The sequence below is a fragment of the Myotis nattereri genome, assembly GCF_964212035.1.
Source record: "Myotis nattereri genome assembly, chromosome: 7".
Taxonomy (NCBI): domain Eukaryota; kingdom Metazoa; phylum Chordata; class Mammalia; order Chiroptera; family Vespertilionidae; genus Myotis; species Myotis nattereri.
Window position 1 is genome coordinate 78562247 of NC_138082.1, and position 72089 is coordinate 78634335.

Sequence of the window (72089 nt, forward strand, 5' to 3'; positions counted from 1 at the left end):
ATGTGCGCGTTTTGACAAGCCATTTTTGCACATGTAGGATTAAAACATTTCACCGGGGAAGGAAAGAACTAGGATGAAAATGTTGAAGGCTTCAGGAAAGGGGAGAACAAGGTCATTGCAGCTGCTTTTCCTCTCCAGCACACTTCAGAAATTCTTCAAGGTTTGATAGTTTAGAGAAATGACTGATGTAGCAGGTCATTTATTAAAACTGCCTTGTTCAAAGACACAAGCCTAAGGGTTTTTAAAAATCTTTATTGTTGAGAGTATTACAGAAGTCCCCTTTCCCCCCTCCCTCTTTGTCCCCCCTATCTGGTTCCCACCCTGCCCCAGGCCTTCACTACCATATTGTCTATGTCCATAGGTAATGCATAGCCTATATAATGAAAGCATAGTATGCAAATTGTCCCCTACATTGGAGTTCTTCTGGGAGTTCGACCAGGGGGCTGGGTGGTCAAGGGAAGGGAGGGGGCCCTGGCTGGCAGCCGGCAGCCACTAGGGACCCTACCAGTGCACGAATTCATGCACGGGGCCTCTAGTATGCATAAAAGTTCTTTGGTTAATCTCTTCTCACCACCACCCACTTCCCTCTGAGATTCATCAGTCTGTTCTATGTCTCTGTGCCTCTGGTTTTATCATCCATTTTTTAAAATTAGATTTCTTGTCCATTTATTTTGATTTTTAGATTTAATTGTTGATAGCTATGTATTTGTTGTCATTTTATTATCCATTTATCTTCCTCCACCTCCTCCTCATCCCCCTCCTCCCCCTCCTCCTCCTTCTTCTTCTTCTTCTTCTTCTTCTTCTTCTTCTTCTTCTTCTTCTTCTTCTTCTATACAATTCGACAGCCCTGGTTGGTTTGGTGCAGTGGATAGAGCCTGCAGTTGGCCTGCAGACTGAAGGATCCTGGGTTTGATTGCAGTCAAGGGCACATGCCCAGGTTGCAGGCTCGATCCCAATAGCGGATGTGCAGGAGACAGCCGATCAATGATTCTCTCTCATTGATGTTTCTATCTCCCTCTCCCTTCCTTTCTGAAATCAATAAAAATATATTATTAAAAAAAGAATACCCTTCAACATTTCACGTAATACTGGTTTGATGGTGATGAACTCCTTTAGCTTTTTCTTATCATTGAAGCTCTTTATCTGATCTTCATTTCTAAATGATAGCTTTTTTGGGTAAAGTAATCTTGGTTATAGGTCATTGATCTTCTTCACTTTGAATATTTCTTGCCAATCCATTCTGGCCTGCAAAGTTTCTGTTGAGAAATCAGCTGACAGTCCTATAGGTGTTCCCTTGTAGGTAACTAACTGCTTTTCTCTTACTGCTTATAAAATCCCCTCATTATCTTTAACATTTGGCATTGTAATTATGATGTGAGTTGGTGTGGAAAAACTATTTGAAGAAATAATGACAGAAAACTTCCCCTACCTGGCAAAAGAAATAGACTTACAAATTCAGGAAGTTCAGAGAGTCCCAAACAAGAAGAACCCAAAGAGGCCCACACCAAGCCTAAGGTTTGAATACACAGAAAAGCATATGAAGTCAGGCCTGTGGGAACATTTAGGTAGTTGAAATCCTGTGGACACTACTCCTCTGGTTATCATAGCACTCTCTTCACTGAAGTACCTGGCATGTTTATTTAGTTCTTACTTGTGTCTTTTAAACTCAAAGTTTCTTTTTTATTTGTTTAATTTTTTTTTTTTCAGAGAAGAAGGGAGGGGGAGAGATAGATAGAAACATCAATGGTGAGAGGGAATAAGTGATCAGCTGCCTCCTGCACGCTCCACACTGGGGCTCAATCCCGCAAACCTGGGCATGTGCCCTGATGGGGAATTGAATGTTGACATTCTGGTTAATAGGCTCAACCACTGAGCCATGCCAGCTGGGCAAAACTCAGAGTTTCTTGATGATATAGATTAGACTTCATCATACAGTATCTCTGCCAGCTACACAGCAAACACTGAAAGTTGTTAGTTATTAGGGCAGTGATGAACCGCTTAGGCCAGAACACTGACATCTAGCATTTTTAAGACCCTCTTCAAATACAGTGGTGAGAGAGATATGCAAGGGCAGGGAAGTCTGGGCCACCTGACTGCAATGAAACTAAGTCTTTGGTTGGATAGATTTTGTGCCATTACATTTTTATTATGAGAATTTGACTTGAGGGGATGTTAGCAAAACAATAACAACAACAACAGTAGTAGTAGTAGTAGTAGTAGTAGTAGTAGTAGTTTATTCAGGAGACCTGGGTTCCAGTTCTGCCAATATTAATAATGATATTACTACTGCTAATGCTGCCACTAGCATTACTACTATTTCTGTATTTTAAATTTTCACAAACATTTTTATATACTTTGCTCAATTAATCTTCACAAGAACCCTATGAAATAGGAAGACATCAACAGACCCATTTTTAGGTATGTAAAGTGAGCACCAAAAAAAATAATAAAGTGAGCACAAAGTTAACTTTTAAATATTCAGGCAAGTCACTTTCGGTCTCAGAGCTGGACTCTCTCAGAGCCACTCATTTTAAAGTTTTATGCTCTATTCATTTAGCAGGATGTGAAATATCACTGTGCATCAGAGTGTAGTTCTGCCTCTCATTAGTTCCTCAGAAACGGAATCATGGGGAACATTCCATCATGGTGGGAGTTTTAAAATGTGCAACAAGCAAGTTGCATAAAATCAAATACTTAAGGAAGAAATAAGGTTATGCACGTGTTTATTTTGAGAATATTTTAGTCTTACTACTTTTTCCTCTAGGCTGGGTAGAACCATTACTTTTATCTGAGAAGTTGCTATGGAAACCAATTTGTCCTGTTCTCCCTTTGCCATAGTATTTTTCTCAGGCATGCTCTATCTCTAAAAAAATCTTAATAGCAGTGAAACAGACATTATACTCCAGAGAATTAAAAAGTAGGATTTGTATTTCTTCCCTCCACCCCCACCGTCAAAGGCATAACTATTGACAAATAGGTGGCTCACAGATTTCACCAACAATGGCCTATTTTCCACACAGACTGATGCTGACAGGGGCTGCCACGCTGATGAAGGGAGGGCTGTGACTGCCAGTCTGTGGGTCTCCTGCCAACTACAGTCCCACCTGCAGTAGACACAGGTGCTCTATCCTGGTTCCAGGACGAGAGCCACTCATCACACTTGGAAGAACATCAGAAACACAGAATTATTGTTCATCAACATCAGAATCATCAAACAGGTGGCAGAAATGGGGATGAGAAAGAGAGGCTTTTTTTAGGATTCTGAATTCACTGACCAAATAAGCATTAAGCAAACATGGGAAAAGTCTGAGAGCCTTATGTTCTTGGGGTTTTTAATCTTGAAGATGAATTTGCATTATGGTCAAATGAAAGTACAGTCACATCAAGTCTATCCATGATAGGCATATGAGGTATTCCACACAAGTGTTCTTGTTTCCATTGCAATCTAAAATTATCTCAAAAGTTAGTGATGTAAACTGGCAACTTTTTTTTTCACAACCATTTAATTTTGCTCACCAACTTGTGAATCAGAAATTCAAGACATTCTTGTCTTAGAAGTTCTCACTTGGGACCTTTAGTGTGATATGGTCAGAGGTTGGCTGGGGCTACTGTCATCTGAAAACTCAACTGGGCTGGGTGTCTCTCATCTCAATGGGGCTGGGTGTTTTATCACCTCAACAGGGTTGGGTGGTGGCCTTAATGCTGGCTGTGGGCTGGTCATCCATGTGACCTTTTCAGAATGGTGGTTTGGGAGACTTGGATTTTTTGCATGGTGGCCAACTTCCCCAGAGCAAGCATCCCAAGAGAAGTAGGTGCAGCTGCGTAGCCTTTGATGCCCAGCCTCAGAAGCCCTAGAGCAGTGGTTCTCAACCTTCCTAATGCCATGACCCTTTAATAGAGTTCCTCATGTTGTGGTGACCCCCAATTTCATTGTTACAAATTGAACATAATTAAAGCATAGTGATTAATCACAAAAACAATATGTAATTATATATGTGTTTCCCGATGATCTTAGACGACCCCTGTGAAAGGGTCGTTCGACCTCCAAAGGGGTCGCGACCCACAGGTTGAGAACTACTGCCCTAGAGCATCGCTCCTGCCACCCTCTATTTGTTTACGCCATTAAGAGCCTGTGAAGATGCAAGAGAAAGAGACACAAACTCTAACTTTTGATGAGAGGGTTGTCAAAGACATTGTGGTCATTTAAAAAAAACCTTCTAAATAAAAGAGTTTTTCTGGAAATCTGCTGATGACTTCAAGTGCAAACTTTCTTAGCTTAACTCTTTCTTGATATTTCAGGATTTTATTTTTACTTGAGGCCCAGTGCACAAAAATTTGTGCACTCGGGTGGTCCCTCAGCCCGGCCTGTGCCCTCTCACAGTCTAGGACCCCTTGGGGGATGTCCACCTGCTGGATTAGGCCCGCTTCCTGGGGGACTGGGCCTAAGCTGGCAGTCAGACATCCCTCTGGCAGCCCAGGAGCCCTCGGGGGATGTCCATTTGCCAGCCGGGACCAGGCCTAAGCTGCAGTTGGACATCCTTAGCGCTGCTGAGGAGGCAGGAGAGGCTCCCGCCATCACTGCTGTGCTGGCACCCGTCAGCCTGGCTTGTGGCTGAGCAGAGCTCCCCCTGTGGGAGTTCACTGACCACCAGGGGGCAGCTCCTGCATTGAGTGTCTGCCCCTTGGTGGTCAGTGTGTGTCATAGTGTCAGTCATTCCCAGTCGTCCTGCTGTTAGGGTCAATTTGCATATTACCTTTTTATTATATGCCTGGTGTATGGATGGGGGCTGGCTGGTTTTCCCTGAAGGGTGTCCCAGATCAAGGTGGGGGTCCCCACTGGGGTGCCTGGCCAGCCTGAGTGAGGGGGCTGAGGGCCATTTTCAGACTGGTCACACCCCCTTCAGGGTGGGGGTCCCTGCTGGGGTGCCTGGCCAGCCTGGGTGAGGGGCTGAGGGCTGTTTTCAGGCTGGCCACAGCCCCTTCAGGGTGAGGGTCCCCACTGGGGTGCCTGGACAGCCTGGGTGAGGGGCTGATGACTGTTTGCAGGCTGGCCACGGCCCCAGCCACCCAAGCTCCCAGTGGAGGCTGGCTGGAAGCAGGTATCTGGGATTTATTTTTCTTCTATAATTGAAACTTTGTTGCTTTTAGCAGAGGCCACAGCTTGCCAGTGCGGGTGGGAAGCTTGGCTTTCTCCATCGCCGGGGCAACCAAGCCTCCTCCTTGCTCCAGCTCCGTGGCTCCCAGCCACTATCTTGGTTGGGGTAATTTGCATATAGTCACTCTGATTGGCTGGTGGGCGTGGCTTGGGGCATAGCGAAGGTATGGTCAATTTGCATGTTTCTCTTTTATTTGATTAGATTGATTTATTAGGGTGGCATTGGTTACTAAAATTATATAAGTTCCAGTTATACAACTCTGCAATGCATCATCTTTATATTGTACCGTGTGTTCACACCCCAAGTTAAGTCTCCTTCTATCACCAATTATCCCCCCTCTACCCTCTCCTACCTCCCCTCCCTCCCTTCCCCTATGATCTCAGGGTTTTCATTAAGAGCATCCATAATGCACTCTGTAGAAATAAGTGTTATCCACAGGGTATATTGAATAGAATAAGGTGTGCGTTTTTTTTTTAAACTACCTTTTGCTCACTGCTTACTCTGTTACAAGTGTTTTCTGTGTTTTATCTCAGTTAATTTCTGCAGTAATCTAATGGTAGGTAGACACAGTGTTAGCTGTATTTTAAAGGTGAGGAACCTGAAGCTCAGAGATAAAGTGCTTGAAGACACATAGGTAATAAGCTTCAGAGGTACGTTACTGACTCTCGGTGCTGGGTTATAAAACCCAGATTTTTAGCGGGAGAGTGAGGGTATTCCCTTAAATTTCTATTGGAGGATTTCTTCATGTTCTCCATTCTGTCTCAGGGACAGCCACTCTCCTTTCTTCTGTGATGAAGCCACTGCTTCCCTTCTTCCTAAATAAGTGCTTACCTATTGGTTTTGAATGACTGTCCAGAATAAGAGACATCTACTTCTTTATAGCTCCAAACATTTCCATTAATATGTTTTAGGGGTTTTTATATAATCATCTCTTTGCGGGTTTTGTTTTGTTTGTGGTACTGTCTCATACTATCTTCCCACATCCTGCAAATAACAGCCTGGTATACCCATGAGTCCTGGGACCTTCAGCCCTTCCTGCCCTACCCAATTGCCTAGGTCTCTCACTCTCTCTCTGCTTCTGTTCACACTGTTGTTTTCCTCCCAGTTTTTGTTCTTTCCGGTTAAAACCCTGTGTTTTGTTCTTAAATTCCTGGTGTACCTGCCCTTGGTGCGCCAGGACTGACTTCAGCCTTCTCATTTTGTGACTGTCCACACAGACCAAAGACTTGGTTCCCAGTCGCCCCCTCGTTCTCTTGCTCCCTGTGCACTTCACATTTATTCCTGTGGGCCAATCTCTGACCAGGGCCTTCCTAGCCACTGCTTTGGCAGGCTCCTCATTCCCTGAATGCCCATACTTTCCCTTTTCATTGGTCAGGGTCTATTCTGCTTCTTTCCTGGTAGAGGGCAGACAGAGGACAAAGGGAGAAAGGGGAGCATTTGATCATGTGGCCGCTGTAATGCTGGGTGTACTGAGTCCCTCATGACCTCAAGCTCTCTCAGGATCTTTGTACCTGAGGACACAGGAGTCACTCTGATATCCTGGCTGGGCACCAAGTCGGAAGTCTGCACATATTTGATGTCATTGCAAAATGATTTTCTTTTCACTGGCTGCTCTGGTTTTCAAGTAGGAACAGGTTGTCACCCTCAATGAGCAGCATTTGTGCTCTTCCTCTCAGATTGGGTACCTGGGAATGGTCTTCATTTGGGTCTCAGCAGGATCCCAGCACGACTGGGTCACCCCAGAGGCTAACAGCATCATTTATGTTGGTGTCTGCTCGGTGGCCAGCTTCCCAGGTGACCCTGTCTCCAAATCTGTCTTGGAAGCTCTAAATGTGCAAATGAGAAGTTTTTCATGAAAATAGTTCTCTGGCTATGATGGCCTCCACTGTTATCACAGAGAGGAAGTGTTGAGCTCGGGTCTTATATAATTCAAATGAGAGAGCTACATAATGAGGTCACTTAGGCAGGGGAAAGAGACCTTGAGCTTTTGGATTATTGCTCACAAGCTTTCACTCCTTCTGTGTGACTGGCCTATGCCATCCATGGGAGAAGTAGACAGCTTTGCTGAATTGACGTTGGGCTTGGTCATGTGACTTGCTTTGGCTTGTGGAACATGAGCAGACTGGACACTTGCTATATTCAATCGGAGGCAGTAAATGTGAGCTCTGCTCAGCTTTTCCTGACTGCTCAAAAATTCCTGCCCACTACATGTCCCAGAGAGGAACTCTTCCCTCAGGGCAAGACTCACATTTCTGAGCTGAGTGGAGCCAAGCCAAGCCCAGCAGAGCTGATCAGAGTCAAGATCAACTTATAGCCTTTATATAATGTGGACAAGAAAGAAACATATATTGTAGTAAGACATGAGAAAACAGGGGTTGTTTGTTACTGAAGCAAAACTGGACTAATGCAGCCCAAGCAGTACTGAATACTCATTAAATACTCCTGGAATATTTGCTGGCTGATTAAAGGTGATCAGGAGCATGGACTCAGAGCCAGACTCCTTGGGTTTAAATCCCAGCTCTGATACGATCTGTGAGAACATGGCTAAGTCACTCAATCTTTCTGTAAAATGGAGATGATAGTAATACCTACCTCAAAGGTTTTTTTGTGACGATTAACTTAGTTTACATATATTACCTAGTTTACATATGCTAATATATATATTTACTGCTTAGAATTGTGCAATGACACACAGTGTTTGCTAACATTATTATTCAATAGTCATCTTTGTTTCCAAATATACAATATTGTATATTTGTTTTACATTTTTGAGCCTTTCTTCATTTCATGTGTTAAAGTGGCTTCTTACCAACCATGGTTCATTTTTTCAGATCAGTTTTGTGCTGAGCATTTAAGAGCTTCCACTGCATTTAGTACCTCCCTGCGCTCAGTAGCCCGGACTTTCACCCTCATCTCCCAGGTCGAAGATGAAAATGCGCGGCAGACCCATGTTTTGCTCTGCACATCTGCTATTATACCAAGTGGGAAAGTACTCTTATTAAGTGGGAAATAATTAGTCAAAAGAAACAGAACAACATTAAATGTCAAGCAATTGAGGACCTTCCAATACTATTGGGAACTGGAAAAACATGATGGAAGAAGAGACACTCATATTTAATAATCACCCACTTAAATCTAAGGAGGAAAACCAAGAATCAAACATTTGCATCTTGAGGAAAATCAAAAGCTCTGAAATTCCGTAAGTCTGCCAGTACCCAAAGTTGCTGTTTTTCTCTTTTTTTCTCTCTCATTGGTGATTCCCATTCATTTGAGCTTCTATTATAAAGCATAATCATTTTTGAACGGCTCCCGGTGCCTCCGGTAAGCTTTAGCAGCCCACCGGAAAGCCTCCTGCCAGCTGAAGGTTTTCCTTTTATGCCTTTATCTTTACTGGGCACCGAACCGGAGCCATCTATCACTGCTTTATACTCAGCTCCTGAATAGGCATGTGTTACCTACGACTTCCTCCCCAGCTCCCCAGAGTTTTCAAAACATTCACTGCCCCTTGAAATGCTTTTAATTCCAAAAATATAGACCTTTCAGCCAGAACTGATACTGTCACAATGCGCCCATTGCTCGCCTGCGTGTTTATTTTTGAAACCTCATCAGACAATGGATTTGAACAGAAATGGGAAATTCATCCAACTCCCGGGGCTAGCTCCGTGATGTGCTGTCATTTAACATTAAGGTATGTTTAGCAGCACAGAATTCTCCCCGGGGAATAGAAACCCTGAGACCAGAGCAAGAGTCTCAGCTGATCCTTTATTGCTACAGATAAATCCTACCTTAGGATGAGCTGATGACAATATAGAAATAGTAATGACACCAACAACAAAACTCGGGGTTCCTAGGAGACAGTAGGATGGACTGGACGCTCACAGACGCAAGAGGCAGGTTATTTGTGCTCTGGTTCGCACCTTCATAAGTACATCTTTGCAGAAGTGCCCCAGGGCTCGTCCTCTCACCCCAAAGGTCCCAAGGATCCTTGGAGCAAACAGAATGGTTTTCGCATGCAGGAAACAGTTCAGTGCCACGCTTTGCGTGTGGTTGTCGTATATTTTTAGTCTCATTTCATGGCGAACACTCATTTCATCTTTCCTTGACTTTGATGATCTTGGCAATTTGAGGAGCGCAGGGAATTTCTTTTGAAGCTTGTCTTGCAATTTGTTGCTAATGTTGCTTCATAATTAGAGTCAGGAACTACATTTTCGGCCAGACCCCCGTGGAGGTGATGCTGCTCCCTGTCAGGCATCAGAGGTCTAGGTTCCCTGTTATAACATGATGCTTTCCCCCTTCTCAGTTGGTAACATATAAGGACTGATTTTGACACTTTGCATCTTAGTTCTGGTCAGTTTTACTCAATAGTGTCATCATCCATGTACATATTTTAGAGATGCCGCTGATTCAGACTTTTTTGTTTGTTTGTTTCACTTTCCTCTGTCAAGGATATTTCACGTGTTTGACCTCCCTTGTCCCACACCATTATGTCACCGGGACCCACAAGATGTAAGTCCCTGGAGGGCAGGGACCTCGGGTTTGTTCACCCCTGTTTTCAGTGCCTAGGACTTTACCTGGCACAGAGCAGGCATGCAGGTTGGTTCAAGTCCAGGGTGTCCTGTACTGATGCAATGGTCTCATGGGACTTCAAGTTCAGGGACACATTGCACTGGGGGTCATGGAGGTGAGATTGAGAATCGAGGAACTGAGGGGCCGCAGAGCAGCCCTTCTCCCCCAGTGCATCTCTGCTTCCCGCCCCGCACCCCCACTCCCAGCTGCCTCCTAAGTTATCTGCACGTGATCCTGGATCTTTTCCCACGTGAGCCTCAGTAATCCCATACGTCTCTGCCTCTTGGCTCTCAGTTCCTTAGGGGCAACCTGGTTAGCTGAGCTCACCTGTGGAAACAGGCCTGCGAGTCACAGGTAACTTGCCTGCGATGGGTGGTGTCAGGAGGCCAGGCCTGGTGCAGGCAGCTGGGGCTGGCTGGGCAGAGACTCCCACAGTACAATGTATGGCCTTCCGGGGAGTGGGGCCTTCGATAGAGCAGTTTCCCTTAGAGGGGATCTGAGCCAATGATCAGACAAGGAATGATGGGCATGTCATTCAGGGCCCAGCAAGAAAAAATGTCACCAATTGAGGACAGTTCCATAGGGGACTACGTCAAAGGTGTGAGCAGGACGTAGGGGGTAGTGCAGTAGCTGGGGCTGGAGAGCCAGAAGGGTGAGGCAGTGAGCAGTTAGCAGAACTGAGACAGGGAGGAATCCCCAGGCAGGGAGAGGGGGGACTCTGCTTGCAATGAGTGCTGGGCAAGAGAAGAGGGATGGAGGGATACCCTGACCTTTCCTTCCTGCCCACCTCCCGTGAGCCACGCTGGGAGCTGGGACATGAGAAACCACTGGGTGCAGTCCGTGTCGCCAGCCTGCTAGGCAGGCACGAGGGTGGAGACACAAAGAGCCAGTGCTGGCACAGCGAGACACCCGGCAAGAGGCACCTCCCATTGGAGAGGACATAAGGCTGAGGAGGCAGAGGCCAGGAGCGTTCACTGAGCCACCCAGAGGTAGGGCTGCCCCAGCTCCTCTCCTAGGGCTCAGGGCCTGTACGGAAGTGGCAGAGGAGGGTTTTGCTAAGAACAGGTCTGTGATACATGTGCGTGTTAATATCATCCTCAATGTGGTTGCTGTGGATGTACTGACTAGGTTTTCAGTGGCCGCTCTATCTCAATGCTCCAATGTCCTCCTCACAGAGCCTTCCCCAGGCTCTCGCACTGATGGTTAGCACTCCTTTGTCATAATCAGTGCTCACAGGGTTGAAGACGTTGGTCTTGACATCCAATGAGCTGGGTTAAAAACTCCTACCTCTTCCTCTTATTACCTCCGCTGGGTGGATGGAAGCAACATAGCCTCTCGAGCCAGTTTCCTCATCTATGAAATGGATATGATAATGATAGCAATCTCAGTTTCTGTACCTATCAGTGCTGTGACGCAGTCCTGGGCCACTTAACCACGAGGGTATGGTCTGAGAGATGCATCGTTAGGCAATTTCATTGTTCTGCAAACCTCATCGAGTGCATCACACAGTCCTAGAGGGCCCAGCCTCTGGCTGTAATGTACTCGCTGTGCTTTACATGCCAGCAGAGCAGCAGGCCTGTGCGCGCCAGCAGCACCACAAGCGTGCGATGTGGTGTGTGTGAGCCCTGACAGTTGGCTTTTCTCTCTAACGCAGGTGCTGATTTGGGCTTGGATGGCCTAGGCATCCGCTCCAAGGACAGCTAACTCAGAGATATACATCATAGAGGAAAGAGCCAGGCTTCTCCGTTTTGGAGATCGTGGTTTCTGTCACTGGACTACTTGTTTTTTTCCTCTGCCCATGCTACAGTCTCACTGCTATGTTTGAAATTTACCAATAAAGAGTGTGCCCCCAGGAAGAGAGTAACTAAATAATCTATGGGCATACATGCACATAACCCATGGACACAGATGATAATGTGGTGAAGGCTTGGGGTGAGGCAGGAGCCAGGTGGAGGGGGGCAATGGGGGGAAATGGAGACATCCGTAATGCTCTCAACAATAAAGATAAATTATAAAAAAAGAAAGAATGCACCTACAAAACTCTAGACCCCCTCTCTTGATCTCAATAAAAGTAGAACCCCAGCTGCTGCTCTCCCTCCTTCTGTCTCTCTTTCTCTCCAGCTCTCAAGCGCTCTCCCTGAGACCTCACCATGTGCTCCCTTGCATGCCTTGTACACTCCAGGATCTGTAAGTAATAAACTCTTTTATCTTCAAAGTTTCTTAATGAAGGTTATCACTGAAGGTCATCTTGCAATCAGAGTAAGATCCCTGAGGGTCACCCTGGATGGTGTGTCTCAGTTGGTTGGAGCGCCATTCCCTACACAGAAAGCTTGTGGGCCCTATTCCCAGTCAGGGCACATACCAGGTTGCGGGTTTGATCCTCAGTTGGGATGTATATGGGAGGCCACCGACCCATGTTTCTCTCTCTCTCTCTCTCTCTCTCTCCTTTCCTCTTCCTCTAACATCAATAAAAACATATCCTCAGGTGAGGATTTAAAAAAAAAAGATCCCCACAGTTGTACCATTGGTTTAGGAAGATGTCTGTGGGACGCTCAAGGCCCAGGAAAGTGCCCCCAGGCATTGCTAGCTGATAGCCTCACCATCGATAGACTGAAAGTGGTGCAAATACAGTGATGCTTTGCACTACCCAACGGCTGGCTATGATGTCACTAGGTGATAGGAATTTTCAGTTCTGTTATAACCTTATGGGATTACAGTAATATCTATGGTTTGTTGTTGACCAAAATGTTGTTATGTGCTGCATGACTGCGTATGTAACACATAATAATTGCAATTACTATTATCACCTAGCCCTTTGTATGTCCTTCCATGCCATCACAGTTATTCGATCAACCCCTCTTCTCCTCTACTGGACCACATTCCTCTCGGTGGCAAGGACTGGAACTTGCTCATCTTTGCATTCCCTGCCCCCGCCCACCCCCAAAAAAGAATGACTGTCACAAGCGATTATAGGTGGTCTTTAACAAGTACAGTGTTTAATAACTTAGAATTTGCAAAAACAATGGCCTTGTTTTGCCATTTGTGAAATGGAGAGAAAACTGTACTGAAGTCATCTTCAAGGTGTCTTCAGCTCCATCCCCAGCAGCCCGTGCTGCAACACCAAGGCTCTGTGTTTAGGGCACACAGGCATGTTGCCTATGGTCATGGTACAGTGTAAAGTGTGTGTGTGTGTGTGTGTGTGTGAGTGTGCGTGTGTGTGTAGGAGTGGGGGGAAATAAACATGAAACTGAGGCCAGACAGCTGGAACAGAATCAATTCTGCAGAAGTGGGATGTGGGGTCCTGGATGCGGCTGTCTGTCTTGATTCTGGAGATGGTATATGTTATTTCAGAAAGTAACCCCATTTTCTAAATTTTAAAATTAGTACCTTCCTTGAACGTCATTACTAATATTAAATCCCATATCTGCCTCTTATTGCCTCAATGGCCCTACAAAAACACCCCTGCTCTGCCTCAGTTTCCTCATTAGTGAAGTGGGACTTACAAGGTTGTGGGGTGTATTACAAGGTTTTCGGGTGGATTTAACAAGTTATTATGGGTACTTAAAACTTGGCACATGACAAGCACTTGATAAATGTTAGCTATGACCACCATCATCACCACTACCATCATCATCATCATCATTATCCTCATCACCACACTAAATCCATGTTTACTGAGAACTAAAGAGCGTCAGGATTGTTTTTGTTCATTAATTGTCTCCTGTTCATGAACATCCCATATCACATGGTGAGGGCCGAGGTTCTCCTCTTCCATTCTTACTTGCCTGTTCCTACGAACTCCAATCCACACCTCTGGGACTCATCTCTATAATTGGAGAGAAAGCCATAATAGGGGTGGGAAGGTAGGAGAGACTGTTGTCATTAAGAATCTGCTGCTCATTGGATGTCCTAACAATGTCCTATAACTCAGTGGAAAAGAACAGTTAAGTATTTTGCTTCTAGGCGGAGCTGCAAACAGGAATCAAAAGCCATTGGGAGCAACCTGATTCAGGCTCCTGACCCACCCATTGTCACCACTAGATGGCGCTGTAACCCTAGTTTTACGGGTAGATTCTTTATTGGTTTAGCTTCTTTAAGAATCACCAAATAAATAAAGTTTCTGAAGAGGATTACTTGGTATGAAAAGGTACCTCCCAGGATTAAATTAAGCGCTTTTAGAAACAGTTGGCGGATGGAACAATTTAAAGCTTTTTTGTGTTTTCTCAGTAAGATGATTAGCTGGCAAGCAGAAAATTGGTGAAATTCCTTCGAAAGGGTGAAGTTGACACATTAGTTCTCTTAATGAAGCAGCAATCATTTCCACAACCCACCGTCCTTCCCTCCCCTTTTAATCCTGAAATATAATCTTCCCTCCTGGGCAAATGGAACTTTAAACTTATTTTTTAATGGCTATTAAGTGATAACCAATAAATGGTATGGGTTAGATTAAAGCCCAAGAAGCTGAAATGCATTCAGCAATTAAAGATACTTTTCTTTATGGTTTTCCTTTTGGATATAGAGATTTTAGTTAGAATGAACACCTGCAATTTTTAAAGGGGAGATCATATATGTAAAAATAATCTGTAAAATATAAAGTGCAGTTAAACTATTATTATTTTTTAAGTTAAATTGATCGTGTTGAACACAAGAGAATTGTTTGTTGAATTGTGATATTGATGATGGACAGATAAAATTGTGTTTAGATAAGAAAACAATCACAATAATATAGAGAAAGAGTATGAGGAGAGAGAGAGAGAGAGAGAGAGAGAGAGAGCCATGAATCAACAGTGTCCAAATGAATTAGACATTTGGGGCACAGAAACAAGAAAGCAGACACAAAAAATGGATGGATTTTATTTCTGCCTTTAGAATTTAAAATCTAGGGAGGGAAATAAAACATCACCATCTACTAGGAGTAATTTGGTAAGATACACAAGTAAATGCCGATTAAGTTAGGACAAAGTAAAGAGTGTGCCTGTGGCTGGTGGGCTGCACACAGACCTGATAAAGAAAGGAAACAGGCTTCATGATGCAAAGCTTCAGAGCATAAATGGATTCCAAAGTTTGGAGATGGAAGAGAGAGGGGTGGTTTGGTGAAGCCCAGGAGGATGGCATTTCGGGGGAATCTGTGTGTTGGGGGAAATGTGGCCTTTCTGAGGATGCAGCAGTGAAGGGACAGCAGAAGGGAAGAGGTGCCCTGTTGACATGTTCAAGTCTCCACAGTAGATTCTAAGGTGAGGGTGAAATCTACCTTCTCTTGAGCATGCCAGTTCCCCCTTAGAGCTAGGAGTGCTGCTCCCTGTTGAGGACTCCTCAGTAGAGTTTGATTTTCAGCGCTCACCCTCCCACGTCACCCTCTCATCCTAGACGCATGATGCCTTGCCAAAGGAGCAGTCACCCAAGATTGAGTCACTGGCTGTGTGCTCAGGGGCTCTTTGTAAAATAGATTTTCTTTAGGATCGAGATTCAGGGTAATTTTGTTGTTGTTGCTTTTAATTCTTTCCTTTCTGCACTGTTCCATTTAGGAAGACAGTGTGGAGTGTCTCCTCTGTTGAGAAAGGGTTGTTGAGTCACAGTTTCCACCTGAAATCAAGTGTAGGCCGGAGTTGCAGGAGAGTCAGAGTGAAATGATGCAAAGCAGAGGGGGTGTCATCTTTATAAAATGCCTGGACAGGTAGTGACAATGTCTTCATTTAAATGCCTCAATAGGAGAATGTTGTTGACCTTTCACGTCCTGTGGGCCCAAAACCTTATAAAATTTGTATTTAATGGGCACTTATTATACATAGTTCAAGGCCCTTTTTTTTTTCTACAAAAAAACAAGAGATGCAAAAAAAATCCTTGAATAAACTCCTTAACATTTTTATTTTTACATAATTACTTGTTTTTCTTTTCCTTCTTATATTTCTTAGTGAAGAAATAATAGAAAATGGATTGTAAGGAAGGCATGATTGTAAAATGTTTTTTAAAAGTGTGTTTGGGCCCTAACCAGTTTGGCTCAGTGGATAGAGCATCCGCCTGTGGATTAAAGGACCCCAGGTTCAATTCTGGTCAAGGGCATGTACCTTGGTTGCAGGCACATCCCCATTGGGGGATGTGCAGGAGGCAGCTGATCAATGTTTCTCTCTCATCGATGTTTCGAACTCTCTATCCCTCTCCCTTCCTCTCTGTAAAAAATCAATAAAATATATTTTTAAAAAAGAATCGTTAAATAAATAAATAAATAAAAATAAAAGTGTGTTTGGCTTCTCATTAAAGGTACCTGGCCTCATTAGGGCCCTGTGAGCCCGCCCATCGCTGCAGCCCGCTTCCTACCGCCTTGCAGGCTGCGCATACCTTCACTGGCCTCTTGGATGCTGTGTGGGCTGAGCCCTTCACCTTGGCAGTGCCCAGGGACCAGCAGAGGCAACGGCTGCTGTTCCTTTAGCTGCTGTTTTGAATGTGCTGCTGGTGGATTTTAAGTGTTCTAACTAATTCCACTCTTGAACCGTGCACGTTGTTCAGGGTTTCTGAAGGGAAGGGCACTGGTTTCGGAAAGCGCATGTCAGCCATGATCTATCTGGTCAAGTGCTTGGGGGTTTAATCTTCGGGTCCTATGAGGTACACTGGTCTTGGGAGGTGTAACGAGGAGGGATCCAGCCCCCACACTGAGCCACAGTGGGGAGGGCTATTGGAGTTGTGGTAGAAGCCAAGGTCAAGATCAACAAGCAAACACACCAGCAATCTAGAAGCAGGACTTGGGCTATTGGGAAGGTCAGAATGGGTGATTCTGGAGAAACATCTGGACAACAAGGGGGTCAGGACCGCTGGCGGCTCCCCAGGTTCCCCAGAGCACGTGGGGAAGCTCACAGCCCGGGCCAAGGGCTGGGGCAGCTGGGCACCTGGAAGCAATTCGTCTGAGAGTCCCTGTGGGCCTCCAGCATCTGCTGGACCTGGTCCTCTTGCTGGCAGGTACGCTCTGCCTCTGCCTCCTGCCCACCTGCCCCACCTGCCAAGAACTCTTGGTGGAGGGAGAGGCTCACCTGGGCAGTGGGGCTGAGAACAGTAGCTGCTTCCAGATGCTGGAGGCATGAGGCAGCCTAGCTGATGCCCACATGCTCTGCCTGGGACCCCACGCCCTTCCCACCTTGTCTGACACCTGCCAGCGCTCCTGACTCTGTTTCCATGCCCCCTCTTCTGGGCAGTTGGCCTGGCTGGGGCCCTGCTGCTTCTGTAAGGCCTCGCTGTCTCCCTGCCCGGGCTGTGAACTCCTCGAGGGCAGGTGCCCTCAGGCCTGGCGTGGCACTTTGTGCAGAAAAACGTGCTCAGTGCTTGTTGAGAACCGGCAAGGAGACCAAACCAGGGTTTTCAAACCGCAGTCATTTTGATGCCACCTCCACAACGTTCGCCATGTCTGAATGACCCGCCACAATTTAATTTAGCATTTTTCAACAAATCGATTTTCAATCAAATCGCTGTTTAAAAACCTAGTTTTGTCGTAAGCACTCATATCTGTGAAGTGACAGGCTTGCCATGCTGGCAATAATTTTTCTCATGCACATTAAAATGAGTGCATACAAATGAAGGCACAAAGTTGCATCTGAAGGCCCGCCTTGCACACCGCCTGCGTGGATGCATCTGCTCATACTAACCAGTCCCACCAGTCCCAGGGGGTGGCCACGCTCCCGTGCTGCTGTCCTCACTCACAGCATCACCATCACGTCGCTGCTGCCACAAGTGCCAGGGGCGCATCCCCCCTTGCCCACCTGCCTGCCCTCAGTCCCATGGGCTTGGCCTTTCTCCGTCCACAGCGCACCTCACCAGCCTCCTATTTCCTCGTGGCCTTGCTCTCCGCTGGGCCATGCTTCTATACGTGAGCAATGGATTTTGTTTGGGACAAGATATTAAAGGTTAATAAGGTGAGACAGATGAATGTCACCCATGGGTTCCGGGAAATGGAATTTTTAGGCAGGAGTAGCAGATTGTTAAAGAAAAAAATCTGGAGTGGAGGGACCTTTTGGCATCTCTCATTATTTCTGCACAATCGCCCTTAGGTGAGAAATGTCTTGACTCTTTAATGAAAAAGCATTTGTGTCTGACTAAAGGATTAAATTATCCCAGCTTCCTTTACATTTAGGTCCATTAGCTGTTTTGAATCCCCGTGTGTCTGACTTTCCCTCGTTTTCCTTCTTGGCTTTGCTTGGTTGAGGGGAGGTAACACGTTGATGAGTGACTTCTGGAAAACTAAAAGACACAATGCATGGGTGTGAGTGTCTCCACGTACAAGAAACACACTCAGCCACCCTGTGAATGCTGCCACGTGGAGGACGATGGGATGGGTGCTTCCTCCTAATCACACCAGCGGATCCAAACCCTGCCTCTATGACTTGGAGTAAACCAATGATTGTCCCTTCTCAGCATGTCCTTTGTAAAGAATGTGGCCATATTTTCCAGTGCGTATTCACCCAGGGTTTTAGTGAGGGGAAGGCAGTGCAGTCGCCACACCTGTGCAGCCTCAACTCTGAGCACCTGATACAGAGCCTGGGGCTGCTTGTGCCCTGGGGCAGCCGACCCACCCAGTGCACTAGGCCAGTGGTTGGCAAACTGTGGCTCGAGAGCCACATGCAGCTCTTTGGCCCCTTGAGTGTGGCTCTTCCCAAGCCTTAGGAGTACCCTAATTAAGTTAATAACAATGTACCTACCTATATCATTTAAGTTTAAAAAATTTGGCTCTCAAAAGAAATTTCAATTGTTATACTGTTGATACTTGGCTCTGTCGACTAATGAGTTTGGCGACCGCTGCTAGGCTTTCCTCTCACACTGAGGCCCACCCCGCAGCAGCAGTTTCCACAGATGCTTCCTACACCAAAATCCAGGGAAGATGGCAACGACTCTGAGTGCTGCAGACCTTAGAGGAGCCGTACATTACAGGTGGACGCCATGTGCTGACACGGACTGACGGACTGCGATACTTCTCTTACATTTCAATGGGGTGAGCCTCGCCTGCAGTGTGTAGCCACTGCATTCCAAGGTCTCCTTATTTTGGTTTCATTGCTTGAAAAAGTCTGTAGAGTCGGCCCTGAGCCAAATCATGGGCAGCGTCTGCCAGGATTGTCTGAAAGCCAAGCAGGAGCCTTCTGGGCCAAGAGTGGTTTTTGGCCCAGGGAGGCTCCAACACCTCATACCCAGCAGGGAGGGGGAACCCACTGCTATAAAACTCAGTTGAAAAGAACAAAAAGGGACATTGAAGTCAGTCTAACTCCAGGGGAGTTTCAATGGAGTCTGGCAGATAGAGGCTCAAATTCTGGAATCTGAGGTCAGATTGTTGCCTCCAATCAGAGGGGACACTCCCAGGTACTTGGTGACTTCATTCTGCTCTGGGGAGACATGGATAGGTATCACAAGACTCTCATCTGACCAGGGCTGAATGGCAGCCTCTGTTTAGAAGACAGATGTCTGACAGGGCCGCCAGGATGACGGGGGATGTCAGGGGAGCCCCCACAAGGACAGGGGCCACTCACACAGAGCTTCCCTCTGTGCCGGCGGGAACCGATCCGAGGTGTCCGGAGGCGCGTTCACAAGCTTCGCATTCCCCCTCCTCCGCCCCAGAGCAAAATGATGTCATTGTGATAAATAACCGCAATGAGCATCCTGGCCTGCATAAATCTATCCTTGTTATTTGTGCTTAGTTTGAAACCTTTGTCATCACAGATCACGCCTAATCCAAATACATGTCTAAACTTAGTTCTTGACCTGCAATGTTATTAGTGAATTATGTTGGTTCGAGATGAGGGTAATATATTGTTAGCAGGCTAGTCAGCTGGAGGAGGGAGCAGTGGATGTCCCCACAGGACCTGAATGAAAACATGATGTCTAATATTTCAGCTAGTCCCCCCTCCACGCCCCCAAACCATTGCAAAACCTGGCCATTAGGGCTGCTACTGGAATCTTGGCACATTCTTTCTGCCTCATTGCTGGGAATCATTCGTAAAGTGATGTTGTAGCCATGTACTAGAATGATACTAATCATGTCCAACTCTGTTATTTCTTTCACACCAGGGACTGTGTGTTAGTAACCAACTCAGAGCCTATCACAAAAATCAATTTATTTCTCTCTGTGACTTTAGGATGGAATTTCTTCTTTAAAAAATCACATTTTGATTATAGTTGACCCTTCTCTAGTCTAGAGATAAACTCGGACCAGAAACCATTAGTCTGGAAGATATTTCCAGGATCATTTCTTGGTGTGAGTTCCTCTTTTTAGGAAGGATTAAATGGGTAGGGAGAGGAGAATGAGTGTGCTTAGAAGCAGCATTCAATCTGACTTAATGCAAGTGGTTTAATTACATGAAATGACTATTTTCTTTTTTAATTAAAAAGCTTGAGGGGCTAAGTAACTCTTGACAATGGTGAAAACTTCAAACAGTACCAAACATATGCAGAGTTAAAGTGACGCTCACACTCCTGACCCTCAACCCTTCCAGTGTACCTGCCTCAGGCAGCAATTCTTACCTGTTTCTTTGTTACCATTGGAAAGAGAGTGTATGCATATATAATGCATCAGAATGTAAGTTCAGTGTCTTGCATTTTGTTTTGCTTGCTATTGTAGCTCCAGTTTCCAGACAGGGCCAGGCATACAGGAGAAGCTCAATAAATATTTGTTAAATGACTAAATAAATGAACAAGCAGAAGGCAAGCACGCACACATACAATTGGCAGCGCATGGTCTACCCTGCTTTGCGCCTTGTTCATTCACTTAATATTCTGTACTAGAGGCCTGATGCATGAAGATTCATGTAAGAATGGGCCTTCCTTCCCTTCTCTCTGGCCGGAGCCATCTTTCTGCCTTCCCACACTGCCCAGAGGTCCAGAGTGGTCCTGCCCTGCCCCTGGCCGCTGGGCGTCTTCTTATACAAATTAACCTGCCATCTTTGTCGGGTTAATTTGCATACTCACTCCTGATTGGCTGGTGGGCATCGCAAAGGTATAGTCAATTTGCATCTTTCTCTTTATTAGTGTAGATAGCTACACCTGTAGTGTTGCCTCATTCTATAAACAGTTGCCTAGTATTCTGTTGTAGGGATGTACATATTTTAATTCCACCAGTCCACTAACAATGGCCATTTAGATAGCATCTATCTTTTCTCTATTAAAATTAGTTGCAATGAAATCTGTGTATTTATGCCATCATGTACATTTTGAATTCACCCATGAGATAAATTTCTGCTTAGACCTCTGAGCTACCTATAAAACGAAATTCTTAGAATTACTTGAGCAAACTCTATGCATATGGAATGGCTGCACTCACTCCAAATAATGCATCATTGCAAACTCCAGGGAGAGTCTGCCATTCTCATTTGTGAGGCAGAGCTTTCCTCTGCTGTTCCCTTGGCTGAGAACCTCTCATGTTCTTTCATTGATGAATTAGAGTTAGCTCTTCTGAGCAGCGCTGATATCACCACTTCTATGGGAATCTTCCTATCACATTAAACTGCTATTTATTGATGTACCTGTTTCTCTAATGAGGCGGAACATTCCTTGATGACCAGGGCGGGGTCTTATTTCATCTCTGCATCCCCAGTTACTGGCACTGCCCTGCCAAATTTCAGGTACTGATGAAGATTTGCTTAATGGTGAACATGACTGAATTTTAGAAAGTCGGTGTGGAGAACTAAAGATTAAGCTTGCCTCCAGGCTGAGACTTTAGCAATGGTGGGTAGAGACATATTTGCAGCTAGCACTGTGGGGCTCAGAAACAAGCCTGGAAGAACACTAGCACCATGCTAACAGGTGGGCCTCAGGTCCAGCCAGGCTGGGGAGGGCCTAGATGGTATCTCAGATGGGGCTCGAGAGTCAGTTGCATAGGTTAAAGGTTAAAGTTGGGCAACTGCCCCAGAACCACATGAATGCAGATACAAGAAGAAAATAAGATGAGTCCAAACACAGGTATTTCTTTGAGCAGAAACAGAAGGGATGGAAACAGAGTTAGGAATTGGGTGAGCTGTCAGTGCTCCAAGGAGAGTTATCTCTAAGGACTAAGGCTGTGGCTCAGGTCCAGCCTGGTCCTTTCAGCCAGAAGAGACAAAGCCACATTCAAATTATTTTAAGGAAGTGGGTGCTTTTTAAATGAAAGCTTACAGAGATCTCCCAGGAGCTAAGAAAAGTGCATTAGTACATATTGCTATATAGCAAGTTACTCTAAAATGTAATAATTAGAAACAACAAACATTTATACTTCACAGTATCTATGGGTCAGAAATCTAATGGGAAGCTCCGGCTCAATGTTGCTCATGAAGTTTCTGTCCAGTAGTTTGCTTCCAAGCTAACTCCAGGGCTATTGGCCAGCCTTAGTGCCTCACTGGCTATTGGCTGGAAACCTCTGCTCCCCCAGGCAAGCCTCTTCGTTGGCCGTGTGCATGTCCTCATTACATGGCAAGGGACCTCACCCAGAGGGATCTGAGAGTGAGAGGCCATGACAGAAGCCAACCTTTGATAACTTATTTTCAGGCTTAAAACCTAACAGTCTTTTATAATCTAATCCCAGAAGTGAGGTGCCATCACTTCTTCAAGATTCTATTTATCATACATACCAGCCCTGTGCGAGCAGGCTCTGTATGGTGTGGACAGCAGGAGGTGGGGCCCATTGGGTGCCATCTGGAAGACTGGCTACCAGACAAAGGAACTGTGCAGCATCCAGACCTTATTAGAATTAGGAAGACTACCTCCCTCCTTCCTTACTGACTCCTTAGCATTGCTGCTACTTTATGCACATCTGTCCCACCCTCTTCTGATTTTATTCACTGATCCTCTCTTTATTCCATCAGTTGGCTTATATGTGGTCCTACAAGGGCTCTGGGGTCCAACCCTACTTATACTCATGTAACTTTATTTCTTCTTCCTAACTGCTCAGTGTCTTGGTTAGCCAATTCTAAATTCCCACATGAGAAATCTGATGGTTCCAGTTCATCTTATTACACCCAATCATAGGTAAGGGGCCGGCCTCTAGTTGAAGAACACTAGGGTTAAATGCCCACCTCCCAGCCATCGGCCATTGTTAGGGGCTTGGATTCCATAGTTCCCAGCAGGAACTCTGAGGCATGAATATCTGAGGTTGAGGAAAGTCTTCTAGAATCCTTGACCACAGGGGAAACACTGGCCAGTCTTTAGTAATGAAGACTACAGATCAAGCCTGCTAAAGTGGGGCCTGAAGCTTGGTCCCCAACTTATCAGCCATGTTTCTTAGGTAATGTACATATGACATCTCTGTAGAACAGATGTCATGATAGCGATATAGTACTTGATAGCATTGTCATAAAAATTGAGTGAAATTTTGCCTGGAACATAATAAGCTTTAATGAATGCTAACTGTAATTTCTACTAATATGGTTTAATGCAGGTGATGTTTTCAGAGGTGAAAGGATAGAGGAGTCCTGATTAATTTAATTCCACAAATATTTATTGAAAATTCTTCTTCTTTTCTATTGGAATTTGCTCTTTAGTTATAGCATATGAGATTGGACCTCTTGTTGCCTCATTACCACGTTATTCACACAGACTATTCAAGATTTTTTCTTCTTTTTTAAAAAATATATTTATTGATTTCAGAGAGGAAGGGGAGAGAGAGAGAGAGAGAGAGAGAGAGAGAGAGAGAGAGAGAGAGAAAGAGAGAGAGAGAGAGAGAGAGAGAGAGAGAGAGAGGAGAAGCATTGACTGCCTCCTGCACACCCCACACCAGGGATCGAGCCTGCACAACTGGGAATAGAACCATGACCTTCTGGCTTATAGATCAACACTCAACCACGGAGCCACACCAGCTGGGCTTTCTTCTTTTTAAAAACTCTCTACAAGTGCCCAGTTCCCCCTGGAGCCTACTCTCGCTTTTCATAGATAAAATCTTGTCTCCTCTACTAAGAAGAGGTAATAGTGGGTAATGGAAAGAATCCTAGACTTGGCACAAGCAGATGTAAATTATAGTCCTGGCTCTGTGTCTAACTGGTTGGCAAGTTACTTGTCTTCACCGAACTGGTTTTCTCTCTATAAATTGGTTATAATAAAACTTAGCTCACTTCACATTAGGGGCCTGAGGGTGTGGTGGTTAAGAACACAAACTCTGGCTGAAACCGGTTTGGCTCAGTGGATAGAGCGTCGGCCTGCAGACTGAGGGGTCCCAGGTTCGATTCCGGTCAAGGGCATGTACCTGGGTTGCGGGCACATCCCCAGTGGGAGATGTGCAGGAGGAGGCTGATCGATGTTTCTCTCCCATCGATGTTTCTAACTCTCTATCTCTCTCCCTTCCTCTCTGTAAAAAATCAATAAAATATATTAAAAAAAAAAAAAAAAAAACACAAACTCTGAAGCCAGATCATCAGGCTCAAGTTCCAGATCGCCCTTTACAAGCTGAGCTTGCCCAAGTTGCCTAGTCTCTGCTGCCTCTGGTTCCTCATCTACAAATGGGATAAGAACACCAGCTCCATGCCCAGAGGGTTTGTTGGGAGCGTTCAATGAGCTGATGTCAATAAAATACTTGGAACCACCTGGAACATAGCAGTTGCTACATAAATGTTATCTATTTACCTGTATAATTTTGCTTGTGGATCTAAGAAGCAGTAATAATAGCATTTTACTATCTCCATCAGATGCAGGAATGAAACAGCAACAACAAAGATATACTCAGAGGTTGGAAGTCAGGGGTTTCTCACACTCCCTATGTCTCTCCCAGAAGTGTTTTACATAATAGTCTCTTCTCTAATGCAATTTCAGGGTGGGGGGAAATGCCCTTCTATGCTGCCACTACTTGTTTCTATCTCTTCATCACCAGCTTTATGAAAAGGGAGCCATGGTCCATTTTCAACAACTTTTTCTTTTCCAACAACTTCTGGCTCCTTCAACCCTTTAGTGTGGCTAGTGCCCTCCTGGTGCCTTCACTGGCTGCTCTGCTGGAGCCCCTCCCGGTGGGAGCCTGGGGGCCTCCTCTTCCGGCTCAGCCTCTGTATGCAGGACTCCTCCTTCTGAGCAGCCACCTGGAATTCTGCCCTAAGGCCCACCTTTAAAAAGATTTGGACCCCCCTCTTCTTATTTTGTTTTTTTTTATATACTTTTCCTTAGTTCCCAGGTCTGTCCTTAGTAACCTCCTCATCGAATGTGCCTCTCTCCTTACAAGTTTGTCCTCTGTGATGGCTTACATTCTCCTACCTGTGAAGGGGACTCCCAACTTGTAGTTCTTACTAACTTTCTGCATCTGAGTCCTTTGAGCTTTAGACTCAATATGTCTAAAGCGAAATGCCTCATCCACCTTTCAATCAAACTTGTCACATCTCCTCGCTTCTATAAAGCTCCCCCTCCCCCCGCCTTGCCCAGAGTTCAGAGACATCCCCTGTTTGTGTATCCAGCTAGTTCAATGTCTGTTGTGTGACATGCGCTGTGCTGGGCATGGAGAATGCAAGCTTGCCCGTGACAGTCTTCGGGTTTGAGAGCTAGGGAGAGACAGACGTTGTGGTGGAAGAATTTGGCAAGCGTGGACAGGGCACAGAGGAGGGAGTGCCCCACACGCTTGAGGAGTGGGAGCAGGTGAAGCTTGCCCAGAATGTTCCAGGTGAGAAGATTTTCAAGAAGAGGTAGGAAAATCCAAACAAAGGAGAGTCTGAGCCAACACAAGAGACAAGAAACAGCCAAGAGCTGTCGGGACCTGAGTGCCTCCCCACTGGGCACTCTGCCAGCAGCTCGGCTCCCCTCAGGCCTACACGGATGTGTTTTTGGCATTTGTCTTTGCCTCTCTTTCCTCAGTTCCTGATTCAATCCTTCGTTGCCTTCTTATTATTTCAATTGTACTATTGACTTTTTATTGTGAAACTTTAGAAACTCACACAGAAGCGGATACTCTAACCATCTCTCATGCACCCATCACAGTTTCAGCAATACTCAACTCTGTACTTCACCTAGATCCTCCCCATCTTTATTATTTTGAAGTAAGTTTCACCAACGATATCATTTTACTCACAAAAATTCCTAAAAGATAATGAACTTTTAAGAATCATAACCACAATATGTTATTTACAGCTCAAGAAAGAAGTGTTCCTTAATATTTATTTGAAAGTTTCTTAAAACATTTCTTAAAATGTTTCTTAAAACAAAAGTTTGTTAATAGTGTCATAGAAATGATATTATTTTTCACAATTTGTTTTACCAGGATCCATGCAAAGTCCACATTTGTAGCCAATAGCATCTTTAAGTGTCTTAACGTATAGGTCCTTCATCCATCCACCTTTTTCTTCTTCTTTCCCTTGCAATTTGTTGAGGAAATGGGGTCTTTTGTCCTTTGATTTTCCCCACAATTTGGATCTTGCTGATTGTATCCATGTGATGCTATTAGATATGTTCCTCTGTCCCTGTATTTTCTATGAATTGATGGTAGGCATACAGATTTGGTTTACAAATTAAATTATTTTTGGCATGACTACCTCATAGAGGCATAGGAGGCACATGGCATCTGCTTGTTTTCAACAGGCATTGATGCTTAGAGCCATTTGTGCATGAGACGTGGTGAAATGGTGATATTCTAATTCCTCTCATCCCTTATTCATTTTTCAGCAGGAGCACTTCTATAAAAACAAACTTCCCTTCATTTAGTGGATGGTTCACTTCATCTAGGAAGAAGAATACATGCGTTATTCTTTTCCTTATTTACCGGCTGGTTTCCCAGCTTCTTCCAGTGGTGAGCAATTAATGTTTTTCTTTTAAATATCATTATGGAATTGTGGATTTAATCCATGTGATGTGTTTCAATCCCCTTCAGTTATGATCCTTATTTGATGCTTGAGTTGCTCTGTGTTTGGCCTGTGGTAGCTTTTCCTAGTTGGCTCTGAGTTTTCTATACACAACTCAGTGGCTTCTGTGTTGTCATATATAAAAGATACTCCAGACCCATTTTGTGTATCTCCTGGCCCAGACTTGGAGCCAGCCATGTCTCAAACGACTCCTGGTTTCTTAGAGCGGGAAGTATATTTCAAGACCACAGTGTGGGTACTAAGGTTCTCCATTACTTTTAATCTCAGCTGTCCTGGGAAACCTGGCCCACCAGCTTCTGATTCCTGTGTACATCACAGCTGTGCTGCATTTTTGCTGCTAGATCCTCGGAGCTCAGGGCTAGTCCTGTCCTGGCTTCCATGTCGCCATTTCCCTGGCTTCCCTGATCTATCAGGCGCATCAGCTGGGCACTTCAGACGTGCTCTCCAAAGGGCCCAACTCAAATTGCCTGCCAAGCACCGGCCAAACTGCCCCACAAGGTGGTTCATGACCCTGCCTCCTGTTTTCCCACCTCTGCGCTACTGTTCATGCTATGGACTCACCTGGGCCACCCTTCCTCTGTACCTCTGATTTTAGATGCCCTTGGAGACATGCTGATTCCAAGTCTGGGGCAGGAAGTGCCCTCCCTTAAATGTCACCTCTGCTTTGGGGTCTGGCCTGATCATCTCATGGTGAAAGCTTGTTCTCTGAACTCCTGTGGCTCTTTCTCATGGCACTAGACTCACACATATCCTCAAAGGGACCATGAATGTCTAGAGCACTGGGATCCTGGCTTATGTATATTTTAAATTCCCAGTTTCAGGGAAAAATTTAAGCATTTTTTCCTGAAACATAGCAGATTCTCCACTATGTCTATAGAATGAAAAAATGCTCGAATGACTGAATAACTTATGTTCTGCTTGGTTATTAGGTCTCTCTCCTGTTCTCGTCTACTTTTGCTCTCACCAGGCCACAGTCTCCTTGAGGGCAGGGATGGAACTGCCCCGCCTTTGCCTCTCTTTTAGCCCCTAAACAGGGTAGCCCTTGACGAAATGCCCCGCTTAGTTTATAGTAGACACCACTGCATAGTGGCTGAGTAGAATTTGTGGGGAAAAGAGAGGAATTTAAATCCAGCCCCGTTCTTTCGTCTCAGCCAATAAAACTGTGAGCCTTTGACCTGTGCTTTTCTGCCCAGTGGCACAAGAGTTCAGAGCCAAAGGGAGGCCTGGTGCTGTCTGGCTTGGCCACCATGCGGGCAGGACAGGCCAGCTTAATATTGCAGTTCCTCTGTTTGTTTCCTTCTTGCCTTTCATTTCTTTCTCTCTGAGGCATCCTGTGGAATTGAAGCTCTTCTAAGCCCATTGCAGAGACTCAGTGTGGACGTAAAAATGCTTCCCAGAAAGCAGTCCAAGAACAAACAACCCGTGACCCCGGGGAGGATCGCACAAAAATGCTATTGACAAAAGATGGGCAGAGAGCGGTTGCCTTTATTTGGACAGAGTGAGGAAAAGAACTGGAAGGGAGCTGTGAGCCAAGCGCTGCCTGGGTGTTCCGGGGCTCTTTGGGGAGAGCAGCATGCCTGCACTATCTGGGGCTGGGGAAGGGATCCAGAGCCTTAGCGACTGCTGAGGGCCTCCTGATCCCAGGGGTGGGATGGGTGGGGTCACCGGGACCAAGCCACCCCGCCTGGTGGCGGAGCTGGGCCTTGGACTCCAGGGGCTGATTTTTCAGGCCCATGTTCTATCTGCTATACCCACTCCCTTTTTCTTCCCTCTCCCCGCCCTGGGGACATACAGAAGCCAGCTGGATATCACGGAACCTGGGTGTCCTGAGATCTCTTTTTTTATTTGGGAACTTTTGTATTTTTATTTTTATTAATTTATTTTAAATTATCTTTGTCATTGCAAGTATTGCAGATGTTCTACTTTTTTCCTCGCTGACTCCTTCCTCCCCACTCCCATCTATCCCCAGGCCTTGACCTCGCTATTGTCTGTGTCCATGGGTTATGTATATATGCTTGCAAGTCCTTTCATTACTCCGTTTAACTCCTGTTCTTTGAGTAACTGCCTGCAAGACACTGGCCATTCTTCCTCCAGTCTCTTCATATACCAAGTATGTGCTCTCAGTTATCTCTATAGTCCTTAAGAAAAAATTGAATTCTTGACTTTCCTGCTGTTGGAAATTCTGCTGATTAAAGTAATTTCTAAAGTAGCCTTTACAATATGCGGTGGCTGGTGATTTTAAAGAAATCAAGTCTGGAATTCTCAACTCTGATTTGCAGGGATGTTCCTAAAATGCGAAATTTGGAACCCAAAGGGAGGGTTTCCGAAACAGTAATGCCTGGCTGGCTCTGGCGTAGGCCTCTCTGCTTCCACTTGCTCCCCTCATGAGGGATCACCCATTTGTGCTGAGTGTATTCGGGCTCCCAGGTGAGGAGAAAGGTGTCTGGCGGGAGGCCTAACATGAGGAGCTATGTTCCTTCCTGAACTCTGTCAGCACTGAATTCAGCTGATGAGGCTGTTAGTACACAGACAAGGCTGAGAATGTCCATTTCCTTACTGCCTCCCCTATGCCAGGCCTGGGGCTGAATGCTTCCCGGATAGTCCCTAATAAAATTTTCATAGCAATTCTGTGAAATAGTTATTTTATCCTCAATTCACTCATGAACCTAGGAGAGAGACAGTGCTCCCCAGAATGTTTTTACTAAGAGGAAAAAGAAGAAGTGGGGGGAAGGAGGAACAGCAGGCTTAAAGGGAAGTCATTTGCTCAAAACCACGTAGAATGTGAAGCTTTGTTCTTGTCCAAACCTAGTGTTTTATTCCCTCCTAACTGTTATGTTCAAAAAGGCCCATGAGTACCTCCCTTCTTCTGCTTGGCCTCCCCGGGCTCAGTCCCCTGGGCTGTAGGAGGTTGCAGTCATTCCCTGGGAGAAGATGGGAAGGGAGCCTTCGGGCTCTTTCCGACTTCCCGGGGGCTTAGATCAGGTTAGCCTCACCCTCCCACAGGCTCAGGCAAAGGCACCCAGAGCAGGCGCGCTCTGAGAAGGGCCTGGAAGAGAGGTGGGCGGCCAGACACCTGGAGAAATGCCTAGCGAGAGGATCATCTTGTCCTTGCAGAGAGAGCGGCCTGGAAAGGGGCCGGGTGGGGTGTCCCACCTCAGGATAATGTGTGGTATCTCAGTCCTGTGCTTGAACAAGCTGAACACGGCCCACCTCCAGTATGTGCTAAAACCTAACTGTTGATTTCCATGGCTGGGCCTTGTTCTCAAATCCTCTCCCCTGTTTGCTGCTGACAATAGCAACCTGAATTTTGCCCAAGTGCCCCTCAGACTATGTGGATCATCATTCTATTTGAGAATATGGAGTGAAGGCGATGTTCAGAAAGCCACCTTTACACCTGGAAGCAATACAAAATGACATTGGAAGTGAACTCTAATGTAAAAAACGAATTACATTGAATAAAAGGGTCCCCGTTGGCCGTTGTTGCTCAATGGTGTGGGCAGGCGTTTGTGGGCTCGGATTTAGTGGGAACCAGTCATCATTGTTTTCATGAATGACTTGGGTTTCTTCTCAGCCCCAGCAGCCACCCTGCCCCACCACGAGGTGTGCATGGACCAGAATGCTAATGGCTCGGGACAAGCTCTTTGTCTCCAGGGGAAAAGTCACTTATTTCACACGCTCCCTGACAGAGACTCTCCACCCGCCTTCCTCCCACTGGGAAAGAGATGCTTTCTTCCTTAAAGAGAAAACGGGTGGACATGGCCTCGGGTAGCCCTGGAAGCTCCCCCTTCCCCCACCTCCTCCGGCTTCATCTGGCGCAGGGCCAGGCGGTGGTGCTACTTCCTTTTGCATACTTTGGCCTAACCATGGACTAAACCTCTCTTAGTTTAGATCTTTCCCTGCAGTTCAAACAAGAAGATTTGAGGTCATGTGCATAGAAGGTTGAGAACAGCAGAGGGCCGTGTCCTGGCTTCTTCAGTTTGTCCCATGCTGCCACCATGGCCCAGTGGTTGGTTTTCCAGTGGTGATACCCAACGTCTGGGTTTTATCTGCCCTAGTCCACCTCTCAGAAGCAGACTTCAGCCCATTTTCAATGATGTTCTTTGAAATCACAGCAAAACTCAGATCTTGCCCTCAGGTGACCTGTAGAATTGGGTTCACATATGGCCTCACATTCCATTCATTCCTGTGCTCCTATATTTGACCTTTTGGCAACTGACATTCCTACCCTTCCAATCTCTACAGAGGAGATGGGTGATGCCGGCTTCGCTGACCCAGCTCTGTTGGGGTTGCACTGAAAAATAAGAGGATCCCTGCATTGAAGGCTGGGAGGAGCCTTTACCTACACTGTGTCATGTAGGGTCAGAAGGTGAAGGTCAGATGAGGCTGTAAGAGCAAAGAGATCTGATGCAAATTTCAGGAGTCATTGAGTATTGTCAAGCTGGGTTATTATTTCAGAGAAAAGAAGATGAAAATGAGAAACGATGAGCAGCAATGAGCAGATGACACAGCCCCTAAGCAGTGCACGTTCCCTCACCAGTGGATTTTGCAGGTTTTCATCAGCGTTTGTGTGCATGGGGTAGATTTATTAAAAAGACTGGGGCAGGTTGTGACTCCAGCAGGTAAACCCATACTTCTGGGTCAATTCACTGCCGAACCTGGGTGTGGCCCTGTGGTTTAATAATGAGAAGAGTAAAATAATAAGGAAAGCACAGGCATCCACATATAATATCTGTTTCCTTATTCTGGGTACCTCGAATAACTGAATGGGAAGAATATCTTTTCTTCCCTTTCTTGATGCCAAAAGTCTGGCTCTAGTTTTCTTTAGCAGTTGATTTTGACAAGCTTACTCCAATAGAACAGGATTTTGTGTATTTTTCCCCCCACCAAATCCCTTTGGCCTCTGAACTAAAGCAAACGCCACTGAATGTTATTGCTGAATAGCTCGAGGCATGTTTACGATATGTATGACTTTCACTGGCTGACCTCACTGAAGGGGGCTGTTGCTTAGCCAGGGACCCATTTTGAGTGGCAGGGGATGAGAAATTATAGACTGTCCAGCCTAACCTCAGAGGTAGGCAGATATGAGTGACATTAAGAAGGAATGAGATCACAAAACATCTGGAGAAATATATCTGACAAAAACTAGCCATTGTGGTTTTGTAAAGGGTAAATCTTGTTGGACAAATGTGGTGAGAAAAAAGACAGAGAGAAAATAAAGGAGATAATGTGGAAAGTAGATGGTTATGAGATAGTGGACATGAACTATCAGGGTTTCCAAAAGACTGGATAATGTATGGCTAAATGGGCACGCATATTGGGTGTCACCTCTAGACTTTCTAGAGGGGTGTACTTCCATCATAGCAACAAAGCTCAAATCAAGTTGTAATTACCCTTCTTTTCTCCCCAAGTGTATTATCTTAAATCCTCATTATTATACACTTGGGTAGTGAGACTAGAGCCAAGGAAGACTGAGAAGTTTGATCTCTAACTTTCTCTTGCAAGAGTGAGAATAATAGATTGGCTTGGTGTGTCTACAAAAGTTGTTCTGGAAAGATGACTGGGTTGTATGAGTAAGTCATCAGGCCATCAGTAAAATAGATTTCTAGTTCAGGGATCAGCCAACTGCAGCCCAAAGGCCAAATCCACCTGTGTTTGTAAGAAAAGTTTTATTGGAACACAGCCACATTCATTTACATATTTTCTATGGCTGCTTTCATGACGCAGTGGCAGAGTTAAGTAGTTGCAACTAGATGGACACAAAGCCTAAAATATTTACTATCTGGCAATTTATAGAAAAAGGTACCAATCCCTATAGTAGTTTATCTCCAACCCTTTCCAATCAGCCTTTTAAAGTAGCCCCATGGTGACTTTCTATCATTTAACTCTGCCTTATTTTCTTCATGGCTAATATCACCACTTAAACTCCGTTTTGAGTTCTTTACTTATATTTTGACTATTTCCTCCAGCCAGAAAGAAAGTTCCTTGAAAGCAGAAATCTTGCCTGTTCCCAATTCATCACAGTGTATTTTATCCCCAGGTCCTGGCAAATAGAAGTTCTTCAATTACTAGTTACTGCATGAATGAATGTATGAATGAATGAATACGGGTGAGAAAAAAATGATGAGGGAATAGAGGTGAGAAAGAGCAACAAAAAAATTTAGTGACTGACAAGAAACAGAATGGTCATCTATTTGTGCTTTTTACATAACTTCCTAGACAATGTTAGTTCCACATTATTTGGAAGAATTATCCAAATGGATCCACCCACTCTGTTTATCAATTATAACCCATCTTAAGTCATTCAAGGCGAATATTTCTCACCATGGTTCCTGAACATTTTCAAGAGTGGATATTACTAGTGGTGGCCTGGTCCCTTCCTGGTCCCTCGCAGCTGTCTCATTGCTGAGCCCCTGACATCTGGGCCATGCTGCTGAGATGGGAAGGCTGCCCAGTGCTAGAAGGAAGGCGGCAAAGTGAGGTCAAGCCCATAGATCATTTTGACTAATCCCATTTGCTATTTGGAATTTGAGCATTACCTACATTATATATTTTTTTACTTTTAGAAGAAATCCTTATGAAACTGACATTTGAAATTATATACACTTGCAAACTAATAATCATGTCAACTGGAACTTTGTGGTCTTAAGGAAACAATAATGTAAGCCTCACAGGTGTTAATAAAAATCCTAGTATTTCTTGAGCGCTTGAAGAAAATCTTCAGGATAAAAGGACATAGCCCTACCCCTGGGTTCCAGCCTTTTCCTGGGAGCCTTTCTCAGGAGAGCTCTGAATCAAGCACAATTCAATGGGTAGCATGGCCTTTTGTTAGGCTGGGAAAGAAGAGAGGTGCTCATCTGCATGAAAAGCCTCTTTATTCTGTGGGTATTGTAATTTGTCTTAAAATGACTGTCATGGGCTACTAAGGTCAAGTCAAAACAACTCAGGAGCCAATTTTAACCAGACTCCACTGGTCAAAGATTAAACAATTTTAGGATCAAATAAGGACATTTAAGTGCAATGGGTTAATATTCATCAAACATAATTAAATTAATGAGTTCAAACTACATTGGGGAAAAATAATGCTTCCCATTGAAGGATGTTAATAAAGAATTGACTCATTATTATGAACACTAAAGGGAAAGAATATAATATTCATTTTGCCTTTTTCTGTACAATCTCTACAACTGAGTGAGGAATCAAATAGTAAAAATGGGAAATTTATATTTATAGAAATAGCCAGCTAATAAGTGAAGAAAAGACAGATGATGGCATTGGAATATCACCACGACGAAACCACTAACAAATTAGTGCATCTCGACATTAAGCATGAGTGGTTACTGACATCACAAAAAGAGAAAAATGAGACAACCTCCTGACCAAAGAACACACCGCCACTTTTTAAGTGAGTAGTTTTGCCAATGGATGAAACTTGAATCTGATTGAGCTACTAGATACAACTACCGCTTTATAGGAAATGCAGAGGACAGTGATCATATTAAAAGACACCACGTGAATGCAGTCAGCAAAATCCAGACTGGACAGCTCTACAAGATAGATGACCTTATTTCTTCAATCAAATTGTAAGAAAGAGAAGGAGATGAAAGGGGAAACCTATGGATTGAAAGAAAGTTAGGGAATTTATCAATCAGTCATATGGATGGATCTTATTTGTGTCCTGATTCCATGAACAAACTATAATAAATTGTTAAGATCTATGTTTCAATTAGAAATTTGAACACAAACTTGATATTTTTATATTAAGGAAATATTAATTTTTAGGTGTGATATTATGTTTTAAAAGAGTCCTTTTAGAGATACTGAAGTTTTTATAGATGAAATGATATGATGTTTGGTATTTACTTTGAAGTAACTTAGAGCAGAGAGTTAGGTGAGGGTAGAGACAAAACAAGGCTAGTTGTGAGATGAAAATTATTGGGTGATGAATTCGTGGGATTCATTATACTGTTCTCTCTATTTTGTTTGACTGACACATTTGTTGTAAAATTTTTTTAATGACTAACTTGACAAAAAAGAATAATGGTTATACAACTAGCTCTTTTTTTTTAATATATTTTATTGATTTTTTACAGAGAGGAAGGGAGAGAGATAGAGAGTTAGAAACATCAATGAGAGAGAAACATCGATCAGCTGCCTCCTGCATATCTCCTACTGGGGATATGCCCACAACCAAGGTTCATGCCCTTGACCAGAATCGAACCTGGGACCTTTCAGTCCGCAGGCCGACGCTCTATCCACTGAGCCAAACTGGTTCCGGCACAACTAGCTCTTTTAATGGCAGATGAAGAAGGTGACATATGACTATAAATCATTCACTGTGAAACTCATCTATGTGAACCAATACTATACAGTGGGGCCTTGACTTATGAGTGTCCCAACTAATGAGTTTTTCGAGATATGAGCTGTCTCTCGGCCAATTTTTTGCTTTGAGTTGCAAGCTAAAATTTGGGTTATGAGCCAGCTTCAGATACCCCATTGCTAGTTGGCACAGCGAACATCACAGTGAACATCACAACATCAGCCCAGCATCACGTATCTCACTCGTTCACTTTCATGATTTGACATACGAGTAATTTGAGTTACAAGCTCAGTCACGGAATGAATTAAACTCATGAGTCAAGGCCCCACTGTATAAATAAATAATATTTTATGTATAAAGTAATGTTATTTATATTATAACATTAGATCAGGCTATATATCTTATCTAATGAAAGACAAACATGCAAATTGACCGTACCTCTGCTACACTCACAAGCCATGTCCACAAGCCACGCCCACCAGCCAATCAGGTGCAAGTTTGCAAATAAACCCAACCAAGATGGAGCCAGCCAGGGAGCTGGAGCAAACAGGCTTGGGTTGCCCCTGGCAATGAAGGAAGCCAAGCTTCCTGCCTGCCCTGGCTGGCTGTGGGCTCTGCTTAAGGCTACAAAGTTTCAATTATAGAAGATAAATAAATAAATCCCAGATACCTGCTTCCTTTAAGAGCAATGGATTAATATTGCTGTGGCCTCCACTCAAGGAGGGTCTGGAAGCCTGGGTTTCCTGGGGCCATGGCCAGCCTGAAAACATCCATCAGCCCCTCACCCAGGCTGGCCAGGCACCCCAGCAGGGAACCCCACCCTGAAGGGGGTGTGGCCTGCCTGAAAATAGCCTTCAGCCCCTAACTCAGGCTGGCCATGTCCCCCAGTGGGGATCGCCACCCTGAAGGGGCTGTGGGCAGCCTGAAAATGGCCCTCAGCCCCTCACCCAGGCTGGCCACACGCCCATGGGGTGAGGGTCCCCACTGGGGGTCTTGGCCAGCCTGCAAGCAGCCATCAACCCCTCACCCAGGCTGGCCAGACATCCCAGTGGGGACCCCCACCCTGAAGTGGATGTGGCCAGCCTGCAAGCAGCCATCAGCCTCTCGTCCAGGCTGGTCACACCCTCATGGGGTGAGGGTCTCTGCTCGGGGGACTTGGCCACCCTGCAAGCAGCCTTCATCCCCTCACCCAAGCTGGCCAGGCACCCCAGCGGGACCCCCCATCCTGAAGGGGGTGTAGCCAGCCTGAACACAGCCCTCAGCCCCTCACCCAAACTGCCCACACCCTCATGGGGTGAGGGACCCTGCTGGGGGGCTTGGCCAGCCTGCAAACAGCCATCAGCCCCTTACCAAGGCTGGCCAGGCACCCCAGAGGGATCCCCCACCCTGAACAGGGTGTGGCCAGCCTGAACATGGCCCTAAGCCCCTCACCCAGGCTAGCCAGGCACCCCAGCAGGGACTCCCACCCTGAAGGGGGTGTGGCCAGCCTGCAAACAGCCATCAGCCCCTCACTCAGGCTGGCCAGGCACCCCAGAAGGGACCCCCACCCTGAAGGGGATGTGGCCAGCTTGAAAACAGCCCTTAGCCGTTCACCCAGGCTGGCCACGCCCCCCCAGTGGGGATCCTCACCCCATGGGGGCGTGGCCAGCCTGAAAACCACCACAGGCCCTTCGCCCAGGCCTCACGCCCCAAGGGAACCCCACCCTGATTCGGGACACCCTCAGGGAAAACCAGCCAGTCCCCACCCATGCACCAGGCCTCTATCTACACTAATAAAAGAGTAATATGCTAATTAGACTGGGAGACCTTCCAGGAGACCTTCTGGAAGTTCTTCTGGACAAAGCCATGGTGGTAGGGCCAAGGTAGAGGTGGTTAGAGGCCAAGAGGGGAGGGCAGTTGTGGGTGATCAGGCTGGTGTGTGTGGGGGCATTGGGGGTAAGCAGAACAGCAGGGGGGGCAGTTATGGGCAAGCAGGCCATCAGTGGGGGTCAGTTGGAGGTGATCAGGAAAGCAGGGGGGGGGAGCAGTTTGGAGTGAGCAGGCCAGCAAGGGGGAAGTTGGGGGCAAGCAGGCCAGTGGAGAGGGAAGGTAGGGGCGAGCAGGCCAGCACGGGGGGAAGTTGGGGGTGATCAGGCTGGCAGGCAGAGTGGTTAGGGGCAATCAGGCAGGTGGGCAGGTGGATTGCAAGAGGGATGTCTGACTGGCGGTTTAGGCCCGATCCCTGTAAACCAACAGTAGGACATCCTTTGAGGGGTCGAGATTGGAGAAGGTGCAGGCCAGGCTGAGGAACACCCCCTCCCCCGTGCACGAATTTCATGCACCAGGCCATATAATCAGCTAACATGATTAGCTTAATGCAATGCCTGTTACCATTTAGTCACGGGTTAACACACAAATAAGGGCAGTCATGATTATGGAAACACAAACCTAATTAATCTGTTATTTCTATGAAAACTGTTTCTCAAGAGTCCAGTATGGGCCAGCACTAGGCTAGGCTCTAATGATAAAAGTCATCTGAGTTATGGTTCCACCCTGAAAAAACTCGCAGCGGAGGAGACAGACAAGTACAAACCAAAGACCAGCAGACCAGCAGCCAGGTGAGATGTGCCTTGTGGTGCCAATGGAATACAGTCACCCCTTCCTGCTGTGAGAGAAGGGGTGCCCTGGCCAGAAGGCTGAGCTTCCAGTGTAAAGGTCAGAGGAGGAGGAGAGAGGGGCCAGGGCAGTGGTAACAGTGAGGAGCTCTGGGAGGGCACTCACCTGGCTTGTACTCAATAGAGCTGGATCACTGTGTGAGAGGAGAGAGGAGAGGATGGAGACTGGATGGGAAGCAGTTGGGGCTGGATATTTTGGAGGATGTGGAAGAAGCAAAGGCACCGGGCTCTGCTAGGTCCCTACCCTCACACCCTCAGAGCTCTTGGACTACCCTGAAGGTGACAGCAAAGCCTCTCAGGCGCCACCCCTCAGAACTCCTTTCTCGCCCAGCTTTCCTCTCTGCAGCCTTTCTTCCTAACCCGGGGCCTGTGCAAGCTCCCAGCTCAGGCTCCTTTTAGTCCTCTGCAATCTAAATCTGGAGGGAGCCAAGGCTCTGACTGGCTCTGTATGCATTTGGCCACAGCTGGCCGCTGCCTACACTCCTGCTCACCAGTGGCCTCCGTGGCCTCTTCCAGCTGAGTTTGTCAACCAGAGAGGACTTCGGCAATTAAACAATTCGAACATTTGTTTTAACTCAAGGAATGATTTCAAAGTCGTAGCATGTTTTATGTGATCACTTTTCTCTATTACTTTGGTTTAATTTACCCCTTTAAAGAAAAAAAAAAAAACTTAAGTAATCCAATGAGGGTAATTCCTTGTCATTTATTGAGAGCTTTTTCTTGGTCAAAGCAAAACATTAGCATTCTTAGCAGTTCACTTATTTATACTACAGGAAACCAACAGTTATGCAAAGCCACTGCCAACATAACCATGAGCTGTTGTGTGAAGTCTGAAGTACCTCATGGAAAAATAACTCTGAATTGGAATTCTTCCCAACAGCCAGATTCGTTAATGCTTTGACAACTGAGGTAGGCAAAAAAAAAAAATCCAGAAAGCCGTTATAAATATGGATGGTTGTTAAACCTTTCGGCAGGGTGATTTAGTTTAAAAAATGTAACATATTAGCACACAGGCTCTTGCAATAGTATCGTAGCTATGCCATGTCTTTAATTTACCTAGAATTAATTGCATGTTTAAAATGCTTTATAGTTTAATGAACTAACAGAACACAGCCTCCAGTATGTTTTATTAACCTGGCAGTGCCTTGTATTTCAAAATAGTCTTTGAAAATGTGGGAGACAAACTGTGTATGTGTGTGTATGTGTGTGTGTATGCATGTGTGTGTGTGCAAATATTTATGAGTCTGTGCAAATATTTATGAGTCTTCACACAGAAGCAAAGGGTGTGGTATGTTGATACAGCCATTCTCAAAACTATACATGTCAATCATATGGCAATTAAGTCTTGGACTGGGCACTTGCTGGACTCTTGTCTTTAAAAGGAGTTTCTGATATATTTTTCTTTTGTTCCTCATTTTTAAGCAGGTTGCTATGAGCACTTCCTAAATACATAACCTTCCATTAAAAGTGAGAGGCAGGAGCTATGAACTAAGTTCAAGAGCTTTGGAAATGAAAAGGTTTATAGGTTTATTTGAAGATTTTCATCCTTTGGAGAAAACAGGAGAGTAATAGTGGACACCATCTTTCTGAACAGAATTGTCCCCTTATTCTGAGAAGTGATGCACACAGGTTGGATTTCCAAGACTTAATAGCCTCTAGCACCTCAGGGGTGATCATTGCATCCATACGGTTTCAATCTATAGTTACTTGGTTATAGTCTCTCATTATACTTACACCCCCTATTTCACATGCTAAGTTAGTCGTGAAGTTCAGAATGAGTTACCCCAAGATGTACCTCTGGGATATGTGGATTATCTGGAACTGAAGGCAACTGAGATACTGTGGGCTCAAGAAAAACATCTCCCCACCCCCTTAACTACCTAGAAGAATGTAAATTAGGGGCCTTGCCTATAATGTTATTTTCAGAGATAAAATTTTTTGAGCTATCTATATGGCAGGGCAAACTTCTAATTACTGAACACCTGCTTTTTAAAATCATCCTGTGAATGATATTTCCCCAATCTCTTGAAGCCCCAAGGTGCCTTACCTTGCCCATAGCTCAGAATAGCACATATACCTCATTTTAACTTTCATTTCTTGACCTCTCAGGTATGTGGGGTCTCTGACTCTCTCATGTATAAGGGGCTCCCACACATACCTAAGTAATTAAATTTGGTTATATCCTCTTGCTAATTGAATCTAATCTAATCTATCACATGTAGATTCCATTATTAGACCATACAAAGGAACCTAGAAGAGTAGAGGAAACTTTCTTCCTCCACCACAGATGTCCTGGTCACTTGGCTGCTTCACATGACCTGATCAACTGCAATCTTGATTCCAAATTGCCAAGAGAAGGAATGATAAACATTCAACATGGCAATGATGACCATAGTAGCTAATGTTGATTGAGATTAACAATGGACCAGGCATGCACAAAGCCCTTAACTTCCACCTTATCCACTACTCAACATTAGCCTCTGGGGAGGACCAATCATTTATTCCCTTTACTCAGGAGAGGAAACCAAAGCTTAGTGTGCCAAGTCAAGACCAAGGACAATGACCCACACATGGCCGAGCTGGGCTTGCAGGGCAGGCTGCTGACTCAGGTTCTTGGCCAGCGTGCTCTTGGATGTCACAAGTCTCCTGAAACCAGAGGACTCCACTCAGCTTCCATCTTTGCCAAGAAACAAGTAATTTCTCTCCTCACTTCCTGGATGTGTGTGAAGTTTCCAAGCTGTCCATAAATCACATTTGCACTCTTTTTGTTTTTTTTTAAAAAAAACTTATTATTTCTAGAATGAGATAGAATTTTTTTCTAGGTTTAACTTCTTATTATAAAAGTGATAATGCTTGTTATAAAAATTTAAGCATTACAAAATGGAAGTAAACATTTTCTCTTTTTTCTTGCGTTTTGTAAACCACTTGTCACATTCATTCTCATTTAACCATCTCTGGGCCCAATTCCACTAGTCAGATGTAACAAGGTTAAAATTTGAAATCTATCACTTTATCTCTGTCTCTATCCTCCGACTGCCCCTAACACACACACTATTTGGCAGTGTTAAGTGGGCAGACTTGGGGGCTAGACTCCCTGGATTTAAATCCTCATTTCACCATTTATTAGCTAAGTGATTTTATGCTGGTGAACAATCTCCTTATCTGAAAAATACAGATAATAACATTACCTACATCACAGGTTTATGTGAAGATGGCATGAGTTAATATATAAAGCAGTTAGGACAGAGATCTGCCGAGATTAACTCTCAATAAGTATTTTATCTCTATCTAATATCTCTCTGTGTGTACACATATATTTAACTCACGTGGAGGTGAGAATATACAAATTATTTTGCATCTTGTATTTTTGACTTAAAACAATGTATTATTTTAGTAATAGAAAACTGCTGTTTCAAAAAACAACACTTACACAATCTTCCATTCATACATGTCAGTAGACTTTCAGATGTGTCTATTTTTTACTCTTATAAACAGTGTGGTCATAAACTTTCAGGTACATAAGCCACTATGCATTTGTCTAAGTACCACTGCAGGACACATTTCTAGAAATAGAATTGCTGATAAAGATGTATTCACATTTAAAATTTTGGTTAAAACTGCCAAAGTGTCCTCCCCAAAGGCCATATCAATTTAAAATTCAGAACATCAATATTAAATGTGTCTATTTTCCCACAACCCTGATCTTTAATAAGGGGAGTATTTTTAAATCTACTAGACTGGTAGGTGAAAATGAAAATCTTATTGTTCCTTTCATTGCACTTGCTTGATTAGTAGTAAGGTTCAGCTTTTTTGATGAGTAAAATGACTATTTGTAGTCTTGTGAATTGGTTATTCTTAGCTTTTGTCTATTTTTCTACTGGGGTGTTCTAAAAATTAATTTTTAAAATTTTTATATATTAAGGTTTTCAATTTCTTATCAAAGTCACATATGTTAAGAAGTTCCCACATGTTTGTTGGTCTTTTAATTTATTATTTTTACTTCATAGAAATTTAAATATATACAGACAAATCTGTGAATCTTTCCTCTCTGGATTGGAAAGTTCTTCCCCACTGAAAGTTTATAGAACTCTCTTATGTTTCTTTCAGTAGTTTTTGGTTTTTTAAATATTGAAATATATGCCAGATAAGATAGCTCTATGAGTAGTATGGTGTGAGGTTGGGTATTTAACTTCATTTATGCCTAAATAAATGAGAAAATTGAAGAAAAACAAAAATATAATTAGAAACACTATACTACACATCCATTCATTCATTGCACCAATTAAACACATGTTTCTTGAATATGTATCATATGATATGTACTTTGTAGGTCAACAGTGGCCAGTAGAACTTTCTGTGATGATGGAGATAGTCTGTATCTCTGTTAAACATAGCAGCAACCAGTCACACATGGCCATTGAAACATAGCTAGTTGATCAAAGAACTGAGCTTTAAAATTTTAAAAATTTTAATTAATTTAAATTTGAAGAGCTACTTTTGTCTATTGTATAGAATAGTGGAACTATAGATGATGGTGGTGAAGGTGAAACAATGGAGGTGTGTGTGTGTGTGTGTGTGTGTGTGTGTGTGTGTGTGTGTGTGTTCAGAGAGAGAAAGACAATATATAAGAGAATGCAAAAGGCTTAAGCAAATGCTTTCTGTTAAAAATTGTCAAATTTTGGAAAAACTCCAATTTTGTATCTCCTTGTGATTTAAGAATAGGAGAAAGAGGAAGTTTGGACATTTTTGGCTTTTCTGGCCTTGAGATTCTTGGATCCCCAAATGGGAAAGAATAATCTGCTAGCTAGTAGCCCTTCCTTCTCCAGCCTTTAAACTATATCTTTGCCTTCATTCTGCAGCCCCACTTTTCCCCTGCACACCACACATCTCTTTTTCAAGAAGGCTGTAACCAACCTTCAAATCCAATGACCTGTCTCTATGTTAGCTTCTCCCTTCTGGGGATAATGAGGAGCTCCCTTTACGAAATGAGCTGAGAAGATGCCAATATGGAACATTCTGGATGTGGATGTGGATTCTGAAATCTCTTTCATCTTCTCTGTAGAGTCCCATTAGTGTTTCAAGAGTTTGAGGTCATGGCTTTTAACTCACTTGATACTGAATTGTTCAGAGAAGCCCAAGGAATACTCATGTGATGATGTTAACGGGCTGATGTACTTGAATGGCAGAAAGCCCTATGGATTCTACCCTGGGAAACCTTGATTTCCATTTTCAAAAGAAAACCGGGTATCGCTCTGTTGTGGGACGTGTGACCCCGAGCGGGTCATGACCATAGCCAAGTTGTTCTTGTGGCTCTGGGAGCCAATGGTTGTGTGTGGAGGAGTGGTCTGTGTGTGACAGGAGGATGGGGAAATGTCAGCCTCGGTTCAGCAGCATGAATATGCAGGTGATGAGCCACAGGAAAGCTGTCAGGCATATGGCCACCAGATTTATCACCAGGTAAAAGGCATATATTATGTGCAGAGCCAGCTGGTCACCTGTCAGGTGGAGAGCTGAGGCGAAAGCAAGCTGCTCAGCACCGAGGAGATAACAGCTAAACGGGAAGTCAGCAGTGGGGCCTCTAAAGGAAAAAGTCCTATCCTGCCAGGCGCACCTGCATGCTTTTTTGTGATAAAACTGGGGAGTGAGAAGACAAAAGCAAGTGCTGTCGAAGAGTTAGATCTTGAGGTGTAGAGGATGTTTGATGTGGCAGCTCATGAAACTTTAATCATGAAATTCATTCAAATGCATTGAGATGAGTGGGATGATAGGAACTGACAAGTGGCAGCAGCCATCTCAGCGCAGGGCGGTGATTTATGGGGAGGCAGGGAGCAGAATGCTCTGGCTTTCCCCTCTAGTCTCACTTAGCAACTTCATTAATAACCCAGATAAACAAGCCATCTAGTTCATGAATAGCATCTGATATTAAATTGAGAGGCATGGGGAATAAAAGAGAAATCTTAAATAGCCAATGGGCCCACGTGGAGAAAATAAGAATACTGACCAGGAGTAAGTAGGATTCTATGTGAATATGGAAGATTTAGAATTCGTCTGATAATTCCCAAACATGTTTGAGAAAAAGGATAAAAATCCTCCTAGTAATTGCTGAGAATTATTGAGTACTTATTTCAAATACTCTCATTTAATCCTCACAGCAGCCTTATGATGTGGACTTTATCCATTATTTTTCAAATGCTATAAACTGGAGATCAAGAAGCAAAGGTAATTCACTAAGAGCCACACGGATGTAAACATTAGAGTTGGGATTTAATATCGGTCTGTTAGCCTTCAAAAGGCAGTGCTTTTTCTTCTGTATTCTTGCAACTCAGAGTGTGGCCCATGAGCCAGCAGCATCAGCATCACCTTGGACCTTGTTAGAGATGCAGAATATCAACCATCTTTCCTCAGTCCCACAGACAGAGAATCTGCATTTTTGGCAGTCTTCTCAAATGACTCATATGCAAATAAAAATGTGAGAAGCCCTTGGTCTCTACACTCAATGGAAAAGCAAAATCCTAATGTAAACATCCTCTGTAACTGTCTCTCTACTGCCCCAGGGTCATCCTAGTGCCATCAGCTCCTCAGTCAAGATAATCGCCAGCCTCATACAGCCATTGGTGCTCACAATCTCTCACTTGGTTCTGCCCATTTGGAAAGTAAAGAGAAGTTTCCAGAACAAATAACTAGCCTTTGCTTTATTCGCACCCAGTGTTTACTGCTAACATAGCACTTACCACGCAGAATTGAGTTGCTGTTAATTTCCCACTAGGCTCTGAAGTCTTGCGGGCAAGGGTCTGTCTGTTACCCATCTGTGTTTCCCTGACAGCTGGCACAAAGCCTCACCTGGCCCGGAGAAGATGCTCAATAAATGCTTGTTGACATACTGTGTGAATGAGTAAACACTGGCAAAGATTTTCATCTGCCTGGGCTACATCTCATTGATGACTTTCCCTAGACACTTCAAAATCAGAGGTTTGTTGAAAACATCTGGAAAACTCTTGCGTTCCTGCCCTACCCTTAACCACAGGTATATTTTCCTTCTAGGCTTCAGCAGATGTTCTCTTCTGGCAAAAATCAAAGAAAAGAAAGCCACAGTATCCTCTGGACAGAGAATTTAGAAATAAAATACAGTTGTAAATAAGAAAAATTCTTCCACAGATGGAATTTTTATGTTCTCATTTCTTCTGCACATTGTAATCTGTAGTGGGAGCCTAAGGTCAGAACACATTCGTTCACTCATTCAACAGATATTTATAAAGTCCTGTTATGCACCAAATGTTAGAGGTATTCATGAGATTAGATATACATCTTACCCGCCCTGTGGAGCAGAGAGACTGACCAAGGAGATAAGACTAACATGGGAGTAACTAATTCAAAGTAGTTCATGAAGTTCAACAAACGTTCATGGAGTCCCAGCTCTGCTCCATGGACTGTTCTAACTTCTGGGGAGAGAAAGATGCTTAAAACAGAATCCCTGAGTCAGAGCAGCTTGCAACCCAGTGAGACATGTTGATAGGTCATCTTTTTGCTGTGGGAAGCGCAGAGATAGGAGGGTGGCTAAGATGTTTAAGGAGCATACTGGGGACAGTGAATGAGGGCAACTGGAGGCGGGTTTAGAAGAATTCTTGGAAGAGGTGATGCCTGAGCCGCGTCTTAAAGCATGAGTAGGACTTTGACAAGCAAAAGGGAATGAACATGGAAGTCCACGTTTCTTTGGCTTCATTGAACAATCAAGACAGTTAAGTGTCAGAATAAACGGGTGCCGAGGTGCTATGGGAATTCTGGGGCTGGAGATGTCAAATGTGTCTCAGGGCCAGCTGGGACCATGGGAAGGTTTTGGACACTGAGACAGGGTAAGAACAGTCCACACCATGGAAAGGGTCTGAGCAAACATGCAAGTGACTTCCTTCCTCTCTTTTCCTCTCATGCTTGGTCTTTCTTGCTCTCTCAGCTCTCACCTTTTGTATTTTCTACGTGTTAAGACATTAAGATATTAAAAATGATATATTTTTAAAGTTTTAAAATTCAAAACAAATATCCAAACAAAATATAATCATGGGATTTATTTTATGTGTCATTTAATTGTTCAAGAAAGTTGGTCATTGCAGACAAAAAATTAAAGGTGTCCAATGCTCATCTTCACTTTCCAATCTCGTCGGTGCATCTCTGTAACTGACTATAGGTATAGCTCTTTTGAGGTGGCTTCCAATGTGCACATTTGCAAGCCAATGGAGAATGCAAAATCTGGCCCAGATGGTTCTTCTGGAACAGCTACAGTGTTGTGTTGTGTGTGTGTGCGTGTGTGTGTGTGTGTGTGTGTGTGTGTGTGTGTGGTGTGTTTTTGTTTTTTGTTTTTTTAATTCGAGAAGGTATCTACTGAGAATGTTAAGGGTCTGCTTGCAGTTTGGGTGGAACTCCTTACGTGCATACACTTAGCCTCTACCCATTCCCTCTAGGTTCTATCATATTATAAGGTTTCACAGTAGGAGAGAGTTTTATCCAGTCTCCCGAAGAGCTCTTCAATGCCCTAGTTCCTGAGACCCAGATACGAAGTTTGTCTGTATCACAAGGCAATGATGAAAAGCTAAGAAAAGCTTCTTGATGCTTTCCTAAGGTATTGGTGGAGAGACTTTGGAAATTCGAAAGCATTTCAGAGCAGAAAAGATCTCAGATGAAATCACGAAGGCAGGGAGAACCAGTGCTCCCATTGGTATTCCTCTTCTACGTCCCAATCTCAAGACTTCCCTTATTTTAACTTTCATTGTGTTTTCCAAATAGAGCTCTTCCCTGCTCTGGGGATCTCCCCTTTGCTATCTGGGATGTGAATTATGGGTGACGTGGAGAATCTCCGAGGGTTATATGACTAACAGCTGCTCATAAATAAGAGCAGGGTCAGAAGCTCCCCTGGCAACTCCCTGCATCACCCTAAATCACAGGGCAACCTTTCATGTCAGGATTTTCAGGGAAGACAAAGCTTATGTTCTCTGCTTTCTTTTCTAAATGCTTCACAGCACATTGGACCCAGAGGCCAGCTGGTGCTAAAGTCGAGGGTGTGGTCTTTATTAGGATTTAAGTCACTTAAATTCCCATTGTTCTTTCCCTAGCTGCAAACATAAATAAGATGTACAATATGAAAAAAGATTTTCTATAAGAATCATTTATTTTAAAAGTAAAAGCATTGTTGACATAAGAATGTGTCATTCTTTAGGTTACTACACTTTGCCACATGATGGTTTTTTAAGTGAGCTCCCAGGTAAAAATTTTTCTATAACAATGACTCCCCGTAGCATTTTTCATACTTGGTCCCATAATATGTAACGCAGGATATGTGAGTTGATTTACTTTTACAAAGTCAAGTGTAGTTGTCTTGGTAATAGTAACAGTAGTAGCTGTGGTGCCGTGCCTTTACAGTAGAGTGGAATATGAATAATTTTCATGTCATTGCTACATAAAAATCATAATTCTTAGCACAAAATCTACTCACACGCAGCGTTAATGGCAAAAGCTTGAGCAAAGTTAGGTCTCATATTACCTAGCTTTCATGAATTAGACATATTTACTATGAAGTAGTAATATCATAAATACTTAAAATTAAACTACAACTGTCAAGATAAATAAAATAAGCTTTATGATCCTGAATGTCTCCTTTTATGGCTAGATTTAGTGGCTACTCATCCTTCAATTTCATTAAGCCATAAAACATTCCCTATTTAACACTACAAAATGAGAAAGTGTGATATTTTTGCTTTTTGTGTAATTTTTATAGCAAATTTTTGTCCATGTGTTAGCACTTGCTTGGTGAGGCAGGGAGAATGGTTATCTTCATTCCCCAAGATTGTACAGTCAGGTGATAACTACAGACACCCTTCTGCTTGTGTGTCCCCTCCTTTGTTGTAGAGATACCCTGTGCTGGTTTTGAATAAGGCATTTGATTATTTTACCTCAGTTTGAAGACTGAGGTAAAATTAGATTGATTGTGGCTGAAATTTAAGCTACAATGTAGTCTTAGGCAAATAAGTTAGCCTGTCTTGAGCCTCAGTTTCTTCATCTGTACAAGGGATATATCTAATTTTCAGGCTTTTGTAAGTATTAGAGATCTTTTAGATCTAACTAGAGGCTCGATGCACAAAGGTTTGTGCAAGAATGGGCCTTCCTTTCCCTGGCTGCCGGCACCGCCTTCAGTATGACGGGAGTTGTCTTTCTGCCTTCTCATGCTGCTCAAAGACTTGGAGTGGTTGGGGCAGTGCAGAACACCTGTGTCCCGCCCCTGGCCGCTCAGTGCCTGCATATGCAGATTAACCCACCATCTTTGTTGGGTTAATTTGCATACTCACTCCTGATTGGCTGGTGGGCATTGCAAAGGTATGGTCAATTTGCATCTTTTTTTTTTTTACTAGTGTAGATTAGTATAGTGCCTTGCTCCAAGTTGGTGCTAAATAAATGTGCCTATTATATGCCAAATAATGTATCTACTGTATGAGAAACACACAAAATATATGCTAAGAAATGTTCCTATTCTATACTAGACACTGTGTTATCTGCTGGGAATAAAACAAAGAGAAAATTCTAGTCCCTATTCTCAAAGAGCTTATGCTTTTGTGGAGGAGGGAAGGCAAGAGAAACATGCACACAGAAACCTGTAAAATAAATCAGATCAAACCCTTTTAACAGGATTATGAACAGGGCCTGGGAACCCAAAAGTAGGGGAGATTGAGTCTAATTAGGGAAAGGGGAGGGGGAAGTTAGTGCTTATTAGGGAAAACATCTTTAAAATAACATTTGAGAACCTTGCAGAAGAAACAGAATGTTGATAAGTGAAAGAAGAAAGAATCCCACCAAGAGAGGCAGCCAGCATTAGGAAAGGTGAGGTGGCCTGGGACATGGCCACAGAAGTGAGCTGCAACTTGGCTCCTTCCTCGTCTCACCCTCCGCCCACCCTGCAGATTGTGGATGGATATACTTCATATTTAAGTGTTTTTATACAATTGAGAGGACTTACTTCTATGTAGACGTGAATTAATGGTCACACACAATAACAGACATGCTATTAACCCAAGTCCCTTAGCAGAGATTTCACTGCACTATTGGAGTCATTCTCTGTTTTTCTTAGCTCACTGCTTCTCGGGCTTTTTCAACCCCTTCTCACATGGCCCCAACTCACAGCGCTATTGGATGGATGGAGTTAAGGTGGCTGACTGCGTGCCGGGCTCCTGAAGCTGCCAGAAATGATTGCATCTGCCAGCCTCTCGCTTCACTTTCCTGCTTCAGGAGGCAGGGAGAATAAGGCACCTGTTATCTGGTTGTGTTCTGTGCACGGCTGTCTGCATTCCTTAATACCTAGGTGCGTGTTACCAGATTCCAAGGTCTGCAGCCACTCGAGCTGAATTGTTCTTAAGTGAAAACTGTGAAAATCATAATATATCTCCCTGCCCAGAAAAAGCTGATGTGTGCTGCATAAACTCCTGGCCTGGGCCCACCTTTCGGATGCTGCTGTGATAATAATAACAGCTCCTATCTGAGAGCTGCTTCATTTACCGCTTCACTTACTTTATAGGTATTACCTCATTTGATCTTCACAAACATTAGCTAGGGAAGGGGTTCCTACCCCAATTTCATATACATATACATATGGAAATGGAGCCCTGAGAACTTAATGCATATGAACACACAGCCAAGTCCCACCCTCTTTCTTCTCTCCTCATCCTCCCTCTGTAGCTCCATCTTTCAATAATATGTATTTATTTATTTTAAATTTATTTTTATTGTTGAAAGTATTACAGATGTTCCTTTTTTCCCCCCATTGGCCCCTCTGCGCCCCCCCCCCCACGGCCTTTACCACACAATTGTCTGTGTCCATGGTTATGCATATAAGTTCTTTGGTTAATCTCTACCCACCCACCCACCCACCAACCCACCCTGCCTTCCCTCATATGTATCTGTTAACTTCTATGTCAGGTATTGGTCTGGGTCTTGGAGATACAGTGAGCAATAAGACAGACATCTTCATGGACCACTTCCACAAGCTGTTTCCATGGGATTAAGGGAAATGGGCATGACAAATACACACAATTAACAAACTTCCGTTGTGAGAATTGCTACTGGGGAGAAATATGAGGCTTTGAAAGTGTATAAATATACTCATTTACTCAGCCTTGTTTCACAATGAAATGTTCCATATGCATACATATTCCAGATAACCGAGTCTTGCCTCTTTAAATGAACACTGCCATTCTGGATGGCAACCTTTTGAAAATACAGAGAAATGTGCCTGCTTTATTAGGACACATGGGATGCCTGACATCCTCTGCTCGACCTCTGGCGTATCTTGATGAATCCAGCAAGGAGCTATGTTTTAATACTGCATCCACTTCTTACTCAGCAAGGGACAAATGACACACTCCAGTAGGGCAGCTGGGAGAATTAAGTGAAGGCATCTTTACAAGGTGGAGGCAGTCCACAGGGATGAGCGTTACAGAACCTAGACTGCAGTAGCTGTGGGAAAGCGCTGCTTGACAGGAGCTGTTCCCTTCAGCCACCATGTGGCAATGCCTCAGGGAGGGAGTGGAGGGAACAGCATCCTCACATTCTCCTCCTGCTCTCTGATCTGCTGAGACAACCCTTAGTCAGAGGCCAGGGGCCAGGGTGAGAAGGGTGAGAGGGGTCTGAAATGGCAAATGGAAATAAGTAGCTTCTTTAAAAAAACAACAACATATTTTTATTGATTTCAGAGAGGAGGGGAGAGGGAGGGAGAGATAGAAACTTCAATGATGAGAGAGACTCATCTTTCGGCTGCCTCCTGTACGCCCCCTATTGGTGATCGAGCCCACAACCCGGGCGTGTACCCTTGATTGAAATCAAACCCCAGGACCCTTCAGTCTACAGGCTGATGCTCTATCCACTGAGCCAAACCAGCTAGGGCAGTGGCTTCTTCCTTGCTAGCAGGTCTGCCTCCAGAAGCCTTTCCTACCATTGTTTTTCACTCCGGTAGTCTTATGAATGGTCTCTTGGCAATAATGTATTGCCCCTTGTAACACAATCCTTTTCCCCACAGCAGCCAAATGATTTTGGAAAAAGCCTATAAACCAGATAATGACCCGCCCCCTCCCCTGCTGCTTAAAACTGGCCAATTGCTTCTCATTGCCCTTAGATTAAGATCCAGACTCTTCCCGAAAAAGAAGGCCCTACCTGGCAGCCCACAGGACTCCCAGCTTCATCAGGTATCGCTCCCTTCTTTGCACGTCACATGTGGCCTTTGTTGCCCTCTGTGCCAAGCTCGTGCTTGCTTTGGGGGCTTGACACTTTCTGTTCCCTCTGCCTGAAATTCTGCTAGTGGTCTCATAGCTGGTTTTATTTTTCCTTCCTCCTCTTCTTTCTTTTCTCTCCTACTTCCTTCCTCCCTTTTCTCTTTCTCTTTCTCTTCTTCTTCCTCCTCCTCCTCCTCCTCATTATTATTAAAAGCAATGAACTTTTTTTGAGGTATAACATCACACACTAAAGGGCCCAAATTTTATGTATACAGGTGGGCACACTTTCACAATGTATTCAACCATAAAACAACCACTCAGATCAATATATAAAGCATTTCCTGAATGCCCTTTCAGTCAGTATCTGCCCCTTTCTCCAGAGAGAAAAAATATTCTGAGCTCTGTCACCATAGACCAGTTGTGCCTGTTTTTGAACTTCATATGAATGCAGTTGGACAACATGTCCTTCTGCGTCTGTTTCTTCTGTTCAACATGGTCTGTGGAATCTATGGGTGTCATTGCTAATACCGGCAGTTGGCTGTTTGCTATGTAGTAGTATTGTGTGAACATACTGAATTTCATGTATCCATTTCACTGCTGAAGGATCTGCGGTTCCAGTTTTAGGTTATTATGACTAACACCACCAAGAACAATCTGTTGGCTCTAAGTCCAGAAGTGGAATTATTGGACCATAGGTACAGATATGTTTAGCTTTAGTAGATACTGCCAAAAAGGTTTTCAAACGTGCTAGTACCAATTTACCGTCCCACCAGCAGGGAGCTCTCATTATTTTACATCCTTGTCAGCACTCACTACTGACTTTTCACTGTTCTGCTGGGTATATAGCAGTGTTGCATCATGTTGTTGTTTTTTTAATATATTTTATTGATTTTTTTTTTTTTTTTTTTTTTTTACAGAGAGGAAGGGAGAGGGATAGAGAGTTAGAAACATCAATGAGAGAGAAACATTGATCAGCTGCCTCCTGCACACTCTCCACTGGGTATGTGCCCGCAACCAAGGTACATGCCCTTGACCGGAATCGAACCTGGGACCCTTGAGTCCACAGGCCGATACTATATCCACTGAGCCAAACTGGTTAGGGCTCATCATGTTTGTTTTTTTTTTTTAATATATTTCTATTGATTTCAGAGAGGAAAGGAGAGGGGGAGAGAGAGAGAGAAACATCAATGATGAGAGAGAATCATTGATTGGATGCCTCCTGCATGCCCCACACTAGGGATTGAGCCCACAACCCTGCCATGTGCCCTGTCCTGAAATCAAACCATGACCTCCTGGTTTATAGGTTGACACTCAGCTACTGAGTCAAGCTGGCTGGGCTCATCATGGTTTTAATGTGTATTTTTCCTGATGTCTAATAATGTTGAGCAACTTTTCATGTTTATTGGTCATTCAGATAGCTTCTTTGGTGAAGTACTGATCAAGCTTTCTATCTTAAAATTTTTTTTGATTGTCTGTATTTTTATTGATTTATAGAAGCTCTTCATATATTTTGGATATGAGTTCTTCATTGGACACATGTGTTGCAAATATTTCCTCCTACCCTGTAACTTGCCTTTCTACTTTCTTAATAGTCTTTTGTTTAACAGAAGTTCTGAAGTCAAATTAGCAATCTTTTCTTTTATAGTCAATACTGAAGGCCCAGTGCACAAAATTCGTGCAGTTAGGGTCCCTAGTGGCTGCTGGCTGCCAGCCGGCCTCACCCTCTGATCAAACTCCCAGGCAAACTCCCGGTAGAGGAGACAATTTGCATGCTATGCTTTTATTATATAGGATTCTTTGTGACCTGTTTAAGAAATCTTTGAATATTTCACTTTTCATTACAACCTCCCCAGAGAGCCCTGCACTGTGCTTATGTGTAACACTGGCCTCCTTATTGTATGTTTCATTGTCCAGACTGGCACTGACTTCACTGGGCCTGGGGCGTGAGTCCAAATGGTGTCCTCTGATGTTCTTGTTGGTGGACCAGTAGCAGTGGGCTTGGGTTCAGACTGATATTCAGACGTAAAAGCCCCAAATGGCCTTATAGGCATCAAGAACAGGCAACAACACAGCAATGATGTGTGTGGTCACAAGAGACTGGGCTGGGAGGTTAGGGACCCCCTCAGCTACAGAAAAGTCTAGGCTTTGGGTCCTTTCAACTTCATAAGTAGTGGTCACCTATTTCCTGTGGTAGATTCTAGGAGGTCCAACCTAGATATTCCACCTGTTTTCTTTTCTCCTATTTGTCCAGGGGTGTTGGCTGCTGGATAGGTTACAGGTTCACTTCTGAGTCTCTTTCAGGAGTCACTCCAACATGGGACATTGCTGAAGGACCATCTCTTCCCCTTCTCGGGAGATTAGCTGAGTCCTCTTTGCTAAATAAATCAGTCACTTTCTCGCTCTCCCTAATGCCCTGCCTTCACTCCTTCATAGGTGTGGGTCTCTGGAACTCTCACAGAAACTTCTTGCAAGCAAACCTCCTCTCAGAGTCTGCTTCCTGGAGCCTCTAGGGACCTTCAGGAGTTTGTGAGCAGTGCTGCTCTGCTGCAGCTGTGGCTCATCAATATCGGCTCCTCAGTTCTCGATAAAGTCTCAGTAATGAGGTGCAGGTGCTTGGAATGGCGCACAGTCTTCTGCTGGATCCCATTCATCTTGGATGCAGTACAGACATTCTCTGATGACTCCCCGAGGTAACGCTGACCAAGGGTCAGGTCCTCAGGTATTCCTGAGACTAGAGGATGACCACAGTGTCAGCTGTTATGCTTTCTGTTCTAAGGTGTGAGCGTGTGCATGCACATACACACACAGACACACACGTCTTTGCATTTATGTGTATATATGTGGATCCACATAGATCTCAGGTGCATGTACATGTGTACATTTCACACATAAGTGTGTATCAAGCTGCAAACTGTTAAAGAAATATATTCTAACTTTACGCCCTGACAAAATTGGAATACCAGGCTCATGGTTAGAAATTTCAGTCTTTGGAGTTTTGTGGCAGGATATGGAAGCACATGGAGACCCAGCCCCAACCCGTGCCAGGGCCGCCACTGTTTTCCTCCATCTTCAACTCTCACACCCGAGGGCCTTCACCCCTTCCCTTCACCAGCACCCCCATCACTCCTCAGGCTTAGAGGTGCCCCCATCTGTGTAGAGACAGACCCTAGAGGCAGGTGTGGCCTATTTGGGCAGGGAAGTGGAGTCCCGGGTCCCCGGCATGCAGGGAGAGTGGGCACCAGAGTGGGTATGCCCTTGTCCACAGTTCTCCCTAACCCGCCCTGCCCTACCAGCCATGGGGAGGCCAGGGCTCTGAAAAACTGGTGGGGCCTTCACTCTTGCTGACCCTCGTCAGTGTGCTTCTCTCCTGTTCTAGTGTGTTTTCATCACTCTCAGCTCTCTGGAGTGATCTTGTTCATTTATTGTTTTCACATGTTCATTATCAATCTTCCCTACTAAGATTGATGTTGCAGGAAGGCAATGATCTTAGCTCTCTTATTCATCATTGTATCCCCTGGGCTTAGACCAGTGCCTGGAACATGAGTGATAAAACAGACACCCGGGCCTGTGAAAAATGTCCATTAAATGACTATCACAAGCATAGCGAGCAAGCCCGAGGGGCGGGCTGTAATTAAGGGAATCACTGGCCTTTTCACTTGGGAGAGTAGGATGACTAACCTGTCTCTGGGACTTTCCTGGTCACAGCAGTCAATTTCTGCATCCTGACCAACCCCTTTGTCCTGGGGAAATGGAAGCCAGTGATTGGTGACCTGGTCAGGTGTGGCCAAGGTCTGACTAAGGAAGAATTGAATTTTTCTGCTTTCTTCACACCTACTTATAATAATTAAAAGAAAGAATACTTCTTAGATTTTAGTGAGGCTGGAAGATTTATACTGTACTGTAAAGTGATTATACTAGAACTGGATTAAACATCGTGTGATGAAAAAGAGCCGTTTTCAAAAGTACGTCACATGGAAGTTAAAAACGTATCTTGATAAATAGGCAATAATTGGGATGGCATCTCATTTTCAGGAGCTTTCCCCTCGTTACATTCTGAATGATGCATAGTTTACTGCTCTCCCTCCATTCATTTGAAGATTTTATGAAAACTCATAAGTTGTTGACATTTCGGGCACTACTAATGATGAAAACTTATTGTCCATTATGCCATGTTGAAGAGAACAGAAATTACAGTGTCTGAGGAAGGTCTGGCAACAGCAGCATAGCATCCAATGCAGCCACAAATCCAATTAAAGCAGCAGGGTTCCAGGATGTCTGTGTGTGAAATACTGTGCTGGGAGTGTGCCCGGGTCCCAAAGCGCCTTCCTACGTAGGCAGAACCGTTAGTTGCCGAGACCCCCCCCCCCCCCCCCCCCCCGGTGGGCTCTGGTTAGGAATGCTTTCTGCTGAGGCCTGCAAGGACCTGAGCAGGAGTTGCCAGTGAAGGTGGAAGGCAGCCAGTCTGGGCTGAGACTCCACTGTGCCTCAGGGACCCGTTGCTTATCTCTCTACTTAACCATGCTTACCATGTGTCTTTTTTGTCTTCATGCTGATTCCATGCTTTCAACATGATTGTTTCACCACCTACACTGCTGTATATATTTATATCTATTCTAACTGGGGAGGTAAAAGGCAATACTGTGAGTGCCAGCTGAGTTATAAGAGCATTGTCAGAGGAATCCTCTCACAATTCCTATTTGTATCCCATCTGCTAGAACTGTATCGTATGGCCAGTCAGCCATTTCATTAGCTAGAGTGCTCCTGCTCACATCTCATTGGCTAGGACCGTGTCACATGGCCAGCCAGTGATCTTATTGGCTACAATTATGTCACATGACCATCCACATATCTCCTTGGCTAGAACTGTGTTGCATAGCCCCCTATGCCTGCAAGGGGTTTGTGGGGGGAAAAATACGCTGGAACATCACTGCCTCCCAGTCCCCCTTTATCTTATATCAGGTTTCTATCAGTGGGGAAAGGAGGAGACATGGGCTAGGCAGCCAGCCGTGTTTGGCACAAGGTGGGAGCCTCTCCATCTCTTACCCAAAGGCAGGTTAGAAATCTATGTCTGATTGGGTCATGTGTGATTCTCAACCTTCCTAATGCCACGACCCTTTAATACAGTTCCTCATGTTGTGGTGACCCCCAACCATAAAATTATTTTCGTTGCTACTTCATAACTGTAATTTTGCTACTGTAATGAATTGTAATGCAAATATCTGATATGCTATATGTGTTTTCCGATGGTCACGACCCACAGGTTGAGAACCGCTGGAGATGGAGGGCATATTCACAGTGTAAGCTCCAGTCTGTGTAACACACAAAGTCCCTTGGTGACGTGAAATGCCAAATGAATAGGATAAGCAATAGGAAGACTTCATGCAACTCTGTGAGGAGAAAAAAAAAGCCATTGGTGCATTGTAAGGGAAAAATAATCCAACATTTATTTAGAAGTGAGTTAGAAATACCTATAATTAAATTAATCTAGCATATGGTTTATGCAGCAGCTAAACTTATGTCTAGCATCATGCTAATGATCTGTGAAATAATGATAATTTATGATTTCTTCCCTTAAATGGTCATATTTTGATTGGTGGCATAGGACTAATAAATGAAAAGTTAAATAATAACCAATTGAACAACTTCCCAATCAAAGAAGGAAAGGTTACTAGGCTTTAGTGGTCACAAAAGGCTTCATAGAACAAGGGAGGCATTCCTGAAACTATGGATGGGGTGGGGGTGGATTTGGGCAGCTAGAGAAAATGGTGCAGCATGCACAGTCCTGGCCTGGGATGGCCTGTTTCGGATGAGGAATTGTGAGACTACTAGCTTAAAGGCAAGGTGTGCAGAGACTGCTAGTTGCTTACATATTACTATCCTTTTCCTTTTTCTTCATAGGAAAATGCCAGCTTTATTGGATACAATAATATGTCCACTTATAAAACTATATTCCTCAACATCTTTTGCAGCAAAAATGGCCAATGATGCACAAGCATGAGTTTTGGGGTGTCTGGAACTCACAGGATAGGGCTCTTGGCTCTCTCGTGGCTCTCTTGCATTTGCCCATGTTTCCTCCATAGCCATGTGGCCCCAAGGACACCACATGCCATGGACTGATGGACTGCAACTGGGAACACAAACTGAGCTAGCCTGAAGCTGGACTGGACACTGCTCCAACGTGGGGCAACATTTCTGGGCACTGGCTTTGATTCTAGCTCTGCTGAAGCCATAGCTACACTCCTTCCTTGGGTGGATGAAGGGAAATGGGACCTTGAAACTCAGGGGTTTAATTCCACAGAAATAAGCTTTCTCCAATACCTCATCCTCATGTGTGAGACTCAGAAAACTCTTTTTCTCAGGATGTCACATGCAGCCCACTCTCATGAGCAAGAGGTGGGGCTGACGACTCTCCCTACTGATAACATAGCCAGAGCTTATAAGATTGGCACTGTGGTCTCTGCAGTAAAAGGATCCACATGACAACCTGTAGCTCTCAGTCGTGATATCCCTATGCTTGCCAGAAACCGTGTTGTAGTTAGCCATTACCCTGCTATTCCATGATGCCAGCATAAATACTCCAGAAGATTTCAGTGGTTCTCTATTCAAGAGTCCAGGCAATATGTTTAAAAGGGCATGGTGGGGAGTGAAGGGTAGTTAAAGTTGAGCATCGGGCCCTAATCCCAAATCTGCCCATCTAACCACCTTGCCAAGAACAGAGAAGCTGTACCTAACTTCTTTAGGGGGTCCAGTATAGATGCTCTTTAGGCCTCTCATGTGCCTTCCTAAGGTCAGTTGGGTCTTTGAGAAAGCAGACGCTGAGACTAACCGGTTTGGCTCAGTGGATAGAGCATTGACCTACTAACTGAAGGGTCCCCGGTTCAATTCCGGTCAAGGGCATGTACCTTGGGCATGTACCTTTGTTGTGGGCACATCCCCAGTGGGGGGTGTGCAGGAGGCAGCTGGTCGATGTTTCTAGTTCTCTATCCCTCTCCCTTCCTCTCTGTAGAAAAATCAATAAAATATATTTTAAATAAAAGAAAGAAAGAAAGCAGACGCTGAGACTGAGTTAGGAGCAGAGTTTTAGGGGAGGGAAAGGTCATATCTGTGAAAGATGAAGGCAGAAAGAAGAGCAAGATTGTGCTGGGAGAGCTTTAAGCTGTGATGCAGATCTGACCAATCTCTGACAACCCAGCAAAGAGCTTTGGAACTGAGATGCCCACTGGAGAGGTCTTGCTTTGGGCGGAAATAGTCCGATTCCCTTGCTGTTGTTGGTGCTGTTGTTAGTCACTAGCTGGCAGATGCCTAGGAAGACTGTGGTCTCAGAGAGAGAGCTGAGGCAGAGTCTGAAGGTGCTAACAGCTACAGGTCATCAGCGAAGTGCTCTTCTCACAGCTGGACAGCAATTCTTCTTGAAAGGAGAGCTTTGAGGCACCTCAGCAGCTCCTACATCCCTCTGTATTCCCCCTCCTTTCCTCCCCAGAGTCCCCAGACTTCTGGGACCATCTGCCCTCCCTCAAAAACCATCAAGTTCCAAATTCTCTCATGCATGTGATAAATTTTTGGCCTTGGATACTTACTTACTGCTGAGCATTTCTTCTCTGCAGTTTCTGCTGCCCTGTGAAGTGCTCTTCTAGGGTCTCCCGATTTGATGCCTGGGAAGGAACAGGGTGAGCTCTGATCCTCTGGGGGTGGGAGGGCCACACTGGCTGAGCTTGTGCTCAACTAAAACATCTAAAATGGAGCAAACCTCTGAGCTCAAGGATGACTCTCCTTCACAGACCCCCCTATTCACATAATTTGTTTTCATTTTGTTCTCATAATATATTTTTTTAATTTTTATTTTTCAACTAGAGGCCTGATGCATTAAATTCATGCAAGGGCTCGGTGGCCCTTGCAGCCCCTGGCTGCCTTGGCCCGTGCAGCCCAGCTTCATCTGGAAGGTCATCTGGATGGTCGTTCTGCTGTTTGGTGTAATTAGCATATTAGCTCTTTATTATATAGCATTATAGTTGACATTCAATGTTATTATATACTAGTTTCAGGTGTATGGTATAGTGGTTAGTCAATTATATACTTTACAAAGTCATCCCCTGATAATTCAAATACCCATATTGCCTATATTTCCTATGCTACATCCCCATGACTATTCTGTAACTACAAATTTGTTCTTCTTAATCCCTTCACCTGCTTCACCCAGTCCCCCAACACCCTCCCCTCTGGCAGCCATCAGTCTGTTCCCTGTATCTGTGAGTCTCTTTCTATTTTGTTTGCTTGTTTTGTTCTTCAGATTCCACATGTAAGTAAAGTCCTATGGTATTGGGCTTTCTCTGTCTGACTCATTTCGCTCAGCATGATACCCTCTAGGTCCATCCATGTTGTTGTGAATGACCTATTCACATAGTTTTGATGCTATTTCCTAAGGACAGTAACCCAGACTGTGTTGTGCTAAGAACACAGCTGCTTCCTTCCTGTGATCATTGGCTCACAAAGGGAGCTGGGCCTGAACTCCACATGACCTTCCCTGAGAAGCAGAAGACTACACTCAAGTCCACTGTGACACCCTAGAGTAGCGGTTCTCAACCTGTGGGTCGCGACCCCTTTGGTGGTTGAACAACCCTTTCACAGGGGTCGCCTAAGACCATCCTGCATATCAGATATTTACATGATGATTCATAACAGTAGCAACATTACAGTTATGAAGTAGCAACTAAAATAATTTTATGGTTGGGTCACAACATGAAGAACTGTATTTAAAGGGCCAGAAGGTTGAGAACCACTGCCCTAGAGTGATCCCCCTGCATCCTCGTGGTCACCTTGCCACATGTTACATTCACCACTTAACATCTGAGGCAGCCAAGATGCCATGTGCTGAGGCGACTAGAACAGAGGGAACCAGGTTGTGGACATAGATCCACCTGGCAGCACGGTCCACGCATTTCCTGTTTGTCTGTGGTCAGTAGAAAAGTGGGAACTTCTGAAACCATCCATTCACTTGTTCAGTACACGACTCTTACCCTAATAGGGTCTCTGCTTCCAGGCAGCTTACGTTTGGTGGAAGCACCGACACTAGTTTCACTTGTACTAGCGAATGTGGACTGAGTATTGCCAGACTCAGGCTGAGCCATTCTCCTAAGCTGTCTTCCCACACCACCCAGAGAGAAGAGGGGGATATTTTACATCTTCACTTTGCTGCCAATGAAGAGGAGGTTTAGCAAAGTTAAGCAGCTTGCTCATGGCCACGCAGCAGGTAAGTGGCAAAGTGGGGATTTAATCTCAGGCAGTCTGATGCCAGGGCTCCTGTACTTAATTGCTGGTTACACAACTGCTCCTTCAGGAAATGAAGAGGCACAGAAGGTCTTTAAAGCAAAGCAGTTAGGTAGTGAACGATGATACGCTGCTACAGCAGGACACCACCCAATGCGACAGAGGGACAGTGTGCTGGCCCACGCCTGGCTGCTGGGTCCATGATAGTCATGAGACTGATCATGGGGGTTCCCCCCTGAGATGGATTTTTCAAAATGATATTCAGCTAAAAAGGTTAAAGACTGCATTGGAATATTATTCCAATTTCAGAAAATCCAACCACTGGGTGTGGACAACGTGAACTCAAAACTATTCTTTCAAATCCAAAAGACGAGAAAGAGGTGGCCCCTCCTGTTCTAGAAGAGAAAAGAGGGGCATCTTGATCCCCACAGCTGGTGTGTGTGAGTGCGGGGTGCTTTGAGGGAAGCTGTGGTTTTCAATGTTTTTACAGATACATGTGTAGCTTTTGTTCAGATGGCATTTTATGTAAACACTGGGCACAAGACACATCCAGAAGAGCTGCTGTGGGGAGGGGAGGGTCTCCTGGCTTATGCCTCTCCGAGGCAGCTCCAGAGAGCGGGACTGAAAATCACAGGAGAATTCAGGTTCCCTGTTTGTGTGCCGGCAAACGTTCTTAATCATAGGACATAATAACCCATTTTGGGCAGCAGGCAGAATGAGAATCTTTCATAGTCACGAAGCAATGAAGCAGTGAGCAGCAGGTAGGGAAATGTGGAAGTTAAGAAGCAGGCCTTGCCCAAGAGCCTGTGCTCGCAAGCCTGGGAGAGGCCTGGGAAGTGCTCCCTGGGCACGGCCAGCCTGGCAGATGGAGTTGGGAGGAGAGATAACAGGGAGGTCATAGATTTAGAGTCACACATCTGGTTCCTTGGGGTGTTGGGTGGGGAATTAGAGGGAAAGTCCCTGTTATCAGTTCAGCCTGAGATTGAGCAATGCTGGTGATTTTGTGGGGGCAGGATGTTACAATCCAAGCATATGGTCTGAGATAGGCTATGCAATCTTATCCAGTCATAAATTAGGGTATGGCTGGGGCGGGGGCCGGGTAAGGTTTTGATCCAATTATAAGATTTGTGATGCTTATTTTTAATGTTTTGGGTTGGAACTCAGAGAAATACAAACCGCATTTGGGCTGACTTTCATTAGCTTTCAGTAGCTTTCAAACAATTTTTGCAGTTGTTTCCAAATATTTCTTAACAGCAGAATTCTGTTTTCAAATGAAATCATACTTACGATTCCATGGTATTGAATAGTCAATGCAGTCGTTCATAAATGTAATTTGTAAGTCTAAATGTATAACATCTATTTCAAGTAAAGTTTATTGGGGGAGAAAATGGGTCTGTCTTGATGCTTCTCAATATTTGAAATTAAAACTTAATGTCACAGTCTTTTATCAATTTCAGAATCCAATTTGTTACAGATTTTTCCTTTTTTTCTTTTTTTTAAAAATATATTTTATTGATTTCTTACAGAGAGGAAGGGAGAGGGATAGAGAGTTAGAAACATCGATGAGAGAGAAACATTGATCAGCTGCCTCCTGCACACTCCCTACTGCAACCAAGGTACATGCCCTTGACCGGAATCAAACCTGGCACCCTTGAGTCCACAGGTCGACGCTCTATCCATTGAGCCAAACCGGTTAGGGCAGATTTTTTTCTTTATTACCACAGATTTGAGGAAACAGTGGTTTACACAGATGAGTGGCAGTGAAAGCTGTGTTTTTAAGTAGCTTGCTATTTAAGATATTTTATCCTAAGTTTTCCTCCGAAATATGAAATACATTTTATTGGCTCACAAGAGAGTACACTAGTTGTTTCCCATGAGCTCATATTTTAAAATTAAAGTTTAAAACCTCATTATTTTATAAGTTATGGTTGAGTTACCCAGTGCTATTTATTTCTTCTGAATGGTTTCCTGGTCTCAAATTCCACCTGCTCCTGGGAAATTCCAGAATCTTTTGGGACAATCTGGGTATCACTAGTGGTCCATTTCACTGGTTTTCAATCTGTGTTTCATGTAAACACGGACTTAATTTTAAAATATACTGCCCATGTTCAAAATGTCATCTTAAAAAGTACATGCATTTGATCACATTGGAGGCATCTGACTGTATACTCCAGCACTCCTCCACAAACTTCATAAAGCATCTTCTGTCACTGCCGGTTAATGGGAGCGAATTCTGAGGTTAATCGAGGACAAACCTTTGTAACAGGGATTTCTAATTACCTTTGCAATGTCCATTTTACTCCTCTTTCTTAAAATGAGACCCCACAACTATGTACGAAGCGAGAAGACATTTCTCAGACTTCAATAAGATGCGACCACATGGCCTAGTCCTAGTCAATGAGAGATAGACAGAGTGTTATATGGCACTTCCAGGGCATTTCTTATAGGAGATTCAGGTCTAGGGTATTCTCCACTTTGTGCTTCCACACTTTCCCCTTCCTTAGTCCTGGAATGTGAATGTGAAGACTGGAACTCCAGCAGCCACCTCAGACCATGAGGTGATTGTGAGAATGGCAGCTTAAGAATAATAGTGCAGGATGATTGAGGAAACCAGAGGCCTCTGTTATGGTGGAGCCATCACATTATCTCTGGAGTCCCTGCGCTGAACTTTTTCCACTTCTGCTTGCTTATACAGGCAGTCTTCGGTTTACCTCAGACTCGACGGAACGTCGTTTCATGGTTATGTTGCGATCTCCCATTTATTTATAAAAAAAAAAAAAGTTCCTTTTCGATGTATGTACATATGTGCTTTATGTTTTTTTATTATTTACTGTATTTACCACAAGTAAAGGTCAGGGATTGTTATCTTTCTTTTAAATTTTTTAATGCTTCACTTCATTACTGCTGTGTATGTGCTCCATGGGAGTGACGTAGGTGCTTATGTAGGTGGGTTCCGACTTATGTCGAAAATCGCGTTACGCCATAGGAACGGATCTCCGACGTAACCCTAGGACCTACTAAATATATCCCATCCTAACTGATATATCCTTCTGATATTACACAATAGACACACACATAATGTTGGATTAAGCAATAAAGTATTTAATTGCTTTATATAATAGGGAGTCAGTAGATAGACATTTACAGAGTTGATTTAACATCTTGGTAATCTCATCATGGACTTTTCTAACCTCTGCATTTAAAAAATGTCTCCCCTCACAGTCCCACAATATCTACACACAATCACAATCAAGGAAGGGAGCAAAGCAGCTGTTCTATCTTTGAGCATCCCTGTCTTTTTTAAAATCAAGGAATACACAGTTCCAATAACCCTCCAGCTGACTTCCCCTTAGCCAGACCTGGACATCGTGCCCACCACTAGACCACTTACTAACAAAAAAATGGTTACCACGATTGACTGAAACACAAACACTTATCGTTTGAGACTGTGTACTTTGCAACCTAAACATTGGATTCTGCAAACTCAGGATGAAGGAGTAAATGGCTCCTGGATGGGTAACATAATGGACTTTCCTAAAAGATTTTAACAATAGCATTCGGACTGGCGGCCTACTAAAGAGCAGTGACCCTAAAGGGAACCTACTGCAGGACCTCCTGGGCCTTGCCTCTGCCTACAGGGGAGGAAAGCCGTCTCCCAGGCTGGCTCTGGGGAAGCCAGAGAACACTAGCCAGCAGGACTTTCCTAGGAACCATTGTGGGGTGGGGAAAAGGGCCCCCACACTCAAGTTTCCTCCTCTCGGGGTAGAATAAAGTGGAAGTTGACCCCCTGCTCTGCACATTCATGTCCACCAGCTTAATCTGCTGCAGCTGGGAAATGAGGTTGACTGCATTAACAAAATGTGCACAAAACTTAAGAGGCTAAAATAGTAAATAATTTTCCCTAAAATACATATTATTCCTCCTATTTAGATAAAGTATATGGAATATTTTTAAAAAATTTTGAAGATCAAGGTCATCTTTAAGAATATCCATTTTTAACAGATTTATTGAGATAAAATTTACATACCCTAAATGGCACCTGTTTAAATGCACAACTCAATGGTTTTTAGAACTGTGTAACCATCACCACTATCTAATTTTAGGAAATTTTCATCACTCCAAAGAGAAACCTCGTATTTACTAACTGTCACTCTCCATTACTGCTGTCCTGCATTCCTCCACCCGCCACTCCCCATCCCTGCTCTTTGTCTCAATGATCTTGCCTAATTCTGGATGTTTCATATAAAGGGGGCAATCACTTACTTTGTGTAATGTTGTAGAAGTTTATCCACAATGTAGCATGTATCAGCACTTCATTTTATTGCCTAACACTATTCCATTATATGCGTATACCACATTTTATCTACCCATGCATCCTTGGATGGACATTAGGACTGTTTTTCCTTTTTGGCTATTATGCATTATGTGGCCATGAATACATGTGTGTGTGGTTTTGTGTAGACATAAGTTTTCATTTCTAAGACCATCAATTTTATGGAAGAGGACCACATACTTTGTGGAAGAAGACCACGTTAAATAATAGTAAGCATAAGTGCTTACGAATGTCAGGTACTGTTCAACGTCTCCTCCATACTGCTTATTGCTGTGGCCATAGTGATCCTGTCAAGAGCGTTCAGAGGAGATAGAATTCCAGTGAGGGGAAGAGGGCAGGAGTTGTGTGTGTGTGTGTGTACATGCACCCACATATGTGTATCTTGTTTTAAGCCATGGCGTCATTTACTAATCAGTCTTTATTCTCCCATTGACTTAGCCAGTTGTCATTGTGTCAACTCAGTTTAGCCACTGAGCCCTGACAATCTACAAGGCCTTGCTGTGGCCACTCCAGCTTGCTTTCATGTCTCTCAGCTTTGCACTGGCCTCTGGCAGTTGCCCCTCCTTAGTAAGCGAATACTGGTACTTGGTTGGGTACAGTGTACACAGAAAAATTCCAGCATGTTTTTATGAAGTGCTGAATCTTTATTTTATTTTATTTTATTTTATTATTTATTTTGAAGTGCTGAATCTCTTGGGAGGATTGGCTACATGTGTGCAAATAGGTAGAGAGTAGTAAAAACTAGCTTTTAGTGAGTTATCGCAGTGGCCAGACAAGTGATTTTTCAGCCTGGCTGCACATTAAAATAATAAGGAAGAGCTTTTAAAAATGCCCTAGCCCCACTGCTAGAGATGCTGATGGAATTGGTCAGGGGTGAGATGGAGGCATTAGTTTTATTAAAATATCTCCAGGTAAGTCTAAGATACATCTTGATTGAAGACCTACGTATGCCAGACAGCCTGATGGAATGGGCACTTTTGCTGCATTATCCCCCATCTTCTCCATAATCTGCAAGGTGGATGTCAATATATCCTATTACAGACTTTAAACACATTTATTGAGCACTTACTATGTGCCCAGCACTTTTAAACATTTTACATGAACAACTTATTTAATAATTATAATGGACCTTTGGAATAGCGGCTATTACCACCTGCATTTTAGGTGGAGAAGCAGAGTCTCACAATGGTGGAGTAACTTGCTCACATTGTGTGACTAAGAAATGGAGGAGGAGGAGTTAGAATTGGAATCCACAGTCTTAACCCTCACGCTCTATTCCAGAGGAGAAACCAGCATTCAAAGGCCTGTTCTAGGAAAATAAGTTATTCACAAGGGTAGTTTGGTAAACAGGTCTTCATACTCCAAATAATAGCAATAATGCTACTAATACTACCAGTTGTGATAATAGTAATAATAAAAAATAACAATATAATAATAACAGTAAAATTATAATTTCTAACATGTCACTAGCATTTATTGGGAGCTTCCATAATCCAGATTTCATTTAATTCTTGTACCAATTCACTAAAGTACCTCCTATTATCTCTACTGTTTTGTTCGGATCAGATAATGGACGCTTAGAAGGACAAGGATGGTGCCTGAAGTGCAGGGTGGAGCTGGATTTAAACCCAGGTCTGGCTGACTACCACGCCCACCATCTCCATGGCCCTCTACACACATAAACATGAATGTAAGCCCCAAGAACAGTGCTCTTCCCATGACCCCTTTGTAGGCTCTATCAAATTCCAGGTTGTTGTTTTTTTGTGTTGTTGGGTTTTGTTTTTTGTTTTTTTTTGGTAAATCATGTCACAAAAAACTTATTTGAATAAGTAGTTCTGGATGAGTATTGGCCCTACATGGAAAAAAAGGATAATGAGATTTGCAGAAAAGTGAAAGAAGTCATGGAGAATTAGCCTAGGCTGCTGGAGGGCAAGGGTAAGTCTCCCTTATGTGTGTATGAAGCATGTCCGAAGCTTGGGTACACTGTCTAGGCAGAACAACCTCTACGATGGAGGGTCCAGAGTGGATAACGAGGAGGAAGAGGCGGTCTGGCCAGGAAAATGAAGGAAGATGGAAAGATGTTACCTGGAACCAGAGATCTAATAGACACAACTGATACCTATTCCTGGTTCAGGGAAAACTGATCGGCAACTAGTACAGAGGGAGGCGGGCAGCTTCAGAGGAGGAGGGTGCAAAGTTCGTTTCATGTCCTGGAAGCAGATTGGATGTCTTAAAGCGATGCAAAAATGAGAGGAACCAGTGGCGGAGTGGCTGTCGGTCATAGCTCATGATGAGAAACCGTCACATTTATATAAAGAGGAACTGGGAGTCATACCTTCCTTATTTCAGGATCAAAAAAAAACTGGGGAGAATCAATGAAACTAAAATTTTATGAACATTTCTTGTAGAGTTCTGGGTGAAATTCGTGCTGAAGAGGCTACACAGTCCAAGGCTTAGGTTGAACTGTCAAAGTGGAATAGACATTGGGAGGCTGTGTCATTGACCCCACAGCCTTTGCTGTTGAAGGGTGAGTCCACCCTTCTATGGCATATACTGCTAATAGCCATCGTCAAAGGGCTTACCGCTCCAGCCTCCAGTAGGCTGCTCGGGCCACGTGGTATCCTGACCGCTTCTGAGGCATCTTGGCAGCAGTGCTGAATTCCACGGACTTCCACCAGAGGTGATGAATTTATGGAACAAATGTGTTCTATCTGGAGAGCGGGTCAGCTCGCAGTCCCCTGCGACAGCCGCTGAAAGCCAGTGTTGTGATTGCTCCCTGGTGTGTGAGTGCGTGTGTGTGGGCACACACGTGTGAAGTTTTAGGTGGGAGCTGGAGGCAGGGAAAAGGGGAAGGTCAATATTTATGAGTGGGTTTCTCAGATTTTATTTTATTTTTATTTCATTTCCATGATCAACATATGCCTTCTGGTGTCTAAAGCCCCATGATTTCGCATTTATAAGTGACTAGAAACAAAATCTTATTATAGGAAATTAGATTCTGTTGCTTTAGCTTATTTTTCATTTTTGACTTCATAAAAATGGAAAGAAATTCTATTACCAGAGAGAAGGCTTTCACTTAGAATGTTATTAAAAAAAATACCCCAGATGCCTGGGATACAGACTGGACTCTGTAAAGCTGCAAATATATTCACCACGCGACCCAAGTTTTCTGGGCACCTTTCTCCAGCCCCAGCCCACGTAACACACGCTGTTCCCTCTCTCCAGGCCGCAGGTTCTTTCTTCGTTTCTTCCCTCTTTTAATTCTTCCCTGTCAGAATGGGACGCTTCTGCTCTTCACACATGACTAAACTTGGCCAAGAACTTGCTCATGCTTCACCGGGGGCACTCTCCTACTGGGCCATCCGTTCCAATTATTTAAACCACATGACTCATCTATGGAAAATCCCTAGGTTTCAGTCATTTCCAGACATTCTGGCATCTTTGCAGTAATGTTGTAATTTTTCCAAAAGGCTGAGTTTATTTTTTTTTTCATTGTTAATTTACACCATTCAGAGATCCTGTCCTGGTGAATCCCATTGCCTTTGCCAAACAGATGATCTGGTTTTCCAGGGTCTGGCGTGAGTCGGGACGCTGGTGTTGCCTGAGTGTTGAATGTAGAGCAGCAGCGTTTATCGAACACCCGCTGTGCACCTAATACCACACTGGCAGCTGCAAGCACATTGGGAAGAAAGCAGCGACATTGCATTTCCCCCAAGGAGCTCGCCCTGTAATGGGGAAATGGGGTGAAAGACAAACATTGATGGAAGCAATTAAAAAAAGAGAAAATAATCAAAGACCAAGGACTTCATGTGCCCCAACTCTGGCTGGCCACCCTCCGCCCCACCCAGTGGGACCCCCAGGAGCTGAATCTCCATGAGGAAACAGGGAGGATCAGGGTAGAGAGGGACATGGTAGGTAGGGCCTGCTCACAAAAGAGTTGTTCAGGGGCCTTTGCAATTTCTGTCATATATGCCAATTTCTGTCCTTATAATTTTTAAACATTTTTTATAATTCTCACTAGAGAATATGCTTTATTGATTTTTAGAGAGAGGGAGGAAGAGAGAGAGAGAGAGAGAGAGAGAGAGAGAGAGAGAGAGGAGAGAGAGAGAGAGAGAGAGAGAGAGAGAGAGAGAGAGAGAGAGATGGCACGCCCCTACTGGGGATCAAACCCTGAAAGCTAGGTATGTGCCCTGACTGGGATTGAACCCTCAACTTTGTGGTGTATGTGGGCACACACGTATGAAGTTTTAGGTGGGAGCTGGAGGCAGAGAAAAGGGGAAGGTCAATATTTATGAGTGGGTTTCTCAGATTTTATTTTATTTTTATTTCATTTCATTGATGACGCTTCAACCAACTTAGCCACCGGCCAGGGCTTATTTTTAAACATTGTATTCACTTTTTCTAGAAGTTATATTCATTTATTTTTAAAAGTTATTGAAAAATTAAAGGGGAAAGGAATGTCAATATCAATACAATAGTTGTGAATACATAATAAGGACATATCTACCTTGGTATCCATTGTATAAATACAAGGAAAGCAAGACAATATGGTTACCTTCCAGCTGGCTGTTGACACTGGTGGAAGCTGAGCAGAGAGTGGTTGTTTTGGCACCACAGGAGGCTGCCCACTGCGAGGAGGCATGTGGACCACCAGCCTGAGCTTACACACCTCACTTCTGTGAGGTCAGAGGGGCAGCAAAGAGCCATGAAAGGGGAATGCTGCCCGCTGTTCTCACTGCGAAGCTGTGTTACTTTCTCCTCAGAGGCCTTACAAGCTGCGGGGCCCAGGCCTGGCCTGGCTGGGCCTGCTCTCTTGGGAACAGGAAAGGTCATGGTCAGGAGGTGTTGTGGCTGAGGGCTGCTGGGTACGGTGTCCAAAGTGGTTCAGTTGTAGTTCAGGCTAAGCCATTGCCAGGACATTCATTCCGTGGGCAGATTCGGGCATTCAGTGGCAGAGCCCCGCTGCTCTGGTCCAGGCTGCCAGATCTCTCCATGGAAGTGCACAGGTGGGCAGCGAGGAAGAGGGTCAACCGGGGGAAAGGTGGGAGGTAGAGATTACGGGCTGGACAGGTATTGGAAGTTTCCTCCACACATGCCCATCCTGGGGACCATAGCAGCTCACCACCCCTGAGTTTCCTCTCCCTGGGGGCTCTGCCCACCTGCTGGTCCCCTTCACCCCTGTCTCCTGCCTATAGTTTGGACTTCGTCTCTGATGTCACTGTGGCAGGATAGTGAGAAGCTAGGAAAATTCCCGGGCCAGTGGAATGGGGAAACTGAGGCAAGAAAATTAAAATTAAAGGCCAAGCAGTTTGTGCAGCTTACAGCCAGCCTGTGAAGCACAAGACCTTATCTTCCCCAACCAAGGACTCTGAGAGCAAATGGTTCAGACCCTCCTCCCTAACCAGGGAATACATTGCTTAAGTCGCCCCGGGCCAGGGAAAATAGAGAACAGAGGCCCAATTGATGCCATTCGTGCCAGCCAAGCTCAAGGACAGATGAAGCTGGGGAACAAATAACCCCATTGAAGCCAGACAGACCTAAGATAAAAGTAAGACAGACCAAAGAACAATCCAAAACTCCCCTTTACACTCATTTTGATGAATCAGCATATTAAAAATGCCCCTGGAAAGCTGATGAATATTCTACTGAAACCCTACCCTAAGATTCTTTAAAAATATATATATTTTATTGATTTTTTACAAAGAGGAAGGGAGAGGGATAGAGAGTTAGAAACATCGATGGGAGAGAAACATCGATCAGCTGCCTCCTGCACATCCTCTACTGGGAATGTGCCCGCAACCCAGGTACATGCCCTTGACCAGAATCGAACCTGGGACCTTCAGTCCGCAGGCCGATGCTCTATCCACTGAGCCAAACTGGTTAGGGCGTCTCCCCTAAGATTCTTGACTGCAGAAAAAAGAAAAAGAAAAAAGAAAGAAAGAAAAGGATAAAAAGCCCTCAGGACAAAGACTCAATGAGGGCTCACTCTAGAGCACGCCCAGGCCGCTTCCTGGACATGAACTTTTTATTTCTTCCTATACTCGAAGGGTCCGCACAAGATGTGCAACCAGGAGAGCTGTGGGCAGCAGCAGCTAGACCCAGGCTCACCCCCAATGCTGTCTCCAGGGCCCCCTTTTCTCCGACTGCCCCGGGAGCAAACAGCAGCCCTGCCTTGGCTCATTCTTTCCTATCAATTTCTAGGGACCCAAACCAGAGACGTGCCTACGCTATTTCCTGTTGCTTCTGCTACCCTGACTTCTTCTTTGTTCCACTGTCCCCAGCATTAATAAACGTGCTCTCAAACCCACCTGGACTCGTGTTGTGAAGTCTTTCCTACAGGAAGTCAAGAACCCACACACTGCAGGCCGGCCTGAGGCAGACCTGCTTCGGACCCGTCCCTGTCTGGTAATACCACCTTTGGAATATCTCCTGGCCCCTTGCTGTGCTGCCCACATAACACACGTGACTATAAGTTTGTTAGGCTATGACAGATAAAAAAAAATGCTAAAGGAAGCAGTATGAAACAGTTGCAACGTTGACCTGGGGAGGCGTGTGCTGAAAGGGTATTGCCGTCAGGGGCTGGCCCCACCCCCAAACAACTAGAGTTAACACCCCCCAACACCTAAGCTCCCTGTGACTGTGTCTGTCCCCAGGGCCACAGTTTATCCACCACATGAGGAAGTCTAGCACCCAGGACCCATTAGCACAGGACAGACAGAGGGAGGAACATGAGGACCTGGCAGCTGAGCCTGCAGCTCTGCATCCCTGAGCTGGGCTTGTGAATAATGTAGAGCCCTACTAAGTGATAGGACTGCGGTATCTGTCCTCCTGACACCCTGAATGGGACAGAGCCTTCCCTAAACACATGGCTCGAGGGGCTGCGGGCGGCATGGTCAGGGCCCATTGCTCAGACACGTGGGGTGTGCACCCTCCCAGGCACGCTCTCCCCTCCCAGGCCCAGCTGTGTCCCCAGTCTGCTTGTGCGCCCCCTTCTCTCTGCTCACACTGCCCTGACGGACTGGAGTCACTTCCTGTCTCTGGGCTGTGGGATCTTGGAAGCTGTGCTCATGCCCTGTGGCCCCACACATACTATGGCATTAGCACCATGTGGACCTGGCAGTCACTCTGCTTAGCCGGTAATCAGGAACCTCCTTCAGCTAGCTTAAGCAGAAAATGTCCAAATGAGATACGTTAGTTCAGGTGTTCACAGAATCTATGGGAGGGCCAGCATTAGGCTTGGAGGCCACTCAATCAGGAGCCACGCTCCAGCCCCCACCCCATGAGGCTGGTCAGTAAGGACCCACGTCTTCCACCATCAGGTCCAGATACCTCTGTTCCCAGCCTGATTCCGGATGCTGGCGAGGGCCTTTGCCACTGTTGTGACTCGGAAGAGCATTTCTGCCATCTTAACCTCTGTGCATGGACATCACTTGTGAGAGCGTGTATCTGCTTCTGAAGTCTGAGGCTGGGAAAGATGTGTGTCTACACACAGGGAGGAGGTAGGGCTCAACAAAGCACATCCTCCGAGTATAGGAAGGCTGCTTAAAAGACAATGGAGGCATGAAACCTGATAAACACTGAACAGTAAATATATACATTCAACAAATGAAACAAAAGCTTCATTTAATTTTTTCCCCAAAATTCTTTCCTATGGACCTGAACCTTTGTTTTACCTTCCTGCCAATGTGGCGGGAGCTTCTACATATTGGGGATTCCGGGTGCGGCTGGAGTGGCTGAAACTTCACTTCAGAAGCATCTGCTGGGCATTTGAGGGTAGAGCGCCCAGGAGGACTCC